The 72,089-nt window shown below is 35.0% G+C and overlaps 4 protein-coding genes and 2 long non-coding RNA genes across 7 annotated transcripts; 4 read left to right on the top strand and 2 right to left on the bottom strand.

Moving 5' to 3' along the window:
• Positions 1 to 7,509: 7,509 nt before the first annotated feature.
• Positions 7,510 to 21,677, top strand: LOC110874294 (putative clathrin assembly protein At5g57200). The gene is made up of 14 exons (XM_022123058.2): positions 7,510 to 7,599; positions 7,706 to 7,775; positions 8,184 to 8,281; positions 18,096 to 18,234; positions 18,318 to 18,439; positions 18,795 to 18,887; positions 19,102 to 19,218; positions 19,311 to 19,376; positions 19,461 to 19,541; positions 19,629 to 19,709; positions 19,796 to 19,987; positions 20,354 to 20,429; positions 20,516 to 20,628; positions 21,276 to 21,677. The coding sequence occupies exons 1-14, from the start codon at positions 7,510 to 7,512 to the stop codon at positions 21,675 to 21,677; spliced, it is 1,740 nt and encodes a 579-aa protein (XP_021978750.1).
• Positions 21,678 to 27,389: 5,712 nt separating this feature from the next.
• On the top strand, positions 27,390 to 27,882 carry LOC118481714 (uncharacterized protein At2g29880-like). Its single transcript, XM_035976925.1, has 2 exons — positions 27,390 to 27,707; positions 27,796 to 27,882. Exons 1-2 carry the CDS (start codon positions 27,390 to 27,392, stop codon positions 27,880 to 27,882), a joined length of 405 nt encoding a protein of 134 aa, XP_035832818.1.
• On the top strand, positions 27,538 to 28,565 carry LOC110874293. Its single transcript, XM_022123057.2, has 2 exons — positions 27,538 to 27,707; positions 27,796 to 28,565. The coding sequence occupies exon 2, from the start codon at positions 27,915 to 27,917 to the stop codon at positions 28,452 to 28,454; it is 540 nt and encodes a 179-aa protein (XP_021978749.1). The 5' UTR covers positions 27,538 to 27,707; positions 27,796 to 27,914; the 3' UTR covers positions 28,455 to 28,565.
• An 8,244-nt stretch (positions 28,566 to 36,809) lies between these two features.
• Positions 36,810 to 37,769, bottom strand: LOC110877574. Its single transcript, XR_002557128.2, has 2 exons — positions 37,472 to 37,769; positions 36,810 to 37,390 (listed from the first exon to the last, which is right to left on the bottom strand). It is a non-coding gene; the product is annotated as an uncharacterized LOC110877574 (long non-coding RNA).
• Positions 37,770 to 37,820: 51 nt separating this feature from the next.
• LOC110877575 lies at positions 37,821 to 38,958 on the top strand. Its single transcript, XR_002557129.2, has 3 exons — positions 37,821 to 38,007; positions 38,507 to 38,601; positions 38,722 to 38,958. It is a non-coding gene; the product is annotated as an uncharacterized LOC110877575 (long non-coding RNA).
• Positions 38,959 to 51,471: 12,513 nt separating this feature from the next.
• LOC110877573 (endo-1,4-beta-xylanase 5-like) lies at positions 51,472 to 54,906 on the bottom strand. Of its 2 annotated transcripts, XM_035977195.1 has the most exons (10): positions 54,778 to 54,906; positions 54,454 to 54,576; positions 54,237 to 54,317; positions 53,914 to 54,049; positions 53,712 to 53,828; positions 53,464 to 53,627; positions 53,239 to 53,337; positions 52,664 to 52,947; positions 52,385 to 52,518; positions 51,472 to 52,294 (listed from the first exon to the last, which is right to left on the bottom strand). In XM_035977195.1, exons 4-8 carry the CDS (start codon positions 54,017 to 54,019, stop codon positions 52,753 to 52,755), a joined length of 681 nt encoding a protein of 226 aa, XP_035833088.1. In that variant the 5' UTR covers positions 54,020 to 54,049; positions 54,237 to 54,317; positions 54,454 to 54,576; positions 54,778 to 54,906; the 3' UTR covers positions 51,472 to 52,294; positions 52,385 to 52,518; positions 52,664 to 52,752. The 2 variants fall into 2 exon arrangements, with proteins under 2 accessions (XP_035833088.1, XP_021981422.1); XM_022125730.2 differs by having other exon boundaries at positions 52,385 to 52,947.
• Positions 54,907 to 72,089: the final 17,183 nt, after the last annotated feature.

A 72,089-nucleotide genomic window follows, 5' to 3' on the forward strand; every position in this document is an offset into this window, starting at 1 on the left:
ATTACTATTTAACCTCTTTTATAAACCTTAAAATGACAAAAATACCCTTTCGGGGCTTAAATTTATTTTAAATCCGTTTTGGGCATAATGGAAGATATCCTATTGATATCATAACATATTTAAAGCATATTAACCTGTGGAACTTGTACATGACTCATTTGGTTACCCGTTATGCATTTTCGCGTTCGGTACGATTTATGTAACTAGTTTACATAAATTAACCGAAACGGGTCAAACCCTATCATTTTTACTTCAAAATCTAGAATGTGTTTAGTTTACCCACTTTATACAAGTCTCCATACTTGTTGGGTCTAAATCTCATTCCAATCCGGTCTTCGCTTAATCTTGCGTTTTGAACCGTAAACCTTCCTTTAAAACTAACTGGTCTAAGTTATAACTTAAATAAGACCCGTTAGGAATCTAATAGGTTATTAAAACCTTCGTTCCAGATTAGGAGCCCAGTAAAAGCTACTTGTACTTGCTGATTTGATATACGGCTGGGTATAAAATTATATTTTAGCTCAGGTAAAGACTTTTAACTTATTTTCCGTTACACGGGCTTGGGATGTCGGGTATTGAATGTTTAAGCGATTAGTGGTTAAGCCATTGAAATAACTCGTTTTAATCTGTCTTGTTTGATGCAATGCCTTTGGGGGGTTAATGACCATGTCCTGGATATCCTCGGCTCATTCATTAGAAATAGCCACGGCTTAAGCACGGGGTGTAGGCATACACCTGACAGTTGCGTATGTATAAACGGTATCTCACTCTCTTGTGGGCCTATACTTGTGGTGTGTCTATTAGTTTTATCCGACTTTTCTAACCGGGTCCTGAATGGACGACAAATATGTAAAACTGTATACAAGATTATTTTTAAATAATTATCCCAAGTTATAAAAGATTTTATGCCTTGTGCATCCAAACCAATTTTATAAATACTTTTCAAAAAGAGTCAGTTAAATGTATTTACCAGTGTAAACTGACGTATTTTCCAAAAAGGTTAAGTGCAGGTACTAAGCGTAATGGGCTGGAAACTCCGAGTATTAAATAAAGAGTCTTGCAAGCTTTTGATACTTAAAGTCTGTTGAACAATATTTCTTTCTGTTTTAGATCCGCTTGTGGATCCCTTTTACAACTGTTGTGTAATATTTTATTATACTTTCAACTCGGTTTGTATAATTATTTTTAGACTTTCGCTGTGCATTAAACTGTGATTAATTGTCTATGATGATATCAACTACGTCACGATACTCCCCACCGGGCCCATCGGTAATACGTGGAAATATCGGGGTGTGACATAAAGGTTGATGATGTGGTGGATGATGGTGCTGGAATGGTGGTGAAGTGGCGGTGAGTGAGAGAGAGAGAGAGAGAGAGCTACCAAGGGATGAGTTGTAAGTGAACCGCACACCTCCTTTTATAGCTGAAAACATGCCCTTCACATGGCCCCATGCCCGAGGGCACGACCCAGTGTTCTTTTCTTCTCTGGCTTCATTTAATGATTTGTATCAATCCGTATGCACACATGGCCGTGTGTCAGAGGGCACGACCCCGTGGTCTTGTACTTGTTGTACTTTGAGAGATTCTGCATTTCTGGGAGTTAACCACGGCCCCGTGTCTCTTGTCTACTCTGTTTGTCTTGTTCTGCATTGATTCTAGAGTGGGGCACGACCCCATGCCTTGGTGGCACGGCCCCGTGCTTGTCTTCTGATTTGTTGTTTTGGTCTTGGGGTGAAGCTTGGAGGGTAGGCATGGTGTGTCAGCTCCTCTTTCTTGTATTTATGTTGGTTTTTGTCATTAATCTGTTCCTTTTGTACATTTAAGCTCTTTTAATCCTGAAAATCAAAAGTATACAAAGAAACACACTTTTTCCATCATTAGTACATAAAAGGGTTGATTTTATGCCTTGTTTATATAACTTATATGTTGTATTTTACGCATATCAACTAGTTTTAATGATTCATTTGAAAATCATCAAAATAGTACACATAATCAACTCTGACAAGATTTTCATACAAAACAACGCTAAATACAACTCATGTTACATTAGAAGTTATGTTGTCTTTCAGATGCATCATTTTCTCTGGTTGATTTTGGGTATATGAAAAAACATAGTACAACCAAATACCCATTGTAGTAGGGCTTACATGGGGGGGGGGATTTAAAAGGTATGTGATTATAGCCGAAACTTCAGGCTAGAAGAATGCATTGACTTAGGATTTGATAACTAAGGCTGGCGTGGGTAAGAGTGTACATAAAAAGTGTTGTATTTTAGCCGGTTTTTACACTGGTTCAAGTTTTAGATTTAGAAAACAAGATAAGATACTGTGGTTGTGCAAGTATACAAAAACTTTTAGTATCGAAATGTTATCAACGTCTAGTCAAGCCAAAGAGAGGTTGGTTTTCTTGTAATTATAAAAGAAAACATAAAAATTAATAAAAGATAATTATGTAATCTGATTTAAGAAAATGGGTGTTTGGTTTATATTACATTTTTATGCTTCGTTAACTAAACTTTACCATGGATCATAAGAGCTCACTTTAAATGACCGCCATACGTATTTAGAGGGCTATTCTGTTTACTCCGCAAGACAACCCACCAAAGTTGTTCTTTTTAAGACCTAGTGAGAAGTTGTGTTCTGTTAATGCATAAAGTCGCGGAGTTCATGGTTAGTGACCCTCTCACATCTTAACCATATTGGATGGAATTGGCGGGGAAACCATCCACAAGGTTGGAATCAAACCATAGTGATACCACCAAATCAATAGGGAAACTACACATCACTATGGACCCATTGTTAAAGCAACTATGTTTGGATCTACATAGACAAAAAAAATATGAATGTTTTGAATCAATATTACACAAAGTTATTAGTTTGTTTTTAAGGATTTAGAAAACTCATTTTCAATATGGTACTTAGTACTTAAAGTCATTAACACACACAAACACCCCCTTGTTATTCCATAGCTTGTTTTAGTTAATTCAAGGGATTGGTTTCGCCGAAACACCTACAAGAACATTAGCCACTCATGGCTTTAAAGATTGTTTTTAACAAACTTGGAAAGATCATATTAATCGTCACACGATTGATAATTACTTAATGATGTTCTTACAATCTTTAATGATTACAAATCTTAAAGAAAATGGGTAGAAGAAGAGTGTGTTGTGAGAGAGAAGGAAAAAATTGAGCAATGAAAATAGGAGGAGAAAGGCTTCATTTATAGGCTCTGGCGGTGAGGCACGACCCAAGCCTGGAAGGCACGACTTGTGCCCGGGACATCTGACTGGTTCTTCGTTGGTAGCCAAGAATTTAATTCATACATTATTTTATTTCCATTAAGTGTTAATACCACAATGTTAGGAACTTGTATTGAAGGAGTATCATAAATATGAGGTAATATAAAGGATTTAATTTGTACAAACCTATATAATAAAAACCTTTATTTTTTATAACTATTATAAGATATATAATACAAGGTTGTAAATCATAAAATACATCATGAAGAATATAAACATGTAAATATTTATGATAGAAAATCATTAATTTAATTAAATAATTCAAGAGATTTAGGGCATGTTTGGCTAAGCTTATTTAATTTAAAAAAGAACTTTTTGTGAAATGGAGTTATTGACTTATAACTTTTTGAAAAAGAGTTTTTAAAAAAGTGTTTGGATTAGCTTATGGAGTGGGAAAAACCAATAAGTCAATAAGTTGTTTTTTAAAAAGTGACTAAAAGGGGCATTCTTTTATAAGTCAATAAGTTAAAACAGGGGTAATATTGTAATTTGGTTTTTGAAAAGTTAAAAGCTCCTCAAAAAGTCACTAACACCCTGACTTCTCAAAAATGACTTTTTCTCCTATACAACATGTCATTTTGAAAAGTCCTTTTAGGTTTGCCAAACACAAAATCTTCTTATTAACTTTTTGAAAAAAGCTAATAAGTCAATAAGTTGGTTCAAAAAGCTTAGCCAAACATGCCCTTAGAAATGATACGTCTTCAGAATTTTCTTATACTTTTAGTTCTTACATATTATGATATAAACCTGCACATCCTTTAATTAAACTATGGATAATAAAAAAAATTAAAATAATTAAATGATCAACGTATTTAGTTGTGATTCGTGATACTTAGTGACTCGTATTTCATATTTTAGGATAACTCCCACCATTTCAAGTTCCTAATCTCATTTGTGCGTTTAGTTATACGAGGAATCGCAAACGCAAACACTGTGAGTGAATCTTGCAACTCCCCTTTTTATTACACATTTTTTTGGGGTGTATCATGTGTCGCATTACATTATTACATTTTACAAAATTCAAAAACGTGCAATTACCATTTTGTGAAGTATAGGTGTTATGTGTTGATTGTTTGATTGTCACATGGTGCATTACATTCATGTTGGACATTACATCATCATAGGCTCGTCTGTTCCCCATTACCTATGAGTGGAACTTGACGTTGCCAACACACGAGGTCAACTCCGTTTGATTGGGCTTAGATCTTGCAGCACACCATAATACCATGCACATTTGCATACAGTTGATTTGATTATTGTTTGAGATTGTTATTGAGGTTTGACATATGACATACAACATATTTACTTATATTGGTTAATGCATGCTTTCTCAACAAACAAATTAAACATATTGTGTTCCTAATAACGAAGAGATTCACTCACCAACCTTTGTTGACCCAAAAAACCTACTTTACATATGATACGGGTGATTATGCATGAAGAGAAGATTGGACATAGGATGAGCCTTAGTTAACAAAAAACGGATTAATGAAGTTTAATTGTTATGAACAATGTCTTTTATATAATTGCTTTATTGGGATTATTTTCTATGTGAAACATTTATTATAGATTAATGATTATTTTGAAACTTGTAATAGCAAGACACATACTTTGGATCAACCAATCATGCCCCGGTCACTTATTTCGCTGTGGGTCGAGGTGTGACAGATCTTGCCTCGTTCAGTGTATAGATCCTGCGAGAACTTGATTCAAGCTTATTAGGGCTTCTCTTGAGGCAAATAGCATCAAATCAGGGGAAGTAAGAAAGGCTTGACTCCCTTATAAAGAAACTACTATTAAAACTTTAACCCGGCCTTGCAGGACTGTATCCCTGCTGACTCAGACTAATATGGCCAACGGTAGCGTTGCCTCCAAAATAGGGACATACCACACTTTGCATTAATAACTTATTTAATTATCTTTCAATAATCCGGCCTTGCGGGACTGTATTTCTACAGACTCAGACCAATATGACTGAGGGTAGCGTTGCCTCCAAAAGAGGGACATGCCACAATAACTATGATAATATCTTGTTTATTGTTTTTCTTCTAACATTTGATTTTTATTTCTCTTTTATCTTTTTAAACTTACTAACAGAGCGTGAGGGTGTACCTGTCTGACCGCTCCCGCCGCCTCGACAACATGTAGATCTTGTTGCGACACCTCGTCAGCAGCAACAAGCATAGACGAGATGACTTTTCTTATTTTTGTATTTTGTATTCAGTTGTAGTTTATCTTTTGTTATATATGTACAAACTCTATGTATATATATCATACTCATTTGTATTTCAGTTGTTTCGTTACGTGATGCTTGTTTATAGTTGTATTCATACCATTTCATAATGATTTGCTTAATATTGAAACGGTATAATATTGAAACGATGAATATTGAAACGGTAAATATTGAACTGAAATGGTAGAATGCTAAAACGGTAAAATACTGAAACGATGAATATTGAAATGGTATAATATTGAAACGGAAAATATTGTAATGCTAGTATTGAAATGGTATAATGTTGAAACCATATAATGTTGTATCGAAACGGTATTATGTTGAAACGATGAATATTGAAATGGTATAATATTGAAACGCTAAATATTGAAATGGTATAATATTGAAATGCTAAATATTGAAATGATATAATGTTGAAACGATATGACGTTGTATTTGAAAGTTCGAACCGAACCGGACGGAACCTTATATGAAAAAAACTTCTATACGGTTTGTACGTGTCGTATATGTCATCAAAACGACAACTTTTAACACTCAAAATCAACTTATAGGCTATAGGACCGAACCTTATATAAATGCACACTTTTGTTGAGTATAGGCCTATACGCAGCGTATATGTCTCCTCAATATCAGCTCTCGACACCAATCAGGCACTGATTTTGATGGGGTCTTATACGTTGCGTATAGGCCTATACGCAGCAAAAGTGTGCATTTAGTTTGGCCTGGGTGTGTGGATAGATCTACCCTTAATAATTAGCTAGTTACATCAATTGGTCTTGCATGCCAATGTGGGGCTAGTTCACTTTATAGAGGCACATAGATCTTAAAGAGAAGGTTTCATGTTCAAAATTGTGCAAATGGTAACATTCAAAAAAATCATCAATTGGTCTTCCTATAGTATGCAATTACTCACAGGTGATATTAACTATACGATACCCTATGTGATTGATTGTAAGGGTATGCGGGACGTTTGGCGGGTACTACCTTTGGTGCGGGTAGTTCGGCAACACTGCCACCGCACCCTCGGTTTGGCAAATCGACTTGTAGGACCCGGTTATGATAGTTTCAAAATTAAAGATGGATGATTAGGTGGCATGCGTAGGAGCTTAATTTTTCAGCATATGATTCGAATACTCTTAATGATCTATCCCGCACTAACCCCAAATCATTTAGATCCAACGTGTACTCAATTAACAAATATAGAAAAAAGTATCAACTTTCAAACCCCAATTGGATACCCATAAAACTAAATAATCAATTAGAGTCTTCTATTCAGAAGGGATGACGTATCCTTATGTAAAAAAAAATTGAAAATTTGCTAATCTAAGGGACTGTTTGGCAATATCTGAATGATTAAGTGCTAAACTAATAAGAGGTCTGAATCATTAAGTGCTGAACTAGTAAGAGATAAGTGCTGAACTAGTAAGAGATCTGAACCAATTAAGAGCCTGTATAATGCTTAACCGTTCAGAGGCAAATGTTTGACCAATTCAGATTAGAGCTCTTAACCATTCATACACTGTATAATTCTTAAACATTCAGAGGTAAATGTCTGAACCATTCAGACATCTGCTCGTGAAACAAACAGTCTGAACCATTAAGTGCTGAACCAATAAGAGGTCTGAACCATTAAGAGTCTCATTAAGAGGTAAACAAACAGCCCGTGTCTGTCTAAGTCGTTTTACAAAAAGCATTACAAAACTCGCGATACTGTAAAGGCTCGATATTACAATAAAAAATATAAGAATAAATTATTATCAAATCAACATTATAATAGATCTAATTTTTTTTTTATCTAATCAGAAATTAGGGTGGCATATATAGGTGGAATCAAACCAGAAGACCAAGAAAATAGGAAGAACAACAAAACACCGTTTTCCAAATATTAAGCTTTGTGTTCGGATCTGTGTTCTATGTTCATAGATCAATTAATTAATATACAAATTCATGAAGGAAAAATAAAAGCGCTTGCAGGTTGATGGGTGCATTTGAAAGCTTCAGAAAAGCCTATGGAGCTCTAAAGGACTCCACCAAGGTAGGGCTTGCAAAGGTCAATAGCGAATTCAAGGTATGTTTTAATGCTAATATAATTTATTAATTACTGACTTTTCGTTATTCGATTTCAGTAATTATACGTTTTTTTTCATTTCTGTGGTAACATGATTCAATCGAAGCATTTGGACGTCGCCATTGTTAAAGCAACGAATCACGTCGAACGTCCACCAAAGGATCGCCATGTTAAAAGTGAGTTTCATATGCGTGCGGGTCCTAATCCTGATATACTTATGTGTAGGCAAATTGGATTTTAATAACCAAGACTTGGATAATCATCAAACTGGATTTTACTAATAATACTACTTGCATGTCGAATTTTCACTCCCGTTGCTAAGTGCAATCTTACTTTCATAATCATCATAGATTACGATTATGTAATCGCCATTTCTTTCGGCCATGAAAGTGAAAGTTATAAGTGACACTGATTAAATTATAAGTAATGTGTCAGAGTTTACAATTTTTAAAATCCAATTTACCTAGTGGCAGAATGTCACTTCAATATCAAGATGAACCATTAGTTTCACAATTACTGAAGCTTGACCTTGATATTATGCTCTAGATCTGATTTGGGTGTGGATATTTTGTTTCTGATTGTAGAGATCATTTCTGCAACATCCGCAGTTGTTCCACGAGCAGACGTTGCATACTGCATTCACGCTCTATATAAAAGATTATTAAAGACGAAAAACTGGATCGTAAAGTCTTCTTCTTTACTATCTTTATTATGATTTATAGGACTATCTTTATTATGATTTATTTCCTATATTAAAATTAGTAATGTTAAGCCTTAAGGTCTTTTAGTAAATACTAAAATCATTTACTTTTGTCACTACAAGAAAAGAGACCTTTAGTGACGAAAATGAAAAATAAAATGGTATCTATCTTTGCAGACGAAAATTTGTTGCTACACATATTTCCCTAGAGCCGGATAATTTCCCTACATCCCACCAAATCTGTAGCGCCTAAGTTTCGTCGCTACAGTGTCCGAAAAACGATCTTTTTTGAAAACCTTGTAGCGACCAAGTTTCGTCGCTGTACGTTGAACTTTTTTGACGACATCATTTCATGGCTACAAAATATATCATTTCAGTTGAGAGACATATGTGTATGTGTGTACACACACTAAAATCAAAATCAAATCAAGAATCATAGGTGGTGTAATGATTGTGTATCGTATCATACTGTTATTACAATTTCTAGAAGGTTATTCATATTGGTACACCCTCCCACTCTATCTCTATACATTAATCAATACATATACATATAGATAGAGATAGTGGGAAAGGGTGTACCAATACCATGCCCTTTCTAGAATCGTAGTTGTTACGATATGTTCCAATATTAAGACTTGGTCAAAGCTTAACTAGGAATGTTATTGACCCCTATCATGACACTGTACAATTATGTTATCCTTTTGAACCCATATCTTAGGATCTATAGCCATCTGGGTAGTTTTCCGACAATTGCTCCACTATGAATATTTGGCTTTTAGTAGATATATCCGCTACCTGGAGTTTGGTAGGAATGAATTCAGTATGAAGGCGCCCTGATGAGACTAACTCACGTACAAAGTGGTAATCGATGACAATGTGCTTTGCTCTCTTGTGTGATACCGGGTTTTGACTTAGAGAATAAGACACTCTTGTTGTTGCTTCAAAGTGTGGGTCAACCTGGTGGTAAAGCATGTAATTCCCATAACAGATGAGTTAGCCTTATGATTTTAGCAGTGTTGGACATGGCTCTATATTCGGATTCACAACTTGAACCTGAGACGTTCGGTTGTTTCTTTGCATTCCAAGAGACTAAGTTACCGCCTAAGTAAATAGAGTACCCATAGGTGGAACGCCAAGTTTCAATACATCTTGCCCAATCCGCATCCGAATAAACTACTAGAACTGTTTGAGAGGACGGTCAAATATGACACTGTACGATAATGTTCCTTTTACATAACCTGGGATCCGTTTGACGAGTTGAAATTGAGAAGTGGTTGGATTTTGAAGGTGTTGGCTAGCTTGGTTGACAACCTACCAGGGATTTGGTCCAATGACGGTGAGCTATTGTAGAGCACCCACGAGAGAATGAATGATAAAATGTAGGGTCATGAAAAGAGGAGCCGTCGGAGGTGAATGTATCATATGTATCGAGTGGTGTAGCAACGAGGTTGCCATCAAGAAGACCTGCTCGAGATAATATGTCATAGGCATATTTTGTTTGGCTAAGAAAAAGACCCGTTGGAGTATGGACGACTTAAAGTTCCAAGATCTTTTAATTTAAACTTCTTATTTAGTCGACTTGTAAAGTCTTAGATGACGTTTTGATTGTTTCTGGTCATCAACATAAACAAGGAGATAAATTAAATGGTATTTTGGTTATAGATAAAAAGAGATGGATTGGCTCTACTACATTGAAAACCAAGAGTAACGAGGAACTTACTTGAACGTTAAAACCTAGCATGTAGTGCTTGTTTGAGACCATATAAGGTTCGTTTTAATTTGCACCCATGATTTAGGAAGTTTGATTTGATAAAGCCCGGTGGTTGCTCCGTGTATATAGTTTCGGTTAGATGGTCATTTAAGAATGCATTGTTGACGTCCAGTTGATGTAGCATCCACTTGTGAATTGTTGCAAGAGTAAGCTCTACACGTATTGTAGAAGCTTTAACAACAAGGATAAAGGTATGAGAAAAATCAAGTCCTGGAATTTGTGTGAACCCTTGGGCTGCAAACCGAGTTTTATAACAGTCAAGGAAGCCATCGACTTTATACTTATTTAGAGCCTACAATGTTGGAATATGTATGTCATTAAACAAGTTCCCAAGTGTAATTATTACGAAGAGCGGTAAGTTCTTCATTCATAGCCGTTACCCACTTAGGATTTTTAGAGGCACTTTTGAAACCTTTAGGAGTTTGTTAACGAGTAGGGCATGTTGATTATATCTTTAAACATGGGTTAAAATAAAGAACCCTAATCATGTTTATTCAATCATAACGTAAATATAGATGCCAAGTTAGAGATACTTACTTGTAGGGATGATTATCTTTGAGGATAAAGATGAAGTCATGATTCCCGTTATGGTACCTTGTGTTGATGGATCACACTAGAGAGAATTGATCATGGTGTTCTTCTTGAGAGTTTTGATCACCATTTATCACCAATATATAAAGATCAATAAATAATGATCATGAATGGTGATCCGTTATAAAACTCTATGTTTTCTCTATTAATGGTACCTAAAGGGAAATCATAATTGCCCCTTAATACTAATCAATAATTACAATTACTACCATCAAGTAATTGTCGGGGACTAGTTATGTCATATTGGTAATGTTACCAAATGATCCTTAAGGCCACATCAACGGGTTATTTCTAACATTCTCCCACTTGGCCGAGTGATCATTTGTGATAAGTATAAGTAAGTTTGGCCAAGTTAAAACATTAATCAATGTTTCAAATTGAAATTGCAACAGAAAAATACAGTCATTGAGTTACTGTCAACTCAAGACCCCCATTAATCATGTTACAACCCCAAATCAAAACATACGTAAATTTAAGACCAAAATGACTGAGGTAAGCCCTTTGAAATTAATTTGTATAATTATTGTCTATACGTCATCAGGTGCACATACGTATTTATAGACAAACAAATTTAAACAATTGAGGAAATTTAATAATAACTAATCATTCATATGTACGATATGCTATTATGTAAGGCCTTAAGTAAAACCCGTCTTTATTATGAGCTCTTAAAAAGACTTTGGGTGTAGACCTTAGTTATCGGATCCGCAAGCATATCATGAATGTAAATGTATTCGATACAAATAATTAGTTTCCTCTTCTTGTTCATAAACGAACAATAATTTTGTATCGAAGTTTAATGCAGCACCTCTCGAACTGTTACTGTTCGAGGAAATAAGGTAGCTGACTTTTCACAGTAAGTCTTCAATATAGTATTTATATGGAGTTAATAAGTTTATGAGTCTACTGATAAAATTTCAACAACATTTATTGACAATTGCGTTGTTAATTAACAACATATTATGTCATTTTGATTTAGGTTGTTGTTAACAGTTTCTTATGACTCCTCCATGAGATAAATTTGTCTGCAAACATGGATTACCCCAAATTGACTTTTAGGTTCTTTTGAATATTACAAAATCAAGGTAAGAATAATCAACCTCTTCTTTATAGTCTTTCTCGTTTCTTAAAGATATCGTAAGATGCTTCACAATAATCTAGAGTGGTCTAATGTTCATAAATGTGAGCAATATCTAAACGAGTATAGACTTGAACCTTCGTAAGGCTTCTAATTAACGAAGCATAAGGAAGTAATATCATTTATCATTTTATCTTCTAAATGAGAGCTATATTGTTTGTTACACATGTAAGAGCCCTCTTTAGAGTAAAGCTTATGGGACGAAACTAATGTCCTGTTAAGTCTACCTCGGTATATTTTGATATCTCTCGCGTAAGTGATATTTACGAGATTCATTATATCAAAAAATGTGTGAGAAATTATTTGACTTGTGTAACATATACTTATCCAAAAAAATGCTATCTATATAAGGACAAGTTTACATTAGTTACTCCCACTCATCTTGAGGGGTACATAAATCCACTTAATTCTTGATGAAAAATGCATTAAGATTTCATCACATTTTGATGTTTGCCTTAAACCCATACATGGAATTAATTGACTCACAAAGTAAGTGTTCTTGACCTTTAGTTTAGAACTTTCAGGTTGTTTTATAAACATGTAAGTCTTTGTTTACGGAAAGTTGTTTTAATGTTTATATAATGTAGCTCTAGATGATTATAAGCCACTAGAACAACAATGATCCTCAAAGAAACATTTTGTAAGAAAGGTAAGATGATTCTTTGATAAATAATTTTCTTCTAAGCATAATCTTTAACAATCAATCATACTTTTAGCGTCTTAACGTTTGCATTCAGATTTTGTTTAGTGATGAACACCCTTAGGTAATTCAACCAAATCTCAAACGTTAAAATCAAAATTGCTAATAACAATTCTAATTCCATTTAGAAAATTAATTGATGCTAATGGTTTAATTAGAGGAAGTAGGACCAGTAAACTTTCCAATATCCATTTCAACTTAAGTCAAGGAGGATACATAATCATCAAAGTTAAACCTTGATGACCTCCGTAGTTGATTATTGGGTTGTATTATGAGTTTCAGTTTTATGGATTAACTCTTGATTAAGCTGCTATCACTTTCAAGATTCTAAGTGTGTAAGAGTTGGTGCAGTATGGTGTGCAAGAGGTGTAATCGGAGTAAAATTTAATAGGTCTCTTCCCCCCGCCTCTTGCACTTCTGGCAAGTCCTGATAAGGACTTTTACAGCTTCCACTGACTTAGAAATCTTTAACAATTTAGCATGTTTATGGTCAACATTAAAAGACCAATAAATTCTAATAAAGAAACAAATTAATGAATTTACTTCTTGTAGTTTCTTTGTTTGAGGATTACAAGTTTGGCAAGAAATCTGAGTGTGCCCACGTCTAAGCAACAATGAAACTTTTGTTAAAGTAGTAGTATATTCTTAAAGATAAAAGTTGTGAAGGAGCAGTGTCTTGTACAGGAGGTACAAATTGAGGTAACAACAAGTTTTCACTCCCCTACCTCTTGCAACTCTCGCAAATTAAGATTAAGACATTTAATGCTCCCACTAACCTTTTGGATCTATAGGAATGCTAAAAGATAAGTTTCAATGATGTACGTGCTGTGGGAACATGTCATATATGTTAGACTTGATTTCCTTAATGTCCAGATGTTATAAAAATTTTGAGGGACATATTTAGAAGGAATCATAGTATATATGAATTAATTTCTTTAATAAATTGATCCATATGAGACATATTAGATATAAGTAAAATATTATTTGAAATGATAGATGACTTATGTCTAAATATTCCATTTTGGGATAAGTTCCATGAAATATAATTTCTGATGGAACTTGATTTATTCCCTTAGCCATTTAAATATTAAGACTTTTAACACACGCTCGTAAGACACTAAAAATGAGATTTGATAATATTTCATCCTTCATTAACCTGGTCCAAATTTCAGATGCAATTTGGTCTTAATGGATGAAGTGTGTAGATCTCATTTTTCTTTTGTTAAATTTTCATTTTCATGATAACAAAAGGTTGTGAAAAGGTGTAACATCATCTAGTTCTATCTTATAAGATTTCTATCCAGATTGAAATGACAAATAATATGAGAGTTTAAGGTAAGAGTGACTTTGTTTTAAACATGCAAACCTCACAACTGTCATAATGTAGCTTTTATATTGATACTAAATTCTGAATAATCTACAGAATATATAAGGTATCATAAAGCCCAATTATAAAACAGTTTATTATGGTTCTTATATTCTTAACATAAAATTTTGCCACTAATTCTCATACTAATTATTTGTTTTTTCTGGTAAGTAAACGTATAGAACTAGACTCAACCCGTCATGTGTTAATTGGAATATTATCATTAGCAGACTCAAATATCATAAATATCTAACTACTTATCTTAGCCAGCTGTCTCATTGAATTATGGATAGTCCATGCTCATGCCTAGTTAATGGAAAAAATTTGAAGTGGGACTTTCCTTTGAAGAAACTTATAGCTGGAAGTAGTACTTGACACTATCTTTGAATCTTAAAAGTATCATCCTTTTAGGTTTAGTGGTGGTGAGATGAACAACATCTAATTTTCCCATCTCATGTATTCATTTTCCTGTACATATGTTGCTAATCAACACACTCATTTTCCTTTGGTACTCTTGAGTGGTATAGTTGATTCTTAATGCAACTTATGGTATTGGTGGAAAAGTTATATGTAATGCATCAGAAAGGTGTACTGTTTTCCATGTGTAAACCTTTAAGTAATGGTTCATGGTATTGTACATCATGATGTATTCACATATACCACTAACTTTATAGTAAGAAACTAGAGTAATGCATGCTTTTTAGGAGTTATTTTGATTCTTCCAAAGAAAACAGATTAGTCTTGAGAAAATTTAGAATCTGGAACAGCTCCCATGATAGCAATAATGAAATGAGTTCTTGATTATCATAAGAGATATAATGGTTGACTTATCCCACTAGTCATGCTCTAGTTTTCTTTTGAAATACTTTTATCAGAAAAGAGCAGTAGCATTATCATATCTTAAGAAATAATCAACAATCCAACAAGAGATAATTTTGTAGAAACTCTTTCGTAAGCAAAACATTTTAGGTTTTGAAATTAGAGTGGATAAAATAGATGAGATACAAACCTAAGAAGAAAATTGGAGTGATTTACATTATGGGGTAATCAAGTAAAGCAGACACAAATTATTATGTTGAAGATATAGTCTGCTACAACACCAAAATAACAGATTAACTTAAGGTTCTACCTGAATTTTGGCTTCGCTTTGGCTTTGACCAAAATTCAGACATTATGAACGTACATAAATAACAGATTGTCTTGATGTTCTATATAAATTTGGCTTCGCTTTGGCTTTGACCAAAATTTATGCATTATGAACATACATAATAGACTGACTTATTGTTCTACATGAACTTTGGCTTTGCTTTGGCTTTGACCAAATTTCATGTATTATGAATATAAATAAAAACAAACCAACTTAATGTTCTGCCTGAATTTTGGCTTCGCTTTGGCTTTGACCAAAATTCACGCACTATGAACGGTATAAAATAATAAACCTCGGCTTAATGTTCTACCTAAATTTTGGCTTCGCTTTGGCTTTAACCAAAATTCAGCATTATGAACGATATAAATAATAGACCGTCTTTAGTGTTCTACATGAACTCAGGCTTCGCTTTGGCTTTGACCAAAATTCACATATTATGAACACACATAAATATAGACTGTCTCAATGTTCTACATGAACTCTGGCTTCGCTTTGGCTTTGACCAAAATTCATGTATTATGAACACACATAAATAATAAAGTAAAGCACATAAATATAACATAACACCTTTGGGCCAGAAATGAAATATTTATGTAAATTAGGCTGATAATTTATTATGTGCATCATCAAACAATTCGTTGTTGGTTTCATTATCCAACAATACACATAATCACATAAAATGGTATAAATTAAAGTTGGGCCATTCGCAAAATAAGAATCTCACATAAGAGTTGCATATAAAGGGCTTTCAGTGTACAAACATTTAGGCACAAAATCAACTATTCAGTTCATGGATTATATTCTAGAATTTCTATAATCAATTCATTAATTGCAATCATTAAATTCAAATATTAATTCATGAGGACTTTGTAACCGATTAATTTAAGAATGCATGAATACATAATCAAGTGCATTGAAAAATTATTAATTATAAGTTCATCCTCATTGCAAAAGATTTTAAATTGCATTACTTTCATTAATCCAATATTACATAAAACTCTCATGTCAAATCAATGGAATTAGTTGTAAAATAACTCAAATAAAACATTCATGAATACATAATCAAATTTGTAACTGATGGAACCTATACTTGATTACATAATCATCTATCATGACTTAAAAAATAAAATTCATATCATCAACCAAATATTGTGTTGATTATTTAATACACAATTTCATGAATTTAAAATACAGTATGGTGTCATTTTGCATGAAACAATTCTTGACTAAATTATTGCAAAATATGACAACCAATGCTATATCATTATTTGATGCCCATAGTAAAGGCAAAACAACTATCCATAATATCAAATTGATGATTAGACGTTTCAACATTAAGTTGATCATTGATGGTCATTTATGGAAAAATAATAATCAAGTTGAATAAATGATAAGATTAATTAAGTTTGGGTCATGGAAAATAATTTTGATTCATGGTAATGAGTAATAAATTGAAAAGGAATTGAGTTTTAAATCACTGTTGATTTTATCAACCAAAGAAGATAACAAACGACAACAATGTCAACCATAGTATTTCCATTGTGTACTTTTGAATCCCATGATTGGATTTTATTAAATACATTCTTCAATTTCATACCCTTATTCATAAAAAATGATTCAACAATTATTTTGAAGAAACTAATCATCAAATCACATGATTGAATAGATATAATCGACATTGCTCTGATACCACATGTTGATTATATCTTTAAACATGGGTTAAAATAAAGAACCCTAATCATGTTTATTCAATCATAACGTAAATATAGATGCCAAGTTAGAGATACTTACTTGTAGGGATGATTATCTTTGAGGATAAAGATGAAGTCATGATTCCCGTTATGGTACCTTGTGTTGATGGATCACACTAGAGAGAATTGATCATGGTGTTCTTCTTGAGAGTTTTGATCACCATTTATCACCAATATATAAAGATCAATAAATAATGATCATGAATGGTGATCCGTTATAAAACTCTATGTTTTCTCTATTAATGGTACCTAAAGGGAAATCATAATTGCCCCTTAATACTAATCAATAATTACAATTACTACCATCAAGTAATTGTCGGGGACTAGTTATGTCATATTGGTAATGTTACCAAATGATCCTTAAGGCCACATCAACGGGTTATTTCTAACAGGGCATGCTGGAGATGATTAGAAAAATGGGAGGTGAGGTCGGCATGGTGCTTCAGTTTGAAGATACCGGATTTAGAGCGGGTGGTCATAGTTTGAGATGAAGGGATGATGCTGTTGTTTTGAGATTGTACAATTGAGGTGTTATTTGATGAGGTGTTGTGTGAAATGTCTCGTGAGGGTACGGGATCGAGTGAGTGAGTAATGTGAGTTGGTTCGCGATGGGTGGGACGTGGGTGGGTTTGTTGTGGGGCCGTGAGATTTTGGACGTGATGAAGATTTGTTGGGATTGAGGTAGGCTAACTAGAAGATGCATGGTGCATGTAACACATGGTGATGTGTGAAGGGAAATTGACTTTTTGGATATGTGGATGGATGAAATAGTGGTGTTGTGAGTGAGGGAATTGTGTCATCAAAATTTGAGAAAATAATAGATGCTTTGTTGGGTTATATAAGATCTGCTGATGATAAAAGCTAAAACTCAAAGGATCCATCATCCTTATCATCTTTGGCTGAATAGGTTAAAATATAATCTTCAAATCCAACAGTTTTTCTCCCCTTAAAAGCTTCACAAAATACCTTCAAAGAATATGGAGAACAAGTGTTGGTTATCAAAAGAGGTGGTCAACAAGTCAATTGCTAAAACATTTATTTGGAAGCATATAACTTATCATTATTCATAGTTCTATGCTTACACTCCACAATTTCTTCTAATCATCAATTTCAAAAGAAAAAGGTCTACCTGGGAAAAAGAAAGTTGAACAGGATAATTTCAAAATGGAAGCTGAAAACAAAAACCAAAAAGTATATATTATAGATAGGAAAAACTTAAAGAAAGCATAAAGAGATGCAGGTTTTTTATATGTGAACATAGCGTAACTAAAGTATCGATCATATTGTGGTGGAATTTTGTTTTTCTTTTGTTGACACTTCTGATTTATGCAGGTTGCCATAAAGACATTGATAGTATTTCACAGGATATTAAGGGAAGGTGATCCTTCCTTTAGAGAAGAGTTACTAAATTATTCGCAACGAGTACAACTTTTCCAAATCTCGAGTTTTAAAGATGACTCGAGCCCTCTTGGTAGATACGACATGAACCCTTCTTTAGAAATGTTATGTGTTAACAATATTCATGTCTTTTAATACAATGATTGATTGAAAAAGCTTGGGATTGCTCGGCGTGGGTGAGAACGTATGGAATGTTTCTTGAAGAACGACTAGAGTGTTTTAGAATGTTAAAGTACGATATGGAGACAGAGTGTTCGACTAGACGCGCACCAGGCAAGGTGCGACTGGTTTTCTAAGTTATAATGTGTGAATATAAATACACACTAATCTATATATTAAAATCTGTGTTTATACTATATGTCTCCCTCTCTTCTTTATTACTCTTATATTTCTCTTGAGTTCACACATACTCTCACATTCACCCATGTTTTAACTGTGTGCATACACTAACACCCTTTATTACTTTCATTAACCATGTCAATAAATAAAAAATAGTCGCAAAAGGGCTTAACCGCAAAAAGTTTAGCGACAATGATTTGCATAACGAGACACATTCACAATGATTTTTTATATACATGATCAAATGTTGAAACAAATATTTTTCTAAAAATGATTGATTACGGAACTGTGAAGGGCTATAACAGAATTCGGATCATGAATGGCGACGAATTACTAGAACAACTACCGGCAATGCAACAACTTCTTTATCGTCTCATTGGTTGTCAGGTGAATGTTAAATATGTATTCATAGTTTTTAAACTTGCTTTAGGTTTCAATGTAGTTCTTGAAGTGAAATAATTACAGATAAATTTGACAATGGATAATATTTCCATTCATTTTTATCCAGTTGATATGCTTATCTCTTCTGTAAATACAACCTCCTATTTACAGAAGAGATATTTATAAAAAAAAACTAAGGAATCTACTTCTTTTCGTGTAGCCTGAAGGAGCGGCTTACTACAACTATCTTGTGCAATATGCTTTGGCGCTAGTTCTCAAAGAAAGCTTCAAGATCTATTGTTCCATCAATGATGGCATCATAAATCTTGTTGATTTGGTAACACTTTATTAGGAGTTAGTGTATTTTATTCTATTTAATTCAAGTAAATTTTGTTCTTCCAAGAGTTAACCACCCTTAACTTGTTCTAGTTCTTCGACATGCCTAAACATGAAGCTGTAAAAGCTTTGAATATATACAAAAAAGCCGGGAAACAGGTAACATATTCTCCCTTCGGTCCTCCAGATTCTCAACATCCAGACATAATCGAGATATATATACTAATGTTTATTTATTGTTAGGCTGAGTATCTTGCTGAGTTTTATGACTATTGTAGACACTTAGATTTTGCAAGCAACTTTCAATTCCCAATGTTGAGACAGGTACTTAAATGTGTTGATGAACATATAGTCGCATGATGTCTTAGCGGTAACAAGATGTGACCAATGAAATCGTTTGCTATTTTGTAGCCACCTCCTTCGTTTCTTGTCACAATGGAGGAATATATTAGAGAAGCTCCTTCAATGGGTTCGATTCCGCTTAGGAGACTGGTATGGGTAATTCTTTCCAAACTAAAGCATGATCAACCACTTGAAATCGGCTATATTGTTGAAGTTTTTGTTTCAAATGGAATTAGGAGTATGAGAAAATCAAAGAAGAAGAAAGTGAAGATTCTAACTCTAAAGAAAATGATAATGAACAAGTTGAAGATAAAGAGGCATTACTAATTGAGTGTAAGCCTAATCCTGAGCCCGAGCCTGAGTTTGAGCCTAAGAAAGACAAAATTCTTCCATTAGTCATATCTCAAACCAATGACAATGATCTACTAGTAAGTTTCATTTTCACATCATTACTTTTTTTTATTGAGCTGTCAATGTAACTACTAGAATAATAAGTATTACCAGAAAATCACTAATGGAAAAATCCAAAAAAAATAATAATAACAATAATTATAATTAACAGGTATTGTTGGATAATTTACCGAAAAATCCCACAAAATAAAATTAAAGAAAAAATTGTTTAACCATTGTCGGAATAACTTAGATGCGTCGTTGTATCTAGTTTAGATGTACCATGAGATATCCAACAAATTGTGCCGTCACTTATACAAATTTTTTTTTAGTGTGTGTACTGCATAGTGTTTGCAGATTCGAGAACGCTAACATGTGTTTCTATAATTGTAACTTGTAACTAGGGCTTAAGTCAATTAGATCCTAAAGCTCTAGAGCGAGAGCAGAATAATACAATGGTCCTTGGTATCCTTCAAAATGGTATGTGCTCATTTCAAGTATAATAATTTATGTTATTCGTACAGTAAGTAAAAGAATCGAACATGATTTGCTTAAATCTTTCGTAGGTAATGATCCGCAATCGTCGTTTACAGACTGGAATGGAAGCAAAACGACATCAGGATGGGAGCTTGCCCTCGTCGAGAAAAACATCAACATTAACAAGTCACAAAGCAAATTGGTTAGTTTTCATCTTATTCTTAGTAAGAAAACTGGTTCGAGTTAAGTGTTCTTTTTAGTGTTGGTAAACATATCGTGTTCATAGATTCACGAGACGAACCTGACACAAACTCGAAACTTTACACGAACCCAAACATCACACATGCATGTATAAGCACATTAACACAAACACGAACACGAGTTGTTAACCTGATAGAGTAATTATTAAATATTTTTTACATATTATTCATGCTTTAAAAATCTGACTTTACCTATTATATTTAATGTTTAAAGCAATTTTGTCTAAACAAGGCCAATTTGTTTTTAAATAATGACATACAATATACACAAATAGTTTATTATATCAAACATATTAAAAAAAAAATAATAATAAACGGGTAAATCGGGTCAACCTGCTAACCCGTCGGGTTGACACAAATACAGCCTGTTTAGCTAAACGGGGTCGTAGGTTCAACCTGAACTTGACCCAAACACGTTTGAACTAAACCCAAACCCACAAGAATCTTGTGTTAGGTTCGTGTCGTGTAAAACTTCACACCCAATTCTTTTATTTAAAGATGTCTTTAAAAACCTAAACTTGCAACTTAATATGATCTAGATATCCAGTGTGTGAAAGACCAAATTATGAATTTTAAGTTCTTGTTTTAGGGTGGTCAAATCGACAAGTTCTTATTAGACAGTTTGTATCAAGATGACGCGGTTAGAAAACATATACAACTACAAAATGCTGGCTACAACACAAGCTATAAATGCAATATGCAATATAATCCTTTTGATCAACAACTACCACAGCTACCCTTACAAGACCCATTCATGATGTCGAACAGAATTGCACCTCCGATGAATGTACAGATGGCGATGTTGCATCAACAACAAATACAACAATCTCACTACCAATATCCGCATTTGTATCAGCAACCGTATAAACAACAGAACATGTTAGTGCTTTGCAATAACCAACATGCTATGGGGACTTCAAATCCGTTTGGAGATGTTTACGAGTATCCTCAAAGTAGTAAAGCATCACATGGAAACCAAGGGTTGGTCTAGAACAACTTTTATTACCTTTTAAGAAAGGCTCAAATAACCATATTTGGGTGGTGAAATGTTTCTCCCCTATCTAATAATGTACTCCTTTTTTAATTGAGGGGTGGTGCCAAATATGGGATTTGAATCAATAACTTTTAGCTTGTTAGGAAGTCATAACCATTTGGACATGACTAGTTCCTGATACTTGGTTTATTATTTATAGGCATTTTTAGAATGCATTATCATGAGGTTAAAACTAATGTAGGTCTTTGTTATTGCATCTCATTTTATAACTGTTTCATTTCGACGACATAGTTTGTGTAAACCTAGTCTAATAGCGAGTTGCTACTAACGATGCAAATTTATCATGATTTAGAAGTTATTAGGCTATTGGGTGTGAGAAGGGGAAGAGAATCGGGGAGCCCATGTGGCACCTATGTGTCACCTTCCCCCAAGGGGAACACCGCCCTCTTCAATCACATTTCAGGGCAATCGGTAAGAATTCCTCGTTCTCCCCGAGCTTGTTTGTTTGAGATCTTTGACGATGATTGGTTGGAGGGGGAAGCAGTACAACCCCCCCCCCCTCCCCCCCTCCCCCCCCCCTCCCCCCCCCCCCCCCTCTTTTGATGAGGGTGATGGGGAAGGTGATGAGGTGGAGCTTATGTGGATGTTGGCGGAAGGAGATCCACACCTTATAGTCTTATTAAAGTTCAGTACTTTGAATTGAGAGGTTAAACATGATGCCATAAAGGTGGCTTCTCAAAGTTTATGGGTTGTGTTAGGGTGACCATCCAAGAACTTGGAAACAGAATCGGACCAACATTGGTTTGGAACTATGGACAAACTCTAAATGTATTCTCACATAGAAGAGGTTTTACTGTGCTCGTACACAACATGTGAAGAGCAAACCATACTTCCGAATGGATAGTGCACCCTATCTATACTATATTATAATACACGAGGGAAGAACATTTTAAGATACTCAAAAGTTAAAAACTTTTTAATGTATAAGGTATAACCTTAAAATAAAGGTAAATTAGTCTTTTAAACACTAATTACATTTTAATCCCCTCATTTTTTGCTTAAAACATTATTATTTGTTAATAACAAGTTAACGCTACCCGCGCGTTGCAGCGGGATGTTGAATATGAAAGTCTTTAAAAACTAAAGTAGTAAAATGTTTTTTGAACAACCAACAAAAGCCCGATCACCCGAGTAAACTAAATGACAAAATGTCACCCATGCCTACAAAGATAGGCGGCGCTGGTGACCTGGTCCGCCACTACTCTAAAGGAAACACACCACCCGAAAGCCCATTCTGATAAAATCCCTGAGCTCAATCCAAAGCAATTTTTGCTCTAGATCATTAGTATGCCAATGCTCTAAAATTTCGTCAGCATATAGTAGTTAATTATCTTTAACAAAACTTCTTAGTAGTGCTAAAGAACAAAAAGTTGGTTAAAATAAACCGACATCAACATCTTAATAACTTCAAATTATTTTTATTTTTAATAAAAAAATGTTATATCTTGAAAATTATGTAAAGTTTTGGTACAAAATAGGTTTCAAAGAAAAAATTATAATTATCTTTGTGTACCTACCATCAAAAAGTAACATAATAAAAACCATTATCAATCTGAAGATCACATTGGTAGTTTCATCCAATAAATTTGACACGGGTCAAATGATTTATTGCAGGAAAAATGTTAAAAGGTAAAGGGGACATGATAAATTCTAAGGGGTCAAGGGAGCAGAACCCAGAAAACGAAGCAACTTGGTTGATATTTTTAGTGTAAACAAACATGTATTATGAACACAAATTGGGTTATAAAATAGTAATAGAAATATGTTTAAACTAATTTCAAATAAAATAACAATTTCAGTTTCGTGGCTCATCCTTTACGAAAACAGGGTATACAAAAACAGAGTTGGGATATTACCTGTGTGTTACAGCGGCAAGGGGGGGGGGGGGGGGGGGGGGCAAATGTGTTACATGTTGGGCATCAACCCCACAGTAGCACCAACTAATTCCAAACGATCTATAATCAATGCAGCGTAAGTAGCTCCGCCTCCGGTTGAAACTTTGCAAATACTGGTTTGATGATTTTGAACCTCTTCCACACAATTAAAAGTATTTACACATAAGTACGGAGAAGAACGGGCCACCTCTAACTCCTTGCCAACCATGGGCTAAGAAGAAAGCGTACCTTGACCATGATTATGATTATGATTATCTGCACACTACCAAAAGAACTGCAAACAACATAGGATTTGAAAGACTTCTTCACCCCATTACAACATGTTTCGAATACTTTTAAATTTAAATAATTCGGCATACAAAGCAATCTGGGACTTCAGGTCTCTTCGAAAGATCTCCAACTACTTACGACTAAAATGCAGGTTTGGAACTTCAGATCTCTTCGAAAGAATATAAAACTAAAATTTCAGCTCTTTTGTAAATTGCTTTTATGAACTAAAAATTTAGCAAATGATTAGATTTACAATCCATAAGTAGAACTTATAAGACTTGTGAAAGGGTGTTGACTTTTGCCCAGAGACAGAAACCAGACCATTTTGGCATTTACTGATTATCATTCCATTTTGCCCACACTTTGTTTGCACCAACCACACACACAGTTGGAGGAGTTATATTATTTTGGGGCTACTTTCTTTTCTTTGTTTCTTATTTAAGATCAGATGATTACACACTGCGAAAGTGGGATCGTATTTTATGTCATGGAACTTTTTAACTTGTTCTGGATGTGTTATGGCTGTACATATTGAAGCCTAGATGTTGTTAAACAAAAAATCATAAGTTAAATCATATACCTTTACAACCATCAACAAAATTGGATTCTTTCAAAATGTTTTAAAGGTTGTCCAATCATTACTGTAACACATACTCTTCCTGTTATTGTGATCAGTCCAGTCCATTCACGTAGCTCCAACAATCAATTTCCAATAAAATTTCAGGAATTATACATATAAAAATTAGACAAAATGTCAAAATTTCATAAACCATTCATACATAAATTAAAGAGAATACCAATGTATGGATTATTATTACATATGAAACATCAATGTCTTACGAACACTGCATGCATAAATCAAAGTTTTATGCGCCATCAGATGAGAAAAAAATTCCAAAACTGAACTCAGTACGCTTAGGCTAAAGGGTGTGGTCACGAACCTCATGACCCCCCACATAGGCGCCATGCATGTCACCCACCTCTAATCCCCCATCCAAAACCACTACCCTAAGGGTGTGGTCATGACCCAAACCACTATCCCTTTATTTTTTAATATGTCTTTGTCTCAAAAGATGGCTTGTGGTAATCGTGGTTCAATCCACTCCAACCACCATGAATCATTGAGTGGGGGTGGTGTAGCCTTTCCTACATGGCGAATCATGTTCCAACCATGACCTCACACCTTTCAGCCTTACAAAGAATTATTCTCTTGCCAAAAGTCGTCAATATGATTTCCCTATTTCCTACAAATGGTGGGTCAACCATAATCCTATTCATCGGCACAAAATAGAACACCAATCACATTTTCTCTTGTAAAGACAACAATATCTTTGATCCAAGCATTATGGTGATCTTTTGATAATTCTATTCAGGCATCATTAATATGTGGAAAGGGAAACAAATGTTGAGAAAATCCATCCATGCATCGTTAATAATTCTTTTAACTATAGGTAAAAATTGTCAAAAATCTACTTTTCTAATGGACCTTTGAGAAATGGGGCGATAATTTGATTAGCCTATATATATGATTATATGAAAACCTATAAAGTTAAAAGACAATACGATGTAAGAAAAAAAGATACAACATCTAGAATTTGACATATGATAGTTGTGATGTATAACAATTACAATTCTCAAATTCTAGATACCCAATAAAGAGGAAAGGAAGAAACCGTTTCTGTTAAGCGATAACAATGGTGGAAACTGTGAATTGAGAGAGGGTTTTATATCACCTAACATAACGATTGAAGCAATTTTGAATCTTCATGTAATAACTGTTTCTCTGCCGGTTCTGTGCCAATTAGAATCTTCAACACCGTCTAGGGTTTCTTGTTTTGTGGGGTTTCTTCCATTAACAACATGCTTTCTTCTGGCTTATATTTTGGTGTCGTCCCTCCTGATCGAAGAGATGTGCGCTTGCCATTGCTTACTTCGTATCAATATGAACTGTGTTGATTGGCATATGATGTTCACCGGAAGTTGTTGATGGCATGATGTGGGGTATGTTTGGCAACAAGCTTTTAGAAGCTTTTGAGGAGCTTCAAGCTTCAAGCTTTTAAGAAAAAGCTCCTGGCCCAATAAAAGCCTTGTTTGGTTGAAACAGGCTTGAGGCTTTTAGATTAGTTGAAAAGCTCTTTTTGAAACGCTGGTTATAGTAGCGTTTAAAAAAAACCTACAAGCTTTTAGGGTTTAAATTACTTAAATAACCTACAATCCTCATCATCCCATATTGAAGAAAGGTCGATCGCAGCAAAGGTATGCATGTTCGTTTTTACTGTTATCTATATAAATACCATGTTAGGATATTCATGTAATCAAGTTATGCTAGTCGAATGTTTGAGTGAATTGATGAAGTTTATCTTCTTCTATGGATGATGAAATAATCAAATCATGATGTCTTTGACTCATATTAATGAAGTTTGTCTTCTACTGTCAGCTTCCCCTTCGTTTAATGTGCTTTCTTCTTCATCCTTTTTTTCTTCCATGTCCACAACTACAATAAAAATAATAATACTTTTTAAAGTTGAATAATAACATATTTGATCTTTAACATTTTATTAGACCAATCTTCACAAGGAAGATATAAAATTAATTGTTGATATAGGTTATGGGATAATACCTTTTCACTGAAAGAGTGGAAAGATGCACAATTTACAATACCAACAATATTTTGTTCTATGCACTATTTTAGATAGGAGAGAGTGTAAGAACCGTGAAGTTTATTTGATAGGAATGATAAGCAAAATTATAAAATATTTGAGTAACAAAGTATAAGAAGAGTCATTCACTAATAATAGGAGAGAGTGTAAGAACTCGTTGAGCCAATGGTGAAACAGAGTTTATTATAAACAGTTTGTATTTCCTTAAGTGTTTTTTGTGCAATAGGTAAGTATTAGTTACCATTGTGAAAAGAAGCTCGAACGAGCCGAGCTTAAACGAGCTCGAGCCTAAAAACAAGCTCATTTAGTAAACGAGCCGAGCCCAAGCCGAGCTCGAGCTTGAAGAATTACCTTCGAGCCGAGCTCGAGCTCGAGCTTTCGTATGTTAAACGAGCTCGAGCTCGAGCCTGGTCGAGCTCAGGCTCGGCTCGGCTCGTTTGCACCCCTAGGTGTCACGTTAATTGGTTCGCTTACATTAATTGACGATGTTATATTACGTGAAAAGTGGGTGTTGCAACAGAGATCTGTGCAAAAGAAAAGAAAAATAAAACATTTACATTTGTATGGAATTTCATGATTGCTTAAAGTTTTCCATGTACTTAAAGTAATTATGTTTCCGGTATACAAAAATTGTGGTAACCTGGTAAGGATTATATGATGCAAAATTTTGTTCTTTGTGAAATATCAATATTGGTTTTTGGAATGTATCATGTTGAAGGTATATACCTACCTACTCATCAGTTTCCTAAATGTATGACTTAATATAAGATTTAGACTACTTGATCCTTGGTTTGCTAACATATGTATGTATGCATGGTTGCTAGATGGATTCTAAAAAAGAGAAAGGGAGAAGAGAAATTTGGTCAAAAGAAATGGTTTTAGAATTATGTCGGTTTCTAAACAAATATATCACGAAGCATGGTCGAACTTCCCCATTCAAATGGGTCACTCTTCAGCCAGAGTTTGAAAAAGTTATAAATCATAAATTTGCCAGTGACAAAGCTATGAAGAACAAGTATGACAGTATGAGAAAAGAGTACAATCTTTGGAAGTCACTTAAGAATGGAGAGACTGGTCTAGGTTGGAATGAAAGTACCAAGCAACTTAATTGTTCTGATGAATGGTGGAAAAGAAAAATTCAGGTGACATAATATAACTCATTCAAAATTTAAATACCATATAATATTTCAGTCATAATGATAACTAAAAATTCACCATTATGTTGTGTAGGAAAACCCGAAAGTTCTAGCAATTCAAAATAACCAACCATCTATACAACTACAAGAAGAGTGGGATCAGTTATTTGGAGAGATGTAGTTGCTAGTGGGGAAAATTGTGTGGCACCCTCTATGGATCCAACTACATTCAATGAGGTGCATGTTGAGAACCTTGAGGATGACAATGTTGAGAACCTTGAGGATGACAATGTTGAGGGAGGTAATAATTTCTTTGGTGACTTTTTGAATGAAGTAAGTCAACATGATGCATCAACATTAAGCCCAAGTGAGGTTGCAAAAAATTTTGAAAAGTCTACTAAAGTAAACACTAAGCCTAAACCAGTTAAGATGAAACGTAAAGGGAGAGAATCACTGGGAGCTTCAATGCTTAAAGAACATTTAACTCAAAGTAGCCTGAATCAACAACGTGCTCTAGAAATATTAGAATCAGATTCTTCCAAACTCAGTCAAAGTACTAAGTTTAGTATTGAAGCTGCTATGGGTTTGCTTAGCCGGATGGTAGATGCAGGATTAATGAGAGAAGATGAGGAGTTGTGGTTATTTGCAATGGATTTATTTGAAGATCCCGTGAAAAGAGAAATGTTTATAAATGTGCCACATGATCATGGTAGGTTAGCGTGGCTGCAACGAAAGCAAAGGCTCGCTAACTAAAGTTTTCTTACGGAGACATTATTGTTTCTATTTGTTGAACTTTATTGCTTTTGGATTGATTTATTGTTTTTACCTTGATGTTTTAGTGACATGACTGTATGTTAAGCTATTTATCCATTTAATTTTAGCTAAACATTTTCGCAACGAAATTGCTACTTTGATATGGAATGCACGACATTAATGATTTAATAATATTATATTATGTTATGACTGATTGTCAATAACTATGTTCTATTTAATTGAAAATGATCATGTTTTATTTATTTGAGAAATAACTTTATATATATATGTGTGTGTGTGTGTGAGATTACAATTAGTATTATGTTTTTTTTATTTATGCCTATTTTCGTCATTTTATACATTTTATTAAAAGCTACAGCTACTCTGCCAAACACCTTAATATCTAAAAAGCTACAGCTACCAGCTACCAGCTTCCAGCTACCAGCCACCAGCTACCAGCTTCCAGCCAACAGCTTCCAGCTACCAGCTTCCAGCCAACAGCTTCCAGCTACCAGCCAACAGCTAGTTTTGCCAAACATACAAGTGATCGTATTTATTCAAAAGGTTGTGACTTAAACGGCGTGTTTGTGTGGACACGACGGTTATATAATCCAGTGGTAACCCAAGTTACTTTTTATAAGGTTATATAATTATATATATACATATATAAAATTTAGATTTAAATTTATTTTATAAAAAATATGATTTTAATATTTTTATAAAGTAAATTATAATCAGAATTTTTAAATTTATTTTTGTAAAAAAAATTGATTTCAATATTTTTATAAAGTAACCCCGTGTATTACACGGGTTGAGAAAATAAAATATCAAATAGTTAATAACGAAGATTTAACAATTATAAAACGATATTTTAAGACACTTTTCTGATATCCGAACAAAATTTTGTTTATGTATGATCAAAACTTGTGATGTTTGTCAAGTTTATAAATATAAAAACATTTGAACCATCGATTAGAAGACAAACTGTATCACAGGGGCCAAAAAGATTAGAAAAAAAAGACGTTGGGGGATCAGATGTTAAAAATTCTTTTTAGGCTAAAAGAGTAAAAATGCTATAATCAGAGGGGCCAAAATCGTAATTTACTCTATTAGTTAAATAAATAATAATATAAATGAGAAGGAGATTAAACTAAATAATAATTATCCATAAAAAATTAAACTAAATAATATTTAGTAGGAGAATTATCGATAATTAATTAGAAAAGATTAAACTAAAATAATACTTATCTATAAAACATGGCCTAATATGATAACAAGTGTCCTCAAAATGGTTTCTTTTATTATATAGTATAGATATAGATTAAAATCAGATTTTTTATAAAATAAATTTAAAAGTTTTGATTACAATTTACCTTGTAAAAATTTTAATTCAGGTTTTTTATAAAATAAATTTAAAAGTTTTGATTACAATTTACCTTGTTAAAATTCAGATTTTTTATAAAATAAAGTTAAATCTAAAGGTTATAGAATGTAACAAAACATTACCAAAAAGGTTGGGTTTTACCAATTTCATAGTAAAAGGTATAAAGTGTTGTTTAGGTATAACATAAATATTGATTTGTGTAAATTTGCCATAAATATATGACTATTACAAATAAAAGGCTTCCAATCACACAAATAAACCATTTAACTGATTGATAATCCAAATGCAACATAAGTCAACTACACACTGTCACACCTCGCAAAAGTGGAATCACCGGGGATGTAACAAGAAAGGTTTTCCAGCTAACAGTCATACAAACATTCTAGTGAATATTAAAAGAGTTTTAAGAGTATCAAATTGTTTAAAGTACAAACCCAAAGTCGATCATGACTCGTATGCATGCATGTCCTATGTCCAAAGCCTTAAGCAAAATCATTTACCTGAAAAGCATACTAACAATCATCAACATAATGTTGGTGACGAACACGGGTTTAAATTAACAAGTAAATCACAAACAACGTTTTGAAAACCATTTGCAAGAAAAAGTGTTATTCGTGAATGACCAAATCAAAGTTTAGCAAGGACCATGACCAATGCGAATATGAGCCAATAACCAAACCTTGACTAAGAATGTCTCATCCTATCATATCCAATACAATATAATCGTTTCCGAAATTTCAAACACCCTTTGTCTTAACTGAGTTAGCGCTACTGACCAAGGGAGGGGGTGTCAGCCCAATAGTACTATTCGCAATATTCCATGGGTAAATCCATAGCTAATGGTTAAAGTTTGTAAAACATGAGGGTTTTCATGAGCTCTCGAAAAAATAGATAATTGTAATACTCATATTCACATAATAGGTACGACTTGAATAAATTAACATGCAATCGTAAATCATTTCATATAAAACCGCATGCTTTTCCCCCAAATTTAGTAAACAGAAAATGGGTTCGTGATTACTCACCTCGAAATCCACATGTAATAGCGACACAAAAGCCCAAACGAAAGCAAGAATGACCTACACCACCCTAACACAAGTAGGACACCTTAAGGTCTAGATCGTACGCCTATCATGCAAGTGTTTTCCCAACTCGCTAGACATGATGAGATGTTATATTTTATTCGAAACGGTTTGCCTCAATGACAAGTTGGTGATTGATATATATATATATATATGTGTGTGTGTGTGTGTGTGTGGTAGGGTTCATGCGAGAACCAACTTTAGGGCGAGAACCATAACCAATGTGAAAACCAAAATAAACCCAAAATAGACAATGAACCCCCACCCTATCACCATCCAAAAACCTAAACCACCGCCCCCACCCACCCCCAAAAAACCTTTAAAAAATAACCAAAAAAAAACCTAAACCCCCACCCACCCCTAAAAACCTAACAAAACCTAAACCCCCCCCCCGTCCCCACCCAAGCTAAATGCTAAAAACTAAACCCAAAAGCTAAACCCCAAAACTAAATGCTATGTTTTTTTATTTTTTTAATTTTTTATAGTTAAATCACGACTTTTTATAAAAAAAATATTAATAAAAAGTTATGATTTTAATGGAAAATTATATATATATATATATATATATATATATATATATATATAGGGATAGGGAGCCGCTAAAATAGGAACCATTCCCAGTTGTAAGAACCGTGAGAACCACTCTCCACCAATCAGATTTTGACAACCAAAAGGGTATTTAGGTAACTTACTTCATATTTCACTTTTCAATGTTCAACTGTCTTGTCTTCTCTCTTTATTAGTCATTTTCATTTAACTCTCTCTCTTCATTATTTCATTTCAATTTTCTCTAAAACTTTCAGAGAATTTATCTCTTTCATCTATGATGAAGATGAAGAGATCATCATCTTCCTCACCTTCAGCCCTCTGAACCCCACCCACGCCGGCACCACACCCACACCGACACCACACCGACGCCGGAGTTTTAGATGTAGTCGCCACCGGCATCACCCACCCCTGTTTCTCTCTCTCTCTCTCAAACTCCTTTACCACCGGCATCACCCACCCCTGTTTGTCTCTCTCTCTCACACTTGTTCACACTCGTTGTAGAGAGAGAGAGAGAGTCCGAGGAGAGAGGAAGAGAGTCCGAGGAGAGAGAAAGAGGACGGCGGGCGGTGGCGTTGCAGCGGCGGCAGAGAAATAGGACGGCGGTGGTGGGATGCCGACAAGGTAGCAATGTTTACTTGATGTTTTCTTTTTCTCCTTTCTCCGGCTGATGTTGTTTCAATGGGGGTGAATGACTTTTTGTGGTGGGGGTACGGTGGTTGTTGTTTGTGGGTGGGGGGAGACGAGTTGGTTGAAGGGTGTTTGTGGTGGTTGTTTTGTTGGGTAGAGTTTCATACAATCTGTGATGGTTTGTTTGTGGTGGTTGTTTTGATGGGTGTTCTTGATTTTTCTGGGTTTTTTTGAATCTGATGGGTGTTCTTGAATCTGATGGGTGTTCTTGATTTTTCTGGGTTTTTTTGAATCTGATGGGTGTTCTTGAATCTGATGGGTGTTTTTGGGGGTTTTGACTTTCTAGGTTTGATTCTGTTGAATCTGAGCTTGAATGTTTGTTCATGTTGAATCTGACTTTCTGGGTTTGGATTTTTGGGGCGATGATGATGAAAAAAAAAAAAAACTGTATATTTTGATGACGAGGGCGTGGCAAAGATGGTGGAGGGTAGGTTTTTAACCTGCAACCCCACTTTTGCAGCCTCTGATTATCGGAAAATCTGAGCCAAAACATCGTTTTTTTTAAGATTCCACTCGTTTTTTTTATTTTTGTTTGTTGGGTTGTTATTTTTTTTTTTGAGGCGTCGATGATGATAACAATATATCTGAGACACCTCCCGAATTTGCGATTTCTGGGCGCGTTCATTTTTTGCGTAAAAAAAGTTTTTGTAAAAAAAAAATTAAACGTAAAAAGTTTAACGTAAAACGTAAAACGTAAAACGTAAATGTTGGGTTTTACGTAAAACGTAAACTTTAAACGTAAATGTTGGGTTTCGTGTAAAAAAGTTTTTGTGAAAAAAAGGTTCAACCGTAAACTTTTACGTAAAACGTAAAAAGTTTAACGTAAAACTTAAAACGTAAAAAGTTTTACATAAAACGTAAAATTTGAAAACATAAAAAGTAAAAAAATGTTGACGTAAAAAACCGGTGCGTAAAACGTAAAAACCCGTTGCGTAAAACGTAAAAAAACCGGCGTGTTAAACGTAAAAAAACCGGCGTGTAAAACGTAAAAAAACCGGTGCGTAAAACGTAAAAAAACCGGCGCGTAAAACGTAAAAAAACGTTAACGTAAAAAATTAAACCGTAAATTTTTTAACGCAAACCGTAAACTTTTTTAACGTGAAACGTAAAAACGTGAAGCGTAAAAAGCTTTACGTAAAACGTAATTTTTTTAGTAAAACGTAATTTTTTTACGTAAAAAACCGGCGCGTAAAATGTAAAAAACCGGCGCGTAAAACGTAAAAACGTTAACGCAAAACTTTTTTACGTTCCGTAAAAAAGGTAAAAAAACGTTAACGTAAAAAAACCGGCGCGTAAAACGTAAAAACCGGCGCGTAAAATGAAAAAAACCGGCGCGTAAAACGAAAAAAACCGGCGCGTAAAATGAAAAAAACCGGCGCGTAAAACGTAAAAAACCGGCTCGTAAAACGTAAAAAACGTTAACGTAAAACTTTTTTACGTTTCGTAAAAAAAAGCTCGTAAAAAAACGCTCGTAAAAAACGGCGCGTTAAAAAAAACGGCATTAAAAAAACGGTTTGTTAAAAAAATCTTAATTTAAAGAAAGATTTTAATAAAAAAATTCTTTTAATAAAAAATTGTTATACAAATCTGAATTTAAATTATTGTTTAACATAAAAATCTGTTTTTTTAATATAAAGTAATTAATGAATAAGACAAAAGGGCAATTAAATACTAATATATATATAAAGACAAAATAGTGTAATTTTACTATACTACCCTTTTGGATTATAATATTAAAGACATAATAAGACAAAATCTATTTAATATTAAATTTAGTTACTTTAAATCTCATCCATCCATCTCCTTGATCTAAAGGCTAGAAAGTGGTTCCCTCAGTTCTTACAACTGGAGGTGGTTCTCATTTTAGCGGTCCCCTATATATATATATATATATATATATATATATATATAGGAACGAGATCAGGAGAAAATGCTCAAAAGTGTGAGAACGGTGAGAACGCATCATGGCCCAACACGTGGCGCGGGACATGATCAGGGTCCGAGAGGTTTTTTTGTTTTTTCAATCTTCTTTTATTTTCCTAACGCGGTATAATATTTTCTGGCGTCTAAGTTTTTTTTGGCGTTAATTGTATTTATTAAACTTTTTGACGTTGAATTAATTGTTTTTGTGTCACATAGATAATTTTTTGGCGTTATAGCGTTTCTGGTCAATTTTTTTGGCGTTTTTATGGCGTTTTGTATAATAATTCACTACGAGTCATTAATATTTTCACAAGTTAACAATAAGACCAAATGTTTTTTTGGCGTTTAGTGAATTTTTTGGCGTTTAATACATTTGACAAGTTGCTTTGCCAGCACCCGTTCTCACAGTTTTCACACTATTAGCGTTTTGGTGTTTGTAGTTTTTAGCGTTTTATATAATAATGTATTTTATTTGTAGAGAATTAGATAACAAAACAACAGATAACTTGATAACAAAACAATATAAAATGAAAAAGAAAAAAAATTAAGAATAATAATCTAATTTCTCTTCCGAATCTTCATAGTCATCAGCTCCTTCTTGAATTTGTTTTGGCGTTTTGAACCTTTTGAATACCTTAGCTAGATGCCAACTTTTGTATATAAACCCCGTCTTTTTCAGGCGAAGCTGTTTAGTGGCATCCTGTTTTTTGTGTGATATTCTTGTTTGGGGGCATGTCATTAAAGATCAACTCTTGCTTGATGCTATTTGTAATAATGGATTCCAAAATAGCATTTTACACTTGTGTTGATCCCTTTATTCCATGCCTATATTCATCAAGAACAAAGCTCACATGATGGCATATCATTGTCATCAGTCTCTTTTTCTTGAGTATTTGTTCATCTCATTCAGCAAAATATTATTGAGATAACCCTCTTAGAAGAAGAATCCATTCAGTGAAAGCTTTGCGATCTGTGGTTTTTTTAACTAACATTATTTTGGCATTTTAAAGTGAGTGGTTTATAGAGGATATGGCGTTTGTGTTTTCTGGGTGTTAAATTTTCATTGTGTATAGACCCCTCTCTTATAGGAGTTTTTGGCGCGTAGTTTAGGTGGGACTTTTTTTATTGTAATAAATGATAGTAATAAAGTAACTGTCTTTTCAGTTACTGTTTTTGTATTTACTGTTTTGATCAGCTTTTATCAGTTTTATAGGTGATAGACGTCCCATCTTCTAAGTTTAGCGTTTTTTTTAAATGGCGTTATGCAAACCAAGATGACAAAATACAATAACGGAGAAAATAAAATATTAAGCAGGAAAAATATTTTTAGTATATTTTGGCGTTTTGCTAATAAAGAGAGAAATATATCATTTAAAGAGAGAAATATATCATTTTTTTTGACGTTTTGCTAATAAAGAGAGAAATATATCATTTAATTATCTTAAAAAAATATGACGGAGAAATAAAATATAGCAGTTTGTCGCAAATAGTCCCTGTGATCGAATAAGCGCATTTTCGCACACCGAACCCCTCAAAACTTATTTCTAAGCTATGTTAAGAGTATTTAGGGTATGTTTGGCTTATGATCTTGTTCCGGAGTGTACGTTGTTATGCGAATCGGCGGACTTTTGCAGCTTGTCGCATATAGTCCCTGTGATCGAATAAACTTGTTTTGTCGTCTCTAACCCTTCGAAGCTTATTCCTAAGTTATGTAAAGGGTATTTAGGGTACGTGTAGCTCGTGTCCTCGTCCCGGTGTGTATGTTGCGTTAAACGGATTACGTTAAAGCATCGATTATCGAATTGTTTTCAAAGAAAAAAGTTTTTGAAAGCCCGAAATTTTGCACAAGGGTTACAAATTATTTAGAACGAGTTAGCGTCACCCGCGCGTTGCTGCGGGATGTTGATTGTTAAAATCATTAAGATCACTTTGTTTTCCACACATATTTGTTCTTTTTTTAGCAACAAATGTTGCTCTACTCTACTTCACAACAATAATAGTAACATTCCCTTTTTGCTCAAGTGTGAACCTAAAACCTACCTTTAAGAGGCATATGTCTCTACCAAGTGAGCTGGCCTCGCAGTGACGACATTTTTATTCTTGAGTAATGATTTTAGCTTCTGAAAATTGTTTTTGACTAAAACAATTTATTTTTTAATCAAAATGTCGGTTTAGAATAAAATAACCAAATATGATGTAATTTTTAGGATGAATATTTTTCTAATTGTATAACGTTTAATTTATGTATTTGTTTAAAATGTTGAATTATTATTATAGACATAATTTTTAGAACAGACATATTCTCTTTTTTTTTTTTTTTTTTTTTTGCTATTGTTTTTAAAATAGACATGTTCTTTATTTAAAGCATGTATTTTACTATTGACATTTTTCTAACAATGGGATTTCTTTGTGGCGAATTAATTTTCTTTCTATACGTTCCGAATCAATTGATTTAATTATGATTTGAAAATATCATAAACTTATATTAAAATCTCTTAAAAGTATGTTTAAATCGAAACAAACTTAAACTAAATAGAATTTTAAAATATTTTGTCTTATTTCGAAAAAAACCATGGTATATATGTATGTAAAAATATCATAACTAAATGCTTTTGGAAACCAAATCTGATTTATAATACTCAAAAAAATTATATTTAAACAAACATTGAGTTTCTCTTTTCTGAAAAAAATCTATGTATTTAAACTTCGAAAAGCTCAAGATTCTGCTTACAAATAAATAAAACTTATATCTTTTTATCATAACAAAACTTTTGTTTTCCAAACATCGGTTCTTCATAATTCCTTTTGATGCATTTTGATTAAGCCAAAATGATTTCCATTTTGTTTTCAGTATTTCTCGTCACAGAAGCCATGCGATACCCTGTTCATCATTTTCTTTCTTGGAACTCTTCGAAATTGAACAATCCGGTTTAGTCTATAACTGAATATGATATTTTGGTGTCGGTTTAATGATCAATTATAAAGATTCGATTTTTTCTTTGTTTTTTATTGTAACTTTTTTCATAACAGGGGTCTGGCACGCAACTTCCGGGATGCCCTGTTCTACATTCTTCTTGGTTGAAGATTTTCTCGTAACTGATAAAAGAATTGGTTGAAGATTTTCCTCGTAAGTGATAAAAGAATTAAACGCTCATCCCTGCATATTTTCTTTATCTTCATATTCAACTTTTCAAATTTCTCACTTTACCACCGAAGTCCTCATCTTCACCATCATTTATATACTTGGCAGGCGGCAAATGGAATGCATATCTAAAATAAGACCGTCGCCATCTTTAACAAAAGTTTAAATCCTGCATTTGTTTCACTTTTACATTAAAATCGAACCGGATCTCATGCGTGATTCGGGGGAAAGAATGAAAAGAGATATTTACACTTAATAATCCGACCGTCGAACCGGCCTACCGCTAGATCACCACAACTGGAAGGTTTCTTCATGGATAAACTATTAACATTCAACCGGGTCGTTCCGATCAAACCTTGAACAAACCACCCTCGTCCATAACGGTATCGCCGTTAACAATTCGTAGTAATTGTTGTCTCTGTTTCTTCCGGCAATCTTTACAATTCATATTTTTCAAGATGATTTTCCATGAAAGAAAAGGGTTAGTATATATAGGCGAGTAAGTAGCGTAAAAGTAAATGGTAAAACCTCTTCGAAACGGTGTGACTCTTTAATTGTATACCGTTTATTATTGAGTTGGTACGTTGGTTCATGCGAAGCATGATACAGAACGATACCTTTATTATTTTCTTGCAACGCATCATCAATTTAATGAACGGATGTGTTGGTTCATTTGAAGAGGATATCCTTTTCTTTAATAATAAATGAAGAGAAAAATTGGCGAAGCGGTATCTGCTCTTTCATCTATTCCAAAAGGTTATGTGTTGTTTGTATCTTAAACAAAGGGTATGTGTGTTAAATAAATGGGTGTCAACAAAGGGGTATGCGTTTTAAACAAAAGGGTGGGTTGGTGTAAACAAAGGGGCATGTGTTTCAAACAAAAACAAAAGGGTGCGTGTTACTTTTTGTATAGATATATAATATGTTAGGTAATAATTTTTGTTGATAATCGTATATGTTGCATAATGAATTACAACATAGTTATGTGGCGATTCATCATTTTATTTATATTGACCGAATTGCTTTGATAATGGTTTCCTTTGAAGTGTCATTGATTCTATATCAACGGGATTATACATGAGATATGGATAAAAAAAAGAGGCACCCGGATTAGAATGGAAAAAGTCACGAAATGTGTAACTCCAAATAATGAAGTGGTGGCTTGGTGTTGTTTCGTTGGGTGCTTTGAGCATTGAAAACACCTCATGTTTGATGCAATAATAATAATAATAATAATATGAGTCATCACTTAGCAAAAGCTAATTTTGTTGTGTTTTCAATGTAGTTGATATGTTTGAGAAAGATGAATGGGGTAGATAAGTCATGAGAATCAACGGGGTGGCTTGAACCGGTAACATGAAAGACGAAAATAACTCACAGGTCATTCACCAATAATCCAGTTCAACCAATATATTAATCATTATTAGGCTTACCATAGGAATATAAATATATATATAACTTCTCGGTCGAGGCTAATGATATGGTAATGTTATATGACAGATTCAGGTGGTAGAAAGGCGAAAATGATCAAGTCTTGGAAGAGGGACAATGATGGAAAGATTTAGTGATGTTTTGTTTAAAAATATAGGTTTTCTTATCGGGTCAATTTGACCTAGTTATTTGCATTTTGGAGTTTAACTTTAATGTTTGTTTTAGTCAAGTGCTAGTATATCAATGTTGTAATGGGTTATGCTTGTTTTATAAAAAGCTTGGTTATTAAGCAGGTTTTGTTTTTGTAAGAATTACCCTTTTGCAAATGGGTCATGTAAAAATTTTCCAAATGTGCGCTTGTAAAGGTTTTCCAAATTTTCCCACTTTCCAAATGTGCGGTTGGTAATAATAACCTTCCTTAAGTAAGATTCAAAAAAATATAGGCCTATTTTCCACAAAGTATTTTAATGTTGTTTCTAACGAGTCGGGCATTTCAAGTTGGTATCAAAGTCGTGGGTTGAGAGAATTGAATATGGAGTGGTATTCAAACTCAACCTTAGTGCTCTTAATGGGAGATGGGAGTTGACGCGAGACTTGATCACAAAGCCAAAGACAGTGAGACGACTTAAGGCCTAACTAACTGACCGATATTGATAACGAAGTGCTTCTATTAACAAGTATTATAGGATGCCTTGTATTATAGTATGAGCTCATATTAAATTGTAATGTTACAAATATTTTGTGAATATTTCAGTGGTATGATCCCCGCATATGAAGATGGCGGGAATCTGATGATCCACCCGACGTGTTGCTAGAAAGGTCGAAGGTATGGCAGTAGGGTATGCTCATTGAGAACCTAAACCAAATAATGATAGAGAATAATGGTCAAATGGAATTGAAGGTCAATCAGGGTATCACCCAGGTACACACTTCAATTATGATATGAATAGTTGTATGCAATATTCACGTGGTGAATGCCAGTTGCATACATAGATTTAAGGCTTGGGAAACCTGGAGATACTCATCCAGGATGACGTTCCTAGGAGAAATTGGGTTTGGAATACGCATTGTTCACAACAATGAATCATAAATTCATAAAGGAGTTTTAGACTCAGAAACTTACTTGGATGGGGGTGACCTTCTAGGTAAATGTTTTCATTAAAATCATACTGAAGATATGCAATAACCACATTGGTGAAAGTGATTGCATAAAAATTTTATGAAATGGAAGCATACCACATGTTTTGGATGAACAAAGGTAAAACCTGATATTTGTAATACTATGTGTGGATTACTTACCCTGACCAGGTAAGTGCCAAACACATGATATAGTGGGTTTCTTATAAGTAACACATATACATCTGATGTAACAAGGAGTATGTGAGTGGGAGGTGTCAAAGGATCCTTGGGGTCACGAAGCCTAATGGAAATACTCGTATAAATGGTTCTCCCGGGAATCATAGAAACGGCGTATAACGCACGTAGGGATAAGGGATCCAAGGATATCCTTGGAATTATTCATTCATGGTCTAGAGGGTAATGAGTGACGGAAGGGCATGTAAAACCAAAGTATAGATAACCCTCGAGGTCATAGAAGTGGAGGTATTGCCTAGCGAGAACAATCACAATCATGGATTATGGTGCAGATTGAATAAAATGATAGTCACACTCATGCTTTTAAGAAAACTATGAATCGTGAACTCAACGGGTTGTTTGCGGTCTATAGGGCCACAAACCATGTATCGGAGATGTAAAACCGAAGTAGAAACGACCCATACGGTCGTAGAAGCAAAGGTATTGTTCATATTACCAACCACAATCGCGGTTGTGGTTGTGGTTGGGGAAATCAAGAAAAGTAATAAAGGATATCTGAGGATTGAGCTAGAATGGTCAATGCCTCTTAACGGGCAGTTTGGGTGAAACGCATAACCGAAAGAATGAATTGGAAGCTAAAGAATCTGGGCCCGGGATGAAGATTTCAGACTTGAAATGAGTAAAGGAAGAGTCCTAAATGAATAAAGTTGAGTTTAGGCCAACTTGGGTACAAATTTGGGAAAAAAATCACAAAATTGGTTAAGTGTGGGACAAGCCAGCAAATGCTGGCAACTCTCTGGAAAACTAATGGAGAGGGAAAACTCTCTAGAAATCAGATATCCCTTCAGTGAAAACAGGAGGGGACTCCGTCAAAAACCTTGCAAGGTTTAGAGTGGTCAGACAGAACAACATCTTTTGTTGCCGTCTCTTAAAATTCACACCAGTAAATTTCTATGGTTTTTCTGCATAGTTAGCAACCGCTTGAGCTGCTTGGGTACCAACAAATGGTCCATGGTAGTGGATGTGGATCTAACAGTAGTTGATGTGGTTGCTTGAACAGTAGCCATTTCTAAAACAAGATAAAACTAAAATCAGTTTATGGCAAAACTGAATTGGTTTACAATAAAACCAATGCAAACCACAAAGGGTTACTAATAAATAATAGAAACTATTTATACAAATTTTTTAAACCAAAACAGTGAACGTGTTTTAAAATCCGTTTTAAGCTTGTAGGAACACGTTCACAAAATAAAAGAAACTACAATTTTATTAAGTCCCAAAACAAATTACAACTTGTAAAATTGAATAAACTTCTGAATAAACACAATACTACTAAAATTTACAAACAGAAAGAAACGAAAGATGGACAAAAACATTACAACCAAAGTTAACAAACACTAGAAGAAAGATGAGTGAATTGGCTTAGGCACGTTCGAGACGCTTCCCTTAAAACAGATTTTGGGCCACCCAGGTGAACCCGTCTGTTTCCCAAGGTACAACAGCCTGAGCATATTGTACCGCCGGGATTAGCCTAGCACCTGGAAATTATACCTGAAACAAGAGTGCGTAGAGATCCAAAGTGTTTGAAGTTGTGTGTGTTGTATGAACGATACGATTTCAGTGTTCTGGGCATCTAGAACAAAGCATAAAGCTTTGTTTATAACATTTTCTTGAATTCCAAAAGTCTCAACTCAACACAAAATTCAATTAAAAATTAAATCTCAAATTCAATGATATAATGAAGTATGAGAATTTGATAAGACTTGACCAGTAGGAATACAATCAGTCTTCAGCTGACCACACCACGCCACTGATTCGAGCCCACATGCACCTTAAAAATAGTAAAGGCAGCTCCAAGCGCCAGATTGCGCCCATTGCCCTCATCCCGTGCCCGGACGCGGGTGCGTGTCTGTGACAACTCGTACGTTTCACCTCGTATTGTTTCTTTTATAATGTAATTGTGTTAATTAATAAAAGTGAGAATAATATTATGTGTACGAATATTTGTATTTCATAACAATGTGTGTATAAAGATGTTTAAAGTTATTATTTATATTAGTAATTGACTGCACGCATGTATTCTGGCCGCACACCTCCTCGCAAGTTGGGCCTCTAACCTACTGAGCCTGTTTCATGTTGGAACGCACAATCCTAAAAGATTAGGCCACAAGTCCGGGTCGCGCACTAATGGGGATTAAGAAGGCACACACACAAAAGGTGCATGTGTGCGGCATACGTGTACAGCTGTGCACCACTCTTTTGGAGTGTGTGCCATCTTTAGGAGACTATATAAGCATACATCTGCCAAAACCCTAATACTCCTTTCCCCAAAAACATTCCTTGACGGCTGCTTATACATTCTCTCTCTCTCTCTCTCTCCCCCCCCCCCCCCCCCATTTTAGAAACCTTTCCCAAAACAGCAAACATCTTCCTTTATTCAACAACATACCATCCCTTCTATCCTTTTTGAAGAATTAGAGTAGCAACATCAGCTCTTCATCATTAAAGCATCCCAATTTCTGGAAGATCTCTCTATCCAACTTTGAAGATTTCTTCCTAGTATCATAAGTCGATTATCTTCACATTCGGATTAGTATAATCCTATCGTTCTATGATTTTGTCTGTCTTTAAATGATGATGCTTCCTTGTTACATTCAATCTGTTTTAGAAGTGAATATTATGAGACATAGTTTAGACGATATTGCGATTAACATGATTTAAAAACATTTGTATTATGAACTAGGGTTTTTTTTGTATGATGAAAAGTGTCAAAGATTTCGTATGATATAATGTTCCCAAATCGTTCAAATGATGTTATGAATAGATTTAGTACACACCACTGTTTTGATTTCGTGACATGAAGATATGTGTTTGATGATGTATGTTTTAATGATGGAAGTATTGGGGATAAATCATGATAAGTGGATGTTTGGATGATTAAATGAATTCGATTAGATAATGTCTAAGGATGATTCACTGCCTAATGGATGAGTAAATTCATGAAATGAAGATTAGGATTTTAGAACATGCTTTGGATTCATATGAAGTGTTATGATAATAATGATAATTGTAAATGATATACACATGACGTTATGCAAAAATTTGCTTGATTTCCATACTATGATTAGGGTGAATCTTGTGATGTCGAACTAATTAGAAATGATGAAAACATGTGTCGAACAATAGATGACGAATGATGTAAAAAGTTGTGAACTTAGGATGATTTGTTTTATTGAAAACCTGAATGATAGACTGTGTAATTTTAATGAACTATTTGTCTGATCTTGTCACACACACCTGAAATGTACAACATGGGATGCATAAGGTACAACTGCCAAATGCGCACCGCACACTTCAGGATCGCACACTTTTGAAGGTACACTTATTTGTGCACAATGTACAAGGGATCCAAGCTGGGTCGCATACTCAGAAGGGTCGCACATCCCACACGCACAAGTTACAATGCACCGTGTACAACTCTTCTGAGCATGACTGCACACTTGTCAGCAGGCCGCACACTCCTGTGTGGGCCGCACACTGTTATGTTTGGGCCATGTATTTAGTGAGCCGCACACTATAAGAAGTCCGGTTCCTTTATTAAACCGCACATACACCCACTGTCCACTTGAACTCGTGTATAACTATTACTGTGATGATACATACTGCTTGTGTATATGTATATATTAGTATATAATACATTATAGATATTACTAGCACACTACTTGTTAAATACGTGTGTAGAATACGTGATTACCTATTTACGGTCCTAATAATTGGTAACAATAATAGGACGTGGTTGACCAAACTTAGGATAAATACTCTATCTACTAAGCAATCAAAGGTGAGTTCACACTAACACTTAAAACATGTATTCCCAGTGGATTTGGGAACCTATTATTCTGGGGGAACGGAATAGTAATTTAACAATATCTATGATTCATGTTTCTAGTATACTAAACGACACTCTATCATGAAGTCCCTAACACTTGTACCGATTAGTCGCCGAATATGGCAAACGGGATATTAGTTAATAGCGCTATTAGGTTTGACAAACCTCACACCGTGCCTTGGAGGACGGGAGTGAACTAGTATGGACTTATAACCGATCAATGATGATAGACATTGATCAAGGGCAAATGCACTTAGGGGTGTGCAAAAAACCGAATTAACCGAACCATAACCGAATTAACCGACAAAACCGAACCAAAAAAAACCGAACCAAATAAAAACCGGTGGGTCGGTTAATGATTTTTTTAAAAACCGAAAGTAGCGGGTCGGTTATGGTTATCAGTTTTTTCATACCCACGATAACCGAACCGAACCGACATGTAATAAATCTTTATAGGATTTAGGACTTTTCACCATATTTTTAATATTTGATGTTTTTAACTGAAGATTTTTAGTACTTATGGGTTTTTCATATCATTTTGTGGTTTTGTTTGAATGTTTATTTGAATTTTTGGAATGTACCATATCACTTTATTTGAATATTCGATAATAATTGGTATTAATATTATAGATTATATGTATTCTTTAATAATATGTAATATACTAATATATATAAATATGCAATAACAATTTATTCCATGTTAAAAAATAAGCTATTTTTAGCTAAGTTAAATACACGGTTAACCACCCATAACCGACCCGCTATAACCATCAAAACCAAGTAACCATGACCACCATAACCGATCGGTTATGGTTATGGTTATCCAATAACCGACGTCGCGGTTATGGTTATGGTTTTGGGTCAAAACCGACCCAAACCGAGCCATGCACACCCCTAGCTATAATCTCATTTTCAGTAGCACACAGTTTATTAGCTTACATGGGGTAGCTCCCCATGGCATGTTTTATAACCGGTAACTTAAAAAATTAATGTTTTTGGGATAAAACAAGAAAACTCTTTTTAAACCGTGAACTCGCCAACTTTATGTTGACATACTACTACATGCTTGCAGGTCCATAAGTGCTGCGTTGGAGTCTGCTTGGATGTGTGTAGCGTCATCTAGAATCCGTTGTTGGATTCCTATTTTGAAAAGTTATGTTTTAAACTGTTGATGGATTTTTGTACTTAATGCTTCCGCTAATTACTTGAACTCTATTTTAGACTTTAAATGAGATGTCACTAATCATATTAGTAATGTTAGTTTTATCTTAATTAGCTTATTTGTTCAATATGATTGGTGGTTTGATCCTGGACAGTCACACGCCTCTACCATTGGGTGTGAGTTGTCACACAAGAATACATTCATGTAGAGTATTCTAATTATAAATCTACAAAAGATTTATCTCTCCACTTATAAGGGGACAAACTCAATTTCCTACATATTTATGATTCGGATACACAAACTTAATACTCAAAATCTCTCATTCATCTTGGCTTAATTTTTAAATAATCGTTATATTAACACATAATATAATATTATTTATAAAATTTCCAACAAAATCTTTAAGGTTTCTTTGGATAACCAACCGTGCTAAATCCGTATCCCTTGATTGGACGAATTGTAAAGTTTTTTATGTGAAACTTTTGTTTGTTCTTTTCGGTTGTTTCAGCCCCTGGCTAGCTGCTTGCTAGCAGGGTGTCTTTTTAATGAAACGAAGTTGCCGTTCAAAAACAAATTCAGAAGATGAAAACATGTAATATGATGTAATCTTTAACAATATGGCTTGTTACACATTTTGTTTTATTTTATTATTATTTTTTGAACAATATGGCTTGTTACATATTTTATAACTCTTGAGAGTTGAGAAGAAAGCGAGAGAGAACATATGGACTACAACTACAACCGATTTTAATAATACTATAATAAGGTAAATTGGTCTGTAATAATCTCATCTAGACTTTATTGGTCATTAATAATCTTACCTCAGATTATTCCCCTCACTAGTCCTATCTTTCACCTATTTTTCCTACAATAATCCCCCGTTAAAAGAACTTAACGGAGTTAAGCTTTTTCCCAAATTACAAACAGATTTTTTAGGGCTTTTGATTAGAACGACGATACGAGTACATTGATGTAAAACTTGCCTCGAAACGGTGCTCCAAACGATGAAAACGGCGCTTCAATTCGGGTGTTTAAATTTCCAATTAACCGAAATCAAATCACTTGGAGCAACATTTCGAAATAAGTTTTACATCAATGGACTCGTATCATCGTTCTGATCAAAAACCCTAAAAAAACTGTTTGTAATTTGGAAGAAAAGCTTAACTCCGTTAAGTTTTTTTAACGGGGGACCATTGTAAGAAAAATAGGTGAAAAGTAGGACTGGTGAGGGGATATTCTGAGATGGGATTATTAATGGCCAATAAGATCTAGATGAGATTATTACAGCCTAATTCTCCTAATAATAATAATAATACTTATAAACAATAAATACAACCAAAAGCTAAAATAAAAACTTAATAAAAAAATACCTTATTGTGTCAAAACACAGATAATATGAGGTGACATGAGGGAAAATAAAAGAAAAAAAATAATTACATATATAAAAAATTCTCATGGATATTCGTTGGCCCATGAATATTAGATTCCATTGCAAAGGATTCTTGCTGGCATGAATCCTGAAGATTCATCCTCGATTGGATCTTGAAAAAGTCAAAAGATTCCTATTTATAATAAAAATATAATAATAATTGTCTGGTTGTATACGGACAGTAGCTTTGGTTGTGTATATGTGCATTTGAAATTATATTTTGACTAGTATTAAGCCCCTGCGTTGTAGCGGTTGTCATAAAATTGTATTTAGTAGCAATACTATACCATTGTTAGCAACCACCAACACCGGAAAAGCTCGTAAAAACAAAATAAATAAAAACGGGAAAAAATAACGCCGAGCGAAAAGCAGACGTAAAATCTTTGTATCTCGCACGCTCGTTGCTGAGAAATTAAACCGAAACGTAAAACATAGAAAAAAATAACTAAGTCCATCCATGACCCGCGTGTTGGACGAACTTGTCAAACGCAGAAAAATAAATGTGACGTGACGGGCCAGTCAAATGGGAAAAAATATATGAAAAAATGTTTAACCCCACACGCACGTTGCGGTGCGTTAACTCAAAAAATTTAGAACGAAACAAAAAACTTGGCAAAAATGAAAAGTATGGTGGACCAAAATCGAAAATAAAAAAGAGTTTGGATTAAATTGAAAAAGATGAAAAACTTTGGGTTAAAAGTAAAAAAAAACAAAGGGTGTAATTTGCAAATTTGAAGTTATTTATTATATTTAGATAAAGATAAGAATAAAAATAAGTGATTTCTATATATTTATTACTAGGTTATGGACCCGTGTGTTACACGGGTTGATTAATGAAAACGATATAACTTATTATTTATAAATACTTATTATTTTTAATACACTCTTGATAGTTTTGATTGAACATACATGATAAATTTATAAGTTGTCATTAATAACATTTAATTTCATGAGATAAACCTCCTAAAATTATAAAATAAAAAACAAAGTTATCAAAAGTCACACCAACAAAATTTGGGAAAAGTTGAATTAAAGAAAGAAATATTGGATTTTAATAATACAAACTGTTCACCGTTGGCCGCTAACAGTTCTAATTTAAAAAATAACACTGGTTGTCCCAACTATTAACATATTAGCTTCCAATGGACCCTGACTAACAGAACCCTAATGTTGTTAGTCTCCGATCGCCGGAAAAACATATTTAGCTGGAAAAAGGTTCCTAAAGGTCCGATCTAATGTTACTAAAAGGTTTGGGATGAAAATGTTAAGTTTTCCGCCCCAAAACTTGAGTTTTCAGGACAAAAGAAGTTTTCTGGCGATGAAAGAATTTACGGCGACCTCAATAATTGGGGTTTTTAGTAGAAAAAGGTTCCTAAAATAAGTAATAAGGTTACAAAGAGGTTTGGGATAAAAAATTTGAGTTTTTCGACCAAAAAAGTGTTTTTCGGCCAAAAACACTTTTCCGGCGACCGGAGATTAACAACGTTAAGGTTCTGTTAGTCAGGGTCCATTGGAGGCCAATATGTTAATAGTTGGGACTGCCAGTGGTTATTTTTTAAGTTAGGACTGTTGGCGTCCAACGACGAATAGTTTTTATTATTGAAATCCAATATTCCCTAAAGAAACATGCAACTATTTTGATTCCTTTTTACTCACTTTTACAACTTTGTGTGCGTTACTTATGAAAAAGAAAAGTCTTGGTATTAATGCATGGATCTCAACCCAATGGAAAATGTCCTCATTTTATTTTTTTATTATATAACCTCGTGTATTGTATGGGTTGAATAAATGTAATTTTATATACCAAATGATAAAAAAAATTATATCTTTAAAAAAACCCTGTGTATTATACAGGTTGAATAAATGTAATTTTGTGTATTAAATAATAAAAAAGTTATATCATTACAAAATCCCCCTTGTATTGTACATATTGAATAAATCTAATTTTACATACCTAATAATAAAAATGTTATATCTTTAAAAACAACATGTATTACAGGGATTGAATAAATGTAATTTTGTATAGCAAATAATAATAAAAAACATATTTTTAAAAAGTTTCGTGTATTACACGGGTTGAATAAATGTAATTGTATATATTAAATAATAAAAAAGTTACATCTTTAAGAATCACATGTATTGTACGGGTTGAATAAAAGAAATTTTATATATCAAAAAATTTAAAAGTTACATCTTTAAAAACCATGTATCTTGCACGGTTTGAATAATATTATCTATATCTATTTGTTTAGGGTAAAAGATAAAAAGATAAAATTATGGATTAAAATAATGTACTTTTTATTTAAATCTTATTAACAAATATTATCTATAATCTGTTTATTTAGGCGGGAAAAAAATGTTAAGATCACCTCATAGAGCGTCATATGTACCCCATATGATTTACTTTATTATATGTATAGATTACTTCATTAGATATAGCCTTCAAAAACTATGGTTATGTATATGTGCATTTTAAATTATATTTTGATCGCTTCATTAGATATAGTCTTCAAAAATATTTTTAAAACGATGATTAATTGTAAAACCATGCTTTTTGAAGTTATAATAACTGTTTTTATTTATTTAAGACTTTCTAATAGATTTTTGTTTTTGGAATATTATTTGTAAAAATTGTTTATGGTCCAACAATTTTGCTTAAATCACACATCTTATCTTTGTTGGTGTAGATGGAATTTTTCTTCCCCATTTTGCGGTTGCTTTCAACATGATTGGTGCTTGTTTGAATTTTATAAGTTTGTGAAGTCAATCAAGTAAAATAATAGTTTAGCATTACATTACATACTAGTGATAATACCCGTGAATTTCAAGGTGTTGAAAAATGATGTTTCTTACTTTTAGAAAAGAAATTACGTTACTTATCATAAAGAAACTATACGCGTGAACTTATTATGGACATATGGAAATAGGTTCGTACTCGCCTCTTCAGTTCATGCATCACGGTTTGTTTCGTCTGTTTTTAATGAGTAATAAAATAATTTGTATTTCGTTATTAATTAATATATGATTGGTTGAAGTTAAAAATATAAGTTATTAATTTAAGCGTTAAAAGTTAATACGTTTAGAGAGTATTTATCAAATTTTGATTTAACTATGACCTTTAAATAACAATTACTTCAGTCGTAATCGTAAGCTTTAAGTCGATTAAAGTCTTGAACAGATGTTAAAAAAGCATACCTTGTCTGCTTCAAAATTTTCAATGTCTATAAGCAAGGGCGTAGCTTTCAAGGGGTCGGGAGGGGCGCCCAACTCCCCGAACTTTTCGCTCAGTAGTGTTATGTATGTATGTATGTTTCGTGTAGAATTTTTTAGGTATATACGTTTTCGACCCCCCGGATTTATAAAAAAAAAAAAGTTTACTTATATAGAATTTTTAGATTCGGTGACTTCCGACCCCCCGGTGGAAATTTTCAAGCTTCGCCACTGTCTATAAGATGTCTTATAATTGCTAATTACGACCCTCATTTAGTTGTAGATAACTTTCGATGTTGTTAATATCTTCATATTGTTGCTCAATCAAAGATAAGTTGGTTAAGAAAAGTTGATGTCCATGTTTATGAAAGATTAAAATGTATGGCATCCTGTATTTTAAAACAGATAAAACCGCCAACGCTCATAAGAAACCACTGTCCTTAGCTTGTTTCCATGAATTTGTAGAATAAAAACCATTGTCACTGCCTTTCTTAGTTGTTCTTTATGATCATATTTTGTAGAATAAAAGGTAGACCCACTGTCATTATTAGCTTGTTTCCATGAATTAATATCAACTAATATAATATAACAGAATAAAAAGAAAAAAAATGAGCAACAAAAATCATGAAAAGTTTATAATTCATAAAATGAGAGACATGTAGTCATTTATGTAAAAAGATGCCAAAAAATGTGAGTATGCTATAATAACATTGTACCTTAAGTTGTTTAGAAATATTTCAATTCAAGTAATTTAATAATGATAAAAATTGTCATTTGTGATATGTAGCTTTGAGGACTTAACTCAACACTTTCGCGTCAACAATAAAAGAATTAGAATCCCTGATGTCATTTGGAAAAAAAGCACCAATAGATAACGCTTGTGATGATGACAACGGTTGATGCTCTTTGATGATATTGTTGCCAAATCTCCTTCATGTCATATAATTATTAATATGTTTTGCTAAAAGTGGAATTGGTTTAAGAATATTAAGTTTAGTTGAGATTCTTTTGAAATGCAAACTTGGGCAAAACATTAAGCAACTTCTATTGGCTGCCCCACATGCTCAGGATTTTCTGTCTGTCGCACCTATTGAAGGCTTGGGGCAACACATGTCGGCTGTGGAATATCGTGCTATCCTTAGATACCGACTGATGATTCCTTTGTTCCCAGTTGACGAGCCATGTCCGGTATGCCGCAAAGCGTGTTTGGATTCTTTCGGCGAGCACGCGATCCACTGTAAAGAGCTACCGGGGTTTAAATATCGGCATGATTGGGTGAGAGATGTGTTATGTGATGTTCTTAAGCGGGCCGGGATCTCTGCCAAAAAGGAGGCTCCAGTAAATTTTCTGACTGACCCCTTAGAGGGGAGGTCCACTTTACGCCCGGCGGACATCCTTGTGTTTGGATGGGAAGGGGGGAAACACGCTTGTGTAGATCTAACTGGAGTCTCCCCCCTTGTCGGGCTCAAGGACAAGGGCTTTGTCGAAGGGCAAGCGGTGCTCAAGGCAGAGGCAAGCAAAGTGGCAAAACATGAGAAAGCCTGCCTGGAGAATCAACATGTGTTTGTCCCGTTTGCGTTTGATACCTTTGGTGGTCTCGCTCCTGATGCTGTGCGCCTTTTGAATCGGGTTCAAAAAGTCGTTAATAGTAATTCTTCGTCGCTAAAGGTTTCAAACTTTGTATTTAGTAGAATTGGTTTTTCTATTCAAAAGGGGGTGGCGGCGCAACTTGTTGCCCGACTACCTGCCATTGCTTTGTAATTGCCCTTTTTCGTGTGGAATGAAAAGAATATCCCCACCAAGATTTGAGTACTATTTTGTTATTACTTTGCCCTTCTACCAACGCTTTGTAGCTTAACCTATGCAAAGGTACGTTAGACTATATTCACTTAGTATTATTACCAAATTAACTTCAATAATAAACTTTAAAAAATAGAAGTTAATAGTAAAAATATAAGAGCTGATGAGTGAGTAATCTGAATAAATTAAGATATGGTCACGCCAAGCTAAGCCAAGCGACACCACACCCCTAATTTTTCACCATATAAGCTTGTAGATCCTAACTACGTACAATTTTAGTATTTTAGATAAACATTCATGATCTTTAAACAACCCAAGCCCACCCACAACTATAAACATTCATGATCTTTAGCCCTAACTCAGTTAAGTTTTTTTGTGGTTAAATGTGACCAAATGGACCCCACATGAAGGTATTTTGGTCATTTTACTCTCATGTGGGGTCTATTTGGTCAGATTTAACCACAAAAATACCCTCACGTGGGGTCCATTTGGTCATATTTAACCACAAAAAATTAACTGAGTTAGGACTAAAGGACATACCTTGCAAGGATTTGCAAACATCGACTACGTTTTTTGTAATTATTAAAGAAAAAGGACACAGTTTGCAATAAGTGACATACATAGAGGACGATTTTTGTAATTTACTCTAAAGAAAAAAAATACTAAAAACAGTAATAAAAATTGTAAGCTAACCTTGATTGCGGCCACAAAAAGCAGAGAGCAAGCAACATAAGAAATCATACTATGGGGTTTAATCTAACCTTCAAATTTTCATATCGCATCTAGGGTTTCTTATTAAAGGATGAAGTACCTTTGCATCATAGATTAACCAAGTCACCTAAAATAAGAAATCATAATAGCATTAGATAAATGCCAAAAATATGCTAATGGAAAACAAAATTAGTATATAGACAGTATATAGTTGAACCTAGTGAAATGCATGAATCTGTAAATTAAGAATTAGAATCCTCAGTTTAATATCCAGTCCTTAATATCCATTCCTTGATGCTTTAAATTAAGAAGCATCTCATTCTTAAACTCTTGATCCGGTATACATACAATCTGTGTACAAAACTAAAGTAAGCATCATAATTATAACCTAGCAACTAAAATTCATTTAAAAGCATATATACACATCAGTTGAAAAGAAAGTCAAGAAGCAAGGAGTAAATTATGTGTAAATTAAGAACACATTGTGGCCTCGCACCGAAATGCAATTTCATTTTGTGAATTGAAGTAACGCATCTGATGTGCTGTAGTCCTCGCGATTTTGGCTAGCTTCGTTTGAGTACCATTTCATGTCGTTTCCGAATGTGGTGTATTTGAATCTAGAAATGAACCAGCTTTATAGGCTTGGTTGGTTAAAATGTTCTTGTTAATGGCACATCCAAATGGGAACCTTGTAAACTTTTGAGCAATGATTAGTGTCCTATTTGCCTGAGGTTTTCCTTCACCATCAAGTGCCTGAATTTTCATCCTACTTCTCCTTACCTGCCATTCAAAATCAACATAATGAAATATTATAGTGGAAAATTTAAACCTTTTACTGTTGCTTTTGAAAAGATGATTCCAAAATTAAAACCAACATTATAAATTTTTAATAATTACTATTTCCTATTAATGTAGAAACAATCTTTTTTTTTTATAAATACATGGTAAGAATGCATATATCATATATCAGTGCATAAGGCCCAAGTTGGCCCGACACCCTTGGACCTCTCTTGCATGCGAGATCCCATGCGTTTACTCTTTGTAAGATAATATTTTTTTTTTGGAATTAACCTTTTCAACACTTTGATACCGGTGAGATTTCCATTCTTCAGATGTGAAGGGTTGTAATGAAACGCTATTGATCCATATATCAACCGACGGATTTTCACTCTGTAAAGAAACCAAATGTATGCTTAATAATGATGCATCATGTAAAATCCCCATCTCTATTCTAGTTAGAATGAAAAGATTATATATGGATCAAACCCGACCCTGACCGCTAATGCTACAATATACCTGAAAATAGAGATGGGTCGGGCCAGACTTGTTCACGGTCAGGCCACCTTTAAGCATGGACCAGCAACCAGATTTAGCTCTGGTGGAGCCAGCATCATGATACCCTGTTGGTGTTTTAAATGTAGCGACAACAGTAGCATCTCCATTGCTTATTTGCAACCAAGCTGCATGAATGTGTTCCAAATTCAAATACAATATAAAAAAAACTATGAAGTTGAATATTTTCTTGTTATCAAATTACATCATACCAGAAAATGTGTAGAGTTTATCCTTGTCCAAGAAAAACTCTTGGGAATCATACCTTGTTGTTGATGACACACATGTGTAAAAGAAGTAAACATATCGTAGATCGTCAAAAATGTGTTCTACAAAATTTACAAATTGATGTCAATAATAATGTTGAAGTTAATGGAAAACTAATAGAGTAACGATGATGACGAAGAGAGTAACCTAATAAAGCTGATAGTTCGTTAAAAGTACCAACAGATAACGACGCCTTCAGCGGCAGAGAACATTCTTCAGGAGGCAAAGCAATGAAGGTTAAGAAAGGGAACATAAATACTACCAAATCCTGGCCAGGAATGTGCTATCAATGCCACAAACCATAAAAATACATAAGAAAATTTAAAAAATTGGGTAAATATTACCGTCTAATGTAAAACTGAAGCTTTAATTTTTGTTTTAGCCATATGTTTTTTTAATCTCAGTGAATTTTTGAATAATTTAAAATTTCCAAGATGGCATAGAAGTGTAAAACCTATATTAACACTCACTGGTAACGATTAAAAGCAAACTGTAGATAGTTCCGGCGGTGAACACTGCTGAGCATAGACAATTCAATAAAATCACCGAATCTATAAAACAAAAAAAACACAAAATTTCAAGGAATTTAAAACACAATCTTTACCAAGATTTCAAACCCAATTGAAAAACTAGCACGATAAATCAATTTCAAAATAAAATATAGAGCAGAGATGATAGAAACAATACCCAATTAGGATCGATGAAAGCAACGTATATGCCATCTTTAACGTGTTAATCACTAACGTCTTCAAATACGAATAATGTTACCTTAGAACTGAATTAGATCTGAACGGTCGAAAACCAAATGGCCTGCAAAATAGAAGATGTTTAGATATGATATTGTGAAGATTGTAGAAATTAGGGTTTGTGAAAACTTGTGAGGGAAGACAGAACGTTAGAGACGGGAGGAGAGATTAGGCTTCATCTAGTTAGATTTTTGTTACAGAACGTTACAATCCCTAGAATGGTGCCGATGGTGTCGTCCATGGCACATGGAGAAGAATAACTTACAGTGTTTCCTTCCATCAATGCAATCAGCGTACCAGAAACCGACGTGAATCAGCGCCGCAGGTAGGGTTTCTTTGGAAAATCAGTCGTTTGAGATGGAGATGAGAAGTGTGTTGAAGAAGATGAAACCTTATTTGTTTTATATATGGAACGAAAAAAAAAGGACCCGGATAGATAGATAATATGGATCCCGAGTCGGGTTTCACATCAGGGAAATTAGAGGAATAGAAAATGGCGGGAAAATGTGTTATAGAGGCTCTAGATGGGGGACATGTGTCCCCTAGGTATGGCTTTTATTAGATTTAAAAGATTAGTTAGGAAAAGTGCTTATAGTTCAATAGTATTATATGTTGCATTGATGTATCTCTTAAATGGGAAGTTTCAAGTGTCATTGAAGAAAAGTTATATAAATTTTTGGAGTTGGTGTAATTTATATACTATATATTATTATATAACATCTTATCTGAAGAAGGGTGGTAGTAGTGACGGTGTGGTAGTAAAAGAGAAGGAAGTTGAGGTTCACAGTGAAACGGGCGGCGTTTTTTGATCTTCAAGGAAGAGCTTTGGTTGGTAGAACCCGTGATATCTCGACTCTTACGAAGATGAATGTTTTGTTAAAGGAGGCAGGGGTAACAGATTTTATGGTCTACTACCTAGGGGGTCTAAGTATTTTGATTTCGTTTGAGGACGACATAGAGGCGGGTGATTTTTTATTAAATGTTAACTTGTGGAACAGTTGGTTTTCATCCTTGGATATGTGGGCTGGACAATCAATGCAATACGAAAGAGTTGCATGGTTGAAGTTCCATGGGTTACCGTTACACCTAGCGGAAAATAAGGTTTTCGATGATGCGGCCAGTTTATTCGGGAAGGTTATTCATAATTCTCAATTGTCTCTATCGGATAAGGATTTATCGGTTAATTATGTAGGGATTCTTGTTGATCATGGTGAAAGAATATCAGATTATGTTATTTTAAAGTGGAAAAATAAAAAGTATAAAGTATAACTGGATCCCAGACTGCTTTTCGGAGGATGGTTGGTCGGAGGTCGGTAGCATGGAGGATGACGAGTCGGATTCCCATAAGTCGTTGCATGAAAAGTCGGAGAGTGTGGTAGGGGAAGACGAAAGGTTTAAGGATTAGTCATATAGCGTGGGGAATCCCGAGGATGTCGGGAATTTAAAGAATGGGGGAAGGTGAGCGGTTGTGAGAATCCCCAAGGTATTGTCGGTGAAGTTAATGCCTTTACATCGATTGCTGGTGACAAGAATAAGACAAGAAAAAAACCTTTTGATATATCAAAGGATAAGCATAAGTCAAAGCCCAAATGTGTTAGTCCAGAAGAGAATATTAGGCCCAAAAAAAGAGCTCGGGTTGATTTAGAAGTGGACTTTAATAAGTTCGAATTTTTGGGCCAGCCCACAACGGATTTCGTTAATAAGGATTCTATTCCGAGGTGTCCAGAGGTTTCTTCATCAAGACCGAGGTTTAACTTAAATGTTAATGGATGCTCTTCTGTGGGGGAAGGTACTTTGGAAAAAGATCTTGGTTCGGTTTCTTTGACAAGCGAAGATAGGGGGAAGTCGGTCTCGGCAAACATAGTAGACGGAGGAAACGAGATTCTTAAGGAGATTAAGGCTACGGTTCAGTTGGGTAGCAGCATTGGAGTCAATCTGGGTAACCATAGTTCATTGGTGGAGGAGGCGATCGTCAATGAAGGTATTAATGGTGTTAATCCATGAATTTTCTTTCTATAAATGTTTGCGGTATAGGGGGTGTTAAGGATGGTTGGATTAGGGGGCTTAAACAGGAACATGGAATCAATTTTATTTTATTTCAAGAGACTAAGAAAGAGGATTTCTCTAGGGTTAATTTAGCCAATTTTTGGGGAAAATGTGAATTTGGTATGGAGTTTGTTAGTTCAGCAGGGATGTCTGGTGGTTTACTCAGTATCTGGGAGCCAGGTATTTTCGAGGCAGTTTCGTTTGTTAAGAACAATAATTTTTTGATTGTGAGTGGTAAAATTAAGGGCAGTGGGCTTCTTTTGAATGTGGTTAATGTGTATGCCCTGCAACTGGTTAGAGCTAAAAATGATGTCTGGATTGAGTTGTCTTCGTTTATGGATGATCTCCCCGGTATGTGGGTAGTGGGTGGGGATTTTAATTCGGTAAGGGTCCCTAGTGAAAGGAGAAATTCCAGATATAATAATGTTTGTGCTTTGAACTTTAATAATTTTATTTTCAATTCGGGGCTTATTAAGTATGATCTGAAAGGAAGGAGATTCACATGTATTAGAGGTAATGGCAGAAAATTAAGTAAACTTGACAGGTTTTTAGTTTGCTTGGAGTTTTTTAGTCATTGGCCGGATGCTACTTTCAGGGCTCTTCCGGTTAGTTAGTCGGATCATGGTCCTATTGTGCTTATTTCCCAATTGAGAAACTTTGGGGCGAAACCTTTTAGAGTCTTTAACTCTTGGTTGGAGAAAGTTTGGTATAAGGAAGCGGTTGAAAAATCCTTGGAGGGGTTTAGCTGTTCGGGTTTGCCAGATGTTGTGTTGATCCAAAAATTTGGGGCTATTAGGAAAGGTATTAAAGAATGGAAAGAGAAGTTGGTTAAGTCGGAAGGGGAAGCGGTTAGTAAAGCTTTAGAAGAAATGGAAGAATTAGAGAGTGCTTTGGATGGAGACGAAAATTCCAAATTTTTTCATGCTCATGTTAATGCTCGGAAGGCAGTTAATGGTATTCCGGGTCTTAACATTGGATCTTCTTGGGTTAATAAACCATCGTTAGTTAAATTGGAAGTATTGAAGTTTTTAGGTCCAGGTTTTCAGAAGAAGTAGCTAATAGGCCGTTTCTGGTTTGTCATGATATTCGTAAATTGGCGGAGCCAGAGATATCGGGGTTGGTTGTGCCTTTTACTCTTTTGGAGGTTAAGAATGCTTTAAAGGATCGTGGGGATGATAAAGCGCCCGGTCCAGACAGATTTAACTTTAAGTTTATTAAAGTGTTTTGGCATCTTTTCGAGGAGGATTTTATGAACTTTTTTGCTCATTTTTATGAACAAGGGAATTTTAGCATTGGGTGTAACTCTTCGTTTATCACACTTATCCCCAAAATTAAAGACCCGGTTGAGTTAAAAAATTATAGACCCATTAACCTGGTTGGGATTATCAGCAAGTTGTTATCGATGGTGATTGCGAATAGATTGAAAAAGGTTATCGGCTCGGTGATTTCGGATTCACAATCGGCTTTTTTGAAAGGAAATTTTATTCTGGACGGCCCGTTGATCATAAATGAATTATATAACTGGGGAAAGAAGGTGAAGAAAAAGTTCTTTTTCCTTAAGATAGACTTCGAAAAGGCCTATGATAACGTGAATTGGAGTTTTTTATAGTGTCGATTATGCATCAAATGGGATTCCCGCCGAAGTGGTGTGGTTGGATTAAAGGAATTATTGAATCGGCTAGATCTTCAGTGTTAGTTAATGGTTCGCCTACGTTCGAATTCAAGTGCTCGAAAGGGATTAGACAAGGAGATCCGATATCTCCTTTTCTATTTATTATTGTCATGGAGGCGTCATTGTATATGATTGATAGGGCAAAAAATGTTGGTGCGGTGGTTGGTATTCAAACTCCTTCGAATGGTCTGGTTGTCTCTCATTTGTTCTACGCGGATGACGCTATTATTTTGGGTGAGTGGTCGAAGGATAATATTGAGAATGTGGTTTGTGTTCTCAGGATCTTTCCCCTTTGTTCAGGTTTGAAGATTAATCTTTCTAAATCCAATTTATTTGGAGTTGGTATCAATTACGGGGAATTGGAAGAAATGGCGGAGATCATTGGGTGTCGTGCCGAAATATTCCCGTTTAGATATCTCGGCCTGGCGGTTGGTGCGAATATGAATAGGGTTGCCAGATAGAAGCCCGTGTATGATGTTGTTGATGCTAGACTTGCGAGGTGGAAAGCGGCGATGCTTTCTATGGGAGGGAGAATAATTCTTATTAAGTCGGTTCTCGAGTGTTTACCGAATTATTTCTTTTCTCTTTATAAAGCCCCGGTTCAGGTTATAAAGGATCTTGAAGCTAAAATTCGGAATTTTTTGTGGGGAGGAGGAAATGAGGAAAAAAAATTCACTGGGCTGCTTGGGATCGGGTGGCTTGTCCGATTGAGAAAGGGGGCTTGGGTCTTTGTAAGCTGAAAAACAGCAACATTTCTTTACTGGCCAAATGGGGCTGGAGGTATAAAACGGATAAGGAGAAATTATGGGTTAAAGTTACCGATGCGGTTCACTCTTTGAAAAACAGTAGTGATGGTTTTCCGGTTAGAAAATCTATGTGGGGGGGGGGGGGTATGGTGTAACATCATCAACATGCTAGACAAAGTGTTGATTGATAACAAGCCGCTGAAATATCATTTCTTGGGAGAAGTTGGAAATGGGGAATCAATTCAGTTTTGGGCTGATCAGTGGTTGGGTTTGGGTCCGTTGAGTGTCAGCTTTCCAGCTTTATTTCAATTGGAGAAGGAGAAAGATTGTAAGATTATTGACAGGATCGCTAATACCGGCGGGAACTCGAGATTTAAATGGAATTGGAAGCGTCCGTTGGAAGCCGGGCAGTAGGTCGAGGAGCTGATAGGTTTATGCAGCCTTCTCTTTAATTTCGAGTTAAAGGAGGGCATGGATAAGTGGGTGTGGTTAGGATCGGCGGATAAGCAATTCAGTGTGGGTTCGGTTAAAGATCTTTTGTCTAAAAATCTCGGTTCTCAGGTGATTTATATTCCGAGCAAGTGTAATTGGATCACTCGTAAATGCAAAGTTTTTATATGGAGGCTCGGTATGGATAGACTTGCTACAATGGATGCGCTTAGAAGAAGAAATATAGACAGGGGGGTTACTGTTTGCGCGCTTTGTGGTGAAGAAGAGGAATCAGCCGAACACCTATTTACCGCATGCTATATTGCTTCGTCTCTATGGTCTATTGTGAGTATGTGGTGCAAGATCCCTTTAATTTTGCCGTTTTCAGTGAGGGACCTTCTGGAATCGCATGATAATATTGGTCTTAGAGGAAAGAAAAAAGAAGTCGTTCAAGGTATCGTTAGAATTGGGTGTTGGTGTATTTGGAAGGCTAGGAACGAGGCTATATTTAACAATAAACCTGCAAGTTTGGAGGGGATTGTTAGGGAAATAAAATCGTTGGGTTTTTTATGGTTTAATTCCAGATCTAAGGATACAAATGTTAGTTGGGTTGAGTGGTGTAAATTTGTAAATATGTAATCGGTTTGGTTGTTTGTTTGTTTGCCGCCCCTGCTTGGGGTTTTGGCGTGTGGTGTTAATGAAATTCTCCTTTCAAAAAAACAAATTATATAACATCTTAAAAGAGAAAGTCGATGGCTTTTGCCACTGACCATGTCTCCGATTTTGTCTTCATTCATACTGCCATCAGTTCGTATTGGGCCCAGTTGCGGAAATCAGGTTCTACTTCTTACTTTGATGGGCTTGCAGTCCAGACAAACCAAAAATCCAAGTAAGTTTGCATGTTATCCTTTCAAATATTATGTTGGGGATTTTCTGATTATAAGAGTAAATATAATCAAATAGTTTTTGGTATGGTTAAATAATTCGCAAATCGCAATAACCCTTTTTCACACAATAATTTAAGTAAAATACATTTTGGCCCCTTGCTTTTAGTTTTTTTTTTTTAAACTGCTTTTTGAATACATTTTGACATTTCCTCTTTTCTCTCATACTTTGAGTAAAATACATTTTGTCCCATTGCTTTTAGTTTTGTTAAATTGCGTTTTGAGTTTCTTTCCTTTCCAAGTTAAACTTCAATCTTTTACCCATACTTTGAGTAAAATACATTTTAGCCCTTTGCTTTTAGTTTTGTTAAATTGTGTTTTGAGTCCATTCCCTTTCCAAGTTAAACTTCAATTACATTGCAATATTAGATCATTGAGGTTTAATCTCAAAATTTTATAATGTTTCAACTTTATCGTTGTACCGTATATCTATACATTTTTGGCTTATTGCTTTCTTTAATTATTTTCATTCACTAAATTTCTTTTTTAAAAAACTAAACGTTTGGATTCAACCATACATTTAGTTGAACTGAATACGTCAAGACATACACTTTCATATGGTTTGCGCATGACATAGCGCTTGGACTAATGTGTTTGCAATGTGCCCACGACGTATCGCCTGCGGTTTGTATTATGAATATTAATGTGTCGGTATAAATTCGAGTTGGTATACATTTCGATGTAAACTTTTTTGGGGAACAAGTCAGGTCAAATATATTTTGTTTTTTTATTATTTTATGTACGTTTCCAATTCTACGTTTCGACCCTACCGCAACACTCTAAAGGTATAATTTTTTCCGTTGATATGAATATCACTTTTTATTACACGTGTTATTTTTCCCTTCATACACATTTTATGCTTTTTTGTACGTTTCCTATGTATGAGTCGGGTCACATATAAATACGATATAATTTACATTTTTATCCAGATACAATGCTATTGAGTTAAATTGAATACGTCAAAATGTGCGTTTTCACATGTACTACAAAACGCTTCGACTAATCTATTCGATCTTTGCAATGTACTCGCACTGCAACGCACGCGGGTTTCCCATCGGCTTTGCCTCCCTGCTCCCCGTACTTTCACGATGTTGCAATTTTAGCCCCTTGACTTTGGTATCTTCAAAGTTTCTTAAAATTGCAAATTTAGTCCCTAAACCTTCTACTTTGAATTTCCAAAACCACAACCTCATCTTTCAAACTTTGTCAGCATCAACCGTCTACTTTGGTTTTCCACCATCACCTCCTTAGCTCTTACACAGTTACGCCACCAACCCTCTTCTTTTACATTTCCACCAACACCCCTTAGCTCTTACACATTTCCACCACCACCCCTATACCTTTACACTTTGTCTTTTTTAGACTTTGCTTTTTTACTCCTTGCACTATTACTGCATTTTTACACCCGTCAAACTTAAAAAAAAATTGCAATTGTAACCCCTAGACTACAACTCATACTTTTGCAAATGCCAATGCATTGTGTTTTCCGAAATGTCTTTGGCATTGTGTTGTACGCTTTGTGTCTTCCTTTGCGATTTACACTTTTTTTTAATTGTCTTTTACGCACTGCGTTTTACGAATCGTGTTTTGTCTTACTCTATGTTCCCACCCGTCACGCACCGCCGCAACGCGCGGCGGGCAAAATCCTAGTTATTATATTAAAGTAAAATGTCGGTGCATTTTACTTAGATAACCCCTCCTTACGCCTACTTTTGTTTTTAGTCATATTCATCAAAATGGATGGCTTTAGATCCACTGGCTTTGGAAGTATCCAAAGTCAAGCAGTAATTAATACATACGTCCAAATATAATTTATAATCTTAAGACATTTTCTTTTTGTCCTCTCATACTTTGAGCAAATTGTACTATTGGTCCCTTGCTTTTGGTTTTATCAAATTGCATTTCTAGTCCCTTGCCTTTCCAACCCAAACACCACATTACAATATTAGTCCATTGACTTTGCTATCCTCAAGGTTTAGTCACTAAAATTTTTAATGTTCAACTTTATCCTCTTATCATACATAATATATGTTTTTGACCTCTTGTATTCTTTAATGATTTTCGTTCGTTGATTTCTTTTTTAAAGAACTAATTTGTATAAATTCGAATTAATTTACATTTTGGTTCAACCGTACATTGAGTGAACTAAGTACGTTGAGACATGCACTTTCATATGGTTTGCACATGAGATAACGCTTGAACTAATCCATTTGGTGTTTGCAACGTGTCCACGGCGGATCGCCTACGGGTCATATTATGAAAATTGAAATTTATGTATCAGGATAAATTCGAGTTGGTCTACATTTCGACGTAAACTTTTTTGGAGACGCAAGTCAGGTCTAATATAATATGTTTTTTGCTTACTTTATGTACGTTTCCAGTTCTACGTTTTGACCTCACCGCAACCCGCTAGGGGTAAAATTTCTGCCCTTGATATGAATATGTCTTTCGATTACACGTGTTAGTTTTTTTTATACACGTTTTGCGCTTTTTTGTACGTTTCCAATGTATGAGTGATGTCACATATAAATATTATATGATATATTTTACATTTGTATCCAGCACCAATGCTATTAAGTTAAATTGGATACGTCAGAATGTATGTTTTCATACATTTAACACATTACATAACGCTTCGACTAATCCGTTCGATATTGCAATGTACCCGCGCCGCAACGCGCGCGGGTCTAGTTACTAGTTTGTTATTAAAAAACAACATATCTATACTACCTTATTAAGAGAATTAGGATTTTTACCCTTTTGGTAATTTTACCTTGTGTACACAATTTGAAACAACATGTACAAGAGAGCCAAACTATTTTAAAGGAAGCAAACTTGCGCATTGTCCAAAAATTTGAGACACTTTAGGGGCCTTTTAGTGATTTCGGCACCTTTGTAACCTATAATTAAGATGACATGTGAAGAGTCTAATAACTATATAAAGTAAGGGTTATGAATTATTATCTTTAATGTGTGACTATCCACACGTGTTCATCATAGTATAGTGACTCTCCATGTACTTAACTCTCATATTTGTAAGCCTATAAATAGAGGCTTATGTAGTTCATGCTTTACATCAATAAGAAAACTTTTCCCCATTCTCTCTTCCTTGCCTCTTTCTATTGTGCTAATAGGAGTAGTTGTTTTACTACACGTTATCAGCACGACTTACTTTTGAAGTTGAGGCATGTTATCGTATGGTAAGTCAACACCATATAATTAACTCGTTTTTGTTCATTCCCTCAAAGAAAACCCATATTATAATTCATACGATTTTGGGCTGCATTGAGATTCATATACATTAGTTTTGTCTTGATTCTCTCAAAACATTCCCAATATCACAACTCCTATAATTTTTGGTTATGTGAGATTTACTACTACATTAAAAGAGTAAAGTATTTCTTAATATAATTTATCTTATTATTACTTTCGTAAATGTCAATTTTTCCGTAAGTTTGATTTAACATCACACCTCAACGTTATGAATTTCAATTGTTATGTACACATATTAAGTGTGGTAGTTTATCCTCTTACAATGGTTGTGTTAGTTGTGACTTGTTAACATTTGATTCTTATATTTAGTATAAGAGTAACATACAAAATACATGGTTATTTCAAATGTGATAAATAATATATCAAACACTTAACTAATTTTAAAGCAATTGTTACATATATTATTGGACAAACATATTCATGTTTATGAATGATTTGTGAAAAAAAAAATAGAAAAAAACTATTCATTACCTCATTTTATGGTAGTAAAGTTAAAGAGGATTATTTTGATTATTTATGTCAGTTTTTTTATGATATTTATAGTTAAATGCCTGGTTGGTCCTTGTGGTTTGCAAATATTGCAAACTTGCTCCTAGTGATTTAATAATTACACACTTTGTACCTGTGGTTATAATTTTTGCACTCGTATGGTCCTTGTCACTAACCTCTGTTAAGTTATCCAGTTAAGTTTGTATTAATTACCAAAGTACCCTTACTTATTAAGAAAAAACAATAAATAGAAAATAGTTTAATTAAAACAAAATATCTCTGTGGGTCCTACCCCCACATCTTCTTCCCCAAATCACGATCATCACTATCACCCACCTATCTTTCTCTCTCTCTCTCTACCCAGATCTCTCTCTTATAAAACAAGCATCACCATTACTGAACACCCACCACCGCCACCACCACGCCTCCACCACTGAACACCCACTACCACCACTACAAACACCACACTTTCTCTCTCTCTCTCTCTCTCTCTCTCGCTCTGCCCAGGTCTCTCTCTCTCTCTCTCTCTCTCTCTCTCTCTTCGCGACTGGATTACCATCCAACGGCGCCGACGAATTAAATCTGCCGAAAAACACCGCAACCGTCACTCATCCCTCACCCGATACAAAACCATCAGCTGAAGAAGAAACTGTTTGTCGTTCATTCAGGTGATTGTGGGCCCCCTTGTAGATAATCTCGGTAATATGACCCTTGTGAGAACGCTCAACTTTCTTTTTCACATTACAATTTGAGTGAGTACATTTATAATAGCTTCGCGGGTACTCACTTCCTTTCACTTGTTTCTATCCGTATTTTCGCCAATTATATCCATCTTCAAATGGTGCACTGTTAGCGTTAATACTATCATCATGGTAATGTTCTTCGTGATGCTTTTATGATCGATCTGAGTTGCCATTAAGAGCATGAAATGGAGTCATTTGTAACGAGAAGTTGTTCTTTTCGGTGAAGTCCGGATACATTTAGGCCGGTTCAATCTTTTAACGTGGCAATTGCTTATTAGATTGAGCTACAGCTTCATTAGTTTGAAAAGATTGTGCAGACATAAAGATGGATGGTGGTGGCGGTATGGTTTTGTTTAGAGAGAGAGGCAGAGATAGATGAGGAAGAAGTGGACTCATGTGTGTTATATTATTTTTTTAATGTGTAAGGGTAAAATAGACATTCTACATATAATTAACTGAGAAATCTAACATAGGTTAGTGATAAGGACCATACGAGTGCAAAAATTACAACAACTGGGACCAAGTGTGTAATTATTAAACCATTGGGACTAAGTTTGCAATATTTTGAAACCACAGGGACCAACCAGGCATTTAACTCTGAAATTTATTATATACTATCTTAAAAAAATGTTATAAAGTTGGTTTACTTGTTATACCTATCAATACAATATAACTTGATTCATCATATTTTACTGGGGAATATCATGTTATCTTTTTTATTCGATATCACATAAATTACTAATAAGGTGAAGTAGCTAGATATTTTGATCTTGAGTTGGAAATTGTTACTGTGGATTTTTGTTTGCTGGCCACCAAATTGAATATAGTTCTTGAGAGATATAAAGTATGATGAATGAATAAGAGAAAGATTATGCTAATAATCCATGGGGCCAATTATGTCTTTTGTGGTGGTGGATGGATATAAATTACGTGAAACCCATCACACAATATACGTCAAAAAAATAAAAGTACCCATCGCAACGCGCGGACATTCTCACTATGTTAGTTAAAGATATAAGTAAAGATAAGTTGGGAGGGGTTATTTATTTTATTGGTGCTCTTATTTTATTTTATTATTTAATTTGATGATAGTGAGATCTGCGCTCTTATTCTATTTTATTATTATTTGATGATAGTAAAATCTTTATTATAGATTAAGAAAAAAACTACACTTCGTGAAAAAAAAAGGGGAGGGATCAACAAAAAAACTACACTTCGTGAAGAAAAAAGCTTGTAAAAAAACTTTATCTAATTATTACTAAATCATAGTCAGAACTCACGCGTTGCAGCGGAGTCGACAATATAAGCCGAGAACATAATTCAAACCTAAAAACGTTAAAAATCGTATATACATTGTGTGTTATGTATATAAAAACACTCGCGCTTCGCGACTGCAACGCACGGGAAACCCTTATGATAAACAGTGGAACCCTTATGATACACATTTTATAGTATACTGCAACATTTTTATCTAGTGGGAAACCCGCGTGTTGCGGCGAAGTCGACAATTTACATCTAAATTTTTAACTAACGTCTCTAAAATTACACAACACATTTAATGTTAAATTTTGTTAATTTTGGTTAACTAATTAGTCCTTTAAGCCAAATACACAAATACAACATAATGTAGTTTTTAATATATGTTCTTGATGAATGCGATAAGTTTATTATCCAAAAGCTTATTGTTTATTATTTCTAAATAATCTAATATATAGTAATAATAGTGGGGAACCCGCGCGTTGCAGCGGAGTCGACAATATGGGCAGAGAAGATAATTCAAACCTAAAGTTAAAAAATCGTATATATGTTGTGCGTGTGTATATATAAAAGCACTCACGCTTCGCGGCTGCAACGCACGGGAAACCCTTATGATAAACATTATATAGGATACTACAACACTTTTTTATCTAGTGGGAAAACCCGCACGTTGCGGCGAAGTCGACAATTTACATCTAAATTTTTAACTAACTTCTCTAAAATAACATAACACATTTTATGTTAAATTTGATTAATTTTGGTTCACTGACTAGTTCTTTAGTCCAAATACACAAATGCAATAGAATGTATTTTTGAATATATATATATATATATATATATATATATATATATATATATATATTCTTGATGAATGTGATGAGTTTATTATCCATAAGCTTATTTTTATGAATTTATAAATAATCTAATATATAGTATAGATTTATTAAACTTAAATTCCATTGATCAAGTGAAGATGTATATGAATAGAAGAAAATGGCAAAAAGTTAGGCATTTTTACTTGACCCTTTATATGCCATCTTAAAATTTGATGGGAATTTACTATTTTGTACATAGGAAATGCTTTATATAGTAATAATAGTGGGGAACCTGCGCGTTGCAGCGGAGTCGACAATATAGGCGAGAACATAATTCGAACCTAAAAACGTTAAAAAAATCATATATACGTTGTGTGTGTATATATAAAAGCACTCATGTTTCGCGGCTGCAACGCATGGGAAACCCTTGTGATAAACAAGGAAACCCTATATGATAAACATTATATAGTATAATGTAACATTTTTTATCTAGTGGAAAACACGCACGTTGCGACGTAGTCGACAATTTATATCTAAATTTTTAACTAACTTCTCTAAAATTACAAAACACATTTAAATTTTGGTTAATTGATTAGTCCTTTAGTCCAAATTGTAACAACCCGAATGCTCGTGCGTTGTTACGACTCGTTATACTCGTTACGCCTAGCACCAGAGATTCGGATCATAATGTACCTATATCGCATATATCGCTATATCGCAGTATTTTCGCATATTACACATACTTTATCGCTATCACATCACATTACACTTGCTGACAACCACGAAGATGTCAAGTGAGGACCAATTTTACCCTCCTTGATAGCCGTGATGTGTCGCAGTGCAACTCGATACTCAAGAAAACACACATCGCATCACACGCATTAACGTTCACGATGACGTTGAGTGAGGACCTATTCTACCCTCTTCGATGACCGTGAAGCGTCGCAAAGTAACACATATTCGAAACCAAACCCGGTTATGGTATCGCAACTTTGAAATATGGATATGTATATACGACCCAACGTGGCTAATTATAATAAATATACGAAAATGTGGATGAGAATGTGTAACAAGACTATCGCAACGCTCAACAATCGAAACGGAACGCCAAAACTCAGCTCGCCGGAGGCGTTTGATCGAATGGCACTTCGAGCGAATGGCCATCCGATCGGACAGCCATTTGATCGGACAGCCAACCGATCGGACAGCCATCCGATCCGATGCACTACACCGCCCTTCTCCTCCTTTGCCTATAAATACCCCACTTGTCACATCAACAACAGTTAATGTGACTGCACTCTCTCGACCAGACGCCTTCTCACCATTTTTCTCTCGATTTCTCGCAATTCTTGTAAGTTTCTATCTCAAATCTTGTACTTCTACGATCTACACGCACTCCTTCATCTTTTTTCACCATCAAATCTCACTTTTTCACCCTTAAATCCTCGGATTTGAGCCGTTCCAAGGTGATGTCATCATGGAGTTCTTAGGAACAATGAAGTGTGACCTCATCTCATCAAGAACAGTCCAGATCTGATAGATTCCACGGTGTATAAACACAAATCTCACCTAGATCTAAGCCGAATCTAAAGTTTTTCTAGGTTTTTCTTCAAACTTTCTTAACTTTTACTAAACAACCGATAGAACCAGGGCTCATTCAGATCTTCTACTCATTCGTTAGGGATGTGTCAGTTTGAGAACTGATTCCTATCAACGAGATGACCGGCTTGTCGTGTTAAACACGAATAACCATCGAGAACAGTTAACTGATCGGACGGGGTGATTCCCATCTGATCCGGTGACTCGGACTTGGTGGAGTTCCATTGTTCAGCTCGTAGTCGAAACGTCTCGATCAAATCGCAAAAACTTAACGAAATAGCCAAGATGTAAAACGATAAGATTGCGCGACGGGTTACCGTCCGATCGGATTGCCCTCCGATCGGACTGCCACCCGATCGACCTGCAATCCGGTCGGGTTGCACTTGGGGTCAAGACTTAAACAAATTTTGAAACATTCAAGGATCTGAACAACGAACGGATTGCCATCCGATCGAACGACCATCCGATCGGCTGATTTTGGATCCTCAACACTTAAACGTTTTACAAATTCTCATCACACATCAGTTCCAACGGATTGTCACCCGATCGGATTTCCACCCGATCGAGCGACCAGTCTGATGTGAACTTATCATCAACCAAAGTGCCTTGCCAATCGGATCACCGTCCGATCGAACAGCCTCCCGACCGAGTTGCCACCCGATCGACCGGCCGTTCGATCGACCGACCTGAAAAGTAAAGATACTACTCTGTTTTCAAAATGCTACAACGAAAACTTCAAAAGGCAAACCATCATGCACAAACACATCTTTCCCAATGAGGTAGCAATCCAATCGAATGGTCACCCGATCGGATGACCATCCGAATGGAATGTCACCCGATCGACCAGCTGTCACACCCCCAAAATCCCACCTGCGGAGTACTACCGCTTGGAGGCGTGACTGACCAGGATCCAGCCACCAATCATACTGAACAAGCATATAAGTAGTTATAAAAGTTTAGCCATCACGATTGGTGTTTCAAAACAAAACAAGTTAAGTTGCAAGCGGAAGCATAAGTTTAAAGTTTTAACATAAGTTCAAAAGTTCCAAGTTAACATAGCATGTAGCAATCCGTGTCCCACAACGATCCTCCTCCATGCAAGCTCCAGCTCAGTACCTATGATCCTGCAAAGCATGTAGTAACGAGTCAACAACTAGTTGAGTGAGTTCACGGGTGGGCGTTTGTTTTAGTTATTCCGAAAACAGTTTCCTTTTACTGGCATCCTGCCGTGGGGGTTACCCCATAGTTTAAAAACGTGACATGTTCATTCCCAGTTACTCCGGCACTCCGGCCGTGGGGGCTACCCCATGATAGTTATCAGGCATTTCGGCCGTGGGGGCTACCCCATGCGTACACTAGACTCGTTACCATATCGACTGCTGACTGTAGTCATGTTTATGTGCCCTGAAAACATCAATGTCTATCATCATTGACGTGCCCCAGATCCATTAGTTCACGCCCGTCCTCTGCGGCACGGTGTGAGGCTTGTCAGACCTAAATAGCGCTATCTAACTAATGACCCGCTCGCCATTGGCCCGGCGATTAGTCGATACAAAAAGGAGGGACTTCGTGATAGAGTTTTAGTCTAGTACGTTTATCCGTCCATCCGGACGAGGAATCACATTCCTGAACCACTGACGTCCTACCCAAGGAGGACGAGGAATCCATGTTCCTTAACCCCGTTCCCAACCCAGGGAATCCCATGCTTTATAGAGGGTGTGAACTCACCTTGGTTTGCTCGGCAGTTAATCACAGAAAGATCAATCAAGTCGCAAGTAGTCAATAACGTCCTAACACGGATATCACTTATAATCAGATTCGAACCAAGTAGTGCACGAATGTTCAACACGTATGGCAAACACGGGTAATAATCATGGCAACACGTTTAACATACACAGTTCACAGTTATCATTCAATCATAGCCCAAAGTCTAAGTGTGAGGCCCAAACAGTTGGGCTCGTGATAACAGGCCCAAATAACACATCAACAGTAGCACAGAAGTCCATAAATTCGGCCCACTAACTTAGGCCCAAAGTGTGGTCTCGAGTCGCAACCGGACTCGCAAGCATGGTCTCGAGTCATGCTGTGTGTGCTGATCTCAGGTGGTTACGAGTCGCAACCTATGTCGCAACCATGGTTTCGGCTTGTCATGCTGTGGTCTCGAGTCGCAACGAGACTCGTAACCTGTGGTCTCGGCTTGTCCTGTTATGGTTGCGAGTCGCAACCGCGTGGTCTCGAGTCATCACGCTGTGGTTGCGAGTCGCAACCGGGTGATTGCGAGTCGGTAGCAGTCGTTTTCATGTTCACGTGTTGATGCAGATGTAGTCAGCCAAATTGTACAATATAATCAGGCCCAAATCCGGAAATAACCAATAGAATTCCACTAACATATTTCCTAATCAGGCCATTAGTCAAAGGTGGATCAAAATCACAAGGGTTTTCAATCTTCAACTATCATTCAAAGTGTTCTTCAAATATTCAAACCCATATTCAACAAGTTCATAACATATTAATCACTTATTCAACCAAAACTATGAACAAGCATCAAAACACTTAACATAACATACAACTCATATATGTCCGATTTCATGCCAAGTGCAACCCGATTTTATGTATCATCAAGATCTAGTAGTTTAAACTCTATTTATCCCAAGATATCATAACCCATGCATATAGTTTCATCTTTTGACAACAAATGGTTATTTCATCAAACAAGCTTCTTGATAAACAATCATCTCATATAAAAGAACAACTTAACCATCAAACTCAAAACACTAAGCATAACATGAATCATCAATATTCATACATCACAAATCACAACAAAAATCAACCATAAACATTAAAAACACTAACCGGTTAAATGGGTTTCGAGGGTGTGTGTAAAGCTTCCAACCGGGTGTGTGTGTGAGCCGATCCAAGTCCAAATCCGAGAATGATGAAGTGTTTGTGTTCTAGATTTTAAGTGAGAGAGAAGTAGGAGAGTGTGTGTGTTCTAATGTTCAACAAAATGGTAAAACTAACTAAGGTGTGGTATATATAGGCTAGTTCAAGTGGTGCACCCTTAATGGGTTTCGAGTGGGGGGTTTACGGCCCAAAGGCCCAACCGGTCACTATGCACTCGAGACCTCATGGTCTCGAGTCGGGTTCTTTGTTCTCGGGTTGGGTTCTCGGTTTCCTTATAACACGTATAAATATATACAATGCACACATAACAAGCACATATCACATAAAAAGGTTCACGTTATCATTAAGTTTGATCGGTTAACTAGTCGCATAACGTACAAGCAAGTCACATCACGACACAACGAAAGGTTCTAGATTTCGGGTTGTCACATCATCCCCAAGTTGAAAGAAATTTCGTCCCGAAATTTGATGGCACTCACTGAGGAAGCTAGTCGAGTTGTAAGGTTTTCCCGGTTATCCTGGGGTGTCACATCCACCCCCCGTTGATCTGGAATTTCGTCCCGAAATTCCGTAGCTTCAGCCTCAGTAGCGTTGGTACTGTTCTCAAACAGTTGGGGATACTTTTGTTTCATCCGATCTTCGCGCTCCCAGGTGAACTCT

This window comes from Helianthus annuus, chromosome 9 (genome assembly GCF_002127325.2).
Source record: "Helianthus annuus cultivar XRQ/B chromosome 9, HanXRQr2.0-SUNRISE, whole genome shotgun sequence".
Lineage (NCBI taxonomy): Eukaryota > Viridiplantae > Streptophyta > Magnoliopsida > Asterales > Asteraceae > Helianthus > Helianthus annuus.

Bases quoted from the DNA above. Each gene is read 5' to 3' on its own strand.
- LOC110877573 (XM_035977195.1), bottom strand. From the start codon at position 54,019: ATGTTCCCTTTCTTAACCTTCATTGCTTTGCCTCCTGAAGAATGTTCT. The intron at 53,829-53,913 runs GTTACTCTCTTC...TAAATTTTGTAG, and splicing joins CGAACTATCAGCTTTATTAG to AACACATTTTTGACGATCTA. The intron at 53,628-53,711 runs GTATGATGTAAT...ACATTCATGCAG, and splicing joins TAAACTCTACACATTTTCTG to CTTGGTTGCAAATAAGCAAT.
- LOC110874294 (XM_022123058.2), top strand. From the start codon at position 7,510: ATGGGTGCATTTGAAAGCTTCAGAAAAGCCTATGGAGCTCTAAAGGAC. The intron at 19,377-19,460 runs GTAACATATTCT...ATTTATTGTTAG, and splicing joins ACAAAAAAGCCGGGAAACAG to GCTGAGTATCTTGCTGAGTT. The intron at 19,710-19,795 runs GTATGGGTAATT...AAATGGAATTAG, and splicing joins CGATTCCGCTTAGGAGACTG to GAGTATGAGAAAATCAAAGA.
- LOC110874293 (XM_022123057.2), top strand. From the start codon at position 27,915: ATGGATCCAACTACATTCAATGAGGTGCATGTTGAGAACCTTGAGGAT.
- LOC118481714 (XM_035976925.1), top strand. From the start codon at position 27,390: ATGGATTCTAAAAAAGAGAAAGGGAGAAGAGAAATTTGGTCAAAAGAA. The intron at 27,708-27,795 runs GTGACATAATAT...TATGTTGTGTAG, and splicing joins GGTGGAAAAGAAAAATTCAG to GAAAACCCGAAAGTTCTAGC.